At 33.9% G+C, this 72,089-nt stretch overlaps 2 pseudogenes; both read right to left on the bottom strand.

Annotated features, from left to right (window-relative positions):
* Positions 1-31,908: 31,908 nt before the first annotated feature.
* Positions 31,909-32,937, bottom strand: LOC149567775 (potassium channel KAT2-like; annotated as a pseudogene).
* A 250-nt stretch (positions 32,938-33,187) lies between these two features.
* LOC149567776 (potassium channel KAT2-like) lies at positions 33,188-36,159 on the bottom strand (annotated as a pseudogene).
* Positions 36,160-72,089: the final 35,930 nt, after the last annotated feature.

Here is a 72,089-nt window from a genome sequence, read left to right on the forward strand (position 1 = left end):
AGTGTTGCTGAGAGCACAAGACTTAGCCAGATGGAGGTACCTACATCATCATTTGAGGTTAGTATTGTGATTTATGTACATAATGTATAGTTCATTATGCTCTAAAATCAAATTAAAAAAATGTATGTATTGTAAATTACAGGACCTCACCACTGCTGCACTTGGTAGTTTTGACAGTGCGCCTCCTCTCATTACTGAGGGACACCCATCTCATGTGGTATAACTTATTTTATTATTTAGTGAATATTTAATTTATTTCTTAGCTAGATTTTGAGACCCATTTCAATTAAGCAAGTACATGATGAGACGTGCCTCCTATTACACAGGGTGATACATCTACCTCACAGGGTGTCCGAGAGGATGAGATGACTCATATTACACATGATGATCCATTTGAGTCCTCTTCGCGTGGAGCAAAGAGGACATTTGATCAGATAGATTAGGTCTTGTTGGCACCTATAGATAGTGTTTTTATGATGTATATATATATATATATATATATATATATATATATATATATATATATATATATATATATATATATATATATATATATATATATATATATAAAATTTATGATGTATGTACACTTTGTGTTAGGATAGTTAAAACTGTATGTTAGACCATGTATTTTTTCACTTCATAGATCATGTTATGATGTATGTTAGACCATGTACTTTTTTTTACGATTTCTTGTCATGCTTGCATATGTAGTACATATATTACTATGTTTCACCATGTTTTAAGTATATTCAAACCATTTTCTTTATTCTGACATATTTTATTCATGAACATATGACACATTTTGTAAGTATATATGCAAGATGAACAATAATTTTAACTATCTATAGAGCATTATTGGATAAATATCACATCAAATTTATGCATTGAGATAATTCATACAAATAAAATTGACCTACTCGATTAAAAAATGTATTGATAATGTACCTAACAATGTATCATAAGTGATCTTAATGTGTTGTTTGGTAATGTAAGACTCATTATCACCTAATAAGACCTATTATGTGGTAGTAAACATATGAATACCTATCATAACATATAACAGACATAATGACTTATTAGGACTCCCATGTCCCCTTAAGACACACATGTATGGATAACGTACCTAACAATGTACATCATAAGTGATATTAATGTGTTGTTTGGTAATGAAAGATATAATCAATACAATGAATACAATGAGTAATGATCTTTAAATTATCATGTGCAAGTGACTTGTTTTTAATATTACAATCAATATTAATTTGAAACTTCAAACAAACATTAATTTAAACATGCTTGAATGTAAAAGTAATAGAACAAAATAGGAGGTGATTACTTAAATTGACAATTAATTTATAATAATTTATCAAGTGCACATACCTTTAACTTTCAAATAGAAGTAAACTCTCATTTTTGAATTAGTTTGTACAACATATTTCACAATATATGTAAGATAATGTCAATGATATATTTATAGTTCACTGAACTCATTTGAAACATAAAATTGGTTGAACGCATCTCTTCAAATGAGGTCCTGTAAAATAAAAATGTAAAACAAAAACACACATGTTAATAAACACATAAATTAATATTCAAGGTATCTGAACTATGTAAATATATATGTGTAATTTGTATGTACTTACTATGTGAAATTGCACAAGATGTTGATGTTCGATCCACTTTAACATTTAAATTTGCATAAATTGTAAATGAGACTTGAATAAGAGGTATATAAGTTCTCTAAATTGGTATTGACAACACAAACATACATGTAATTAAATTATATATATATATATATATATATATATATAATACAATAATGAAAAAACTTAAATGTGTTTGATTTAAATGTAGTCATCCCACTGTACCATCTGCATCCTCTCTCTTTTGCAATGCATCTATGACTATCTCGTGCTCATCCATTGAAATTGTCCATAATACCTTAATGGTGGGTCTCCCTTTGTATCTTTCTAATTTGAAATTTGTTGCCACAACCAAATGAGAATAGTGTAAAATCATCTTTTAGGTTTGGTAGTCTTCAAATGCTGGCAAACCATTTCTTCTTGTTAGGTATCTATGTAGCCAGGTGCCAACTACAACAACAAACCCGATTGGATACTCAAAACCATCATCGTCTACTTGATGACATGTCATTTTTTTCTTAGGTTCCACACATCTAGCTAGCCAATACTCAGTTTGTTCATCATTATCACTAGGTGCAATAACAGCATAAACATGTCCTACAAGATAAGATAAAGTATAGAAACACTTTAATCACTCGTGTACATATGCAAATTATATAAATTAAAGCATGAGATCATAAAAAAATCTAATTAAATTGTGCATACCAGGTTCTATGAGGTCTGAAATATGATCATAGTCTTCTGATGCAAAAGTAACATTTTGGCCTTCATTTACTACATCATCTTCAAAATGCATGTCAATAGGTGCTAATGATCTTTGTTGCCAATCTTCAACCCATTCTATATTCTCACATTCTTCCCATTCACCTGCAAGACAAAATTGACAAAAACAAGCAAGCTCCCTAATCCATATAGTCCAAGTGTTAGAATCTGAACTCCTAAATGAATGCCATTTAGCTGAATCACTAATTGTATCACAATCATATCTTGAAGGGATATTATTTTCTTCAACTAGGTAGAAGAAACGTTTGATTGTAGAGTTTTGACTTGATCCCGTGTATAAATATGTGTTACACCATTCGACAATCTCATGTGCATTTTTGAATTTAGCTCTTTCCTCAAATTTTAATTGCTCTTTACTAAGGGCTCTCTTCACACATGCACCGGCACCATCATGTTCTCCTTTACCATGTCCAGCCTCAAAAAAACTCCACACATGTTGGATGCTAGTTTGCTTATGTGTCCTACTCAACCAATAGAACATTCTAGCATTCTTAAATTGTCCTGTACAATTATCTGACCATATCCAATGTTGTGTCATTTGAATTTGTCTCTCTTTTAAATTATCATAAAAGACCTTGAAACAATATTGGACAAACTCAGATGAATGGAGTTTATTATCACTTAAATAAAAATGGTACTCTCTCAATATTTTTCGATCCTCCTTTGTACTATCAGGTGCATGCCTATAAACTATATGAACATAAATTGTTACTTGCACTGAATTGTAATATTGTGGTTGTACCTCTTCTTGTGGTGCAAGCATGTAGTTCTCTGCAAAGTCAACAACTAAAAGTATAGTACCAATTGGAAATGTATTCTTACATATGCAAAATTGTCCATCAAGCCATCTAGAATATTGAGAGTGTTTAACATATTTTGGTATGATCACACTCTTAAACTCATCCATAAATGCATGACAACTAACTTTATTTGTAACTAGATCACATCTTCTTCCAAACTTCCCATCCTTCAATGGATATTCAATAGTTTTGAATCTTTTTACCTCAACTAATTGTTGTCCAAAAGTAGTCAAAGCATTTTCATGCAAACATTCATCTAACAAAGAAAGATTGTCGCACATATCACATGTACTAGAAAGACATGCATTAAAAAGAAGGTATTGATCATTAGGTGGCTTACAAAACAAACCTGATATGAAATCTTTTATAGTTTGAGGTGGTATTTTTATACCACATTCTTGCAACATTTTTTTACTATGAATGGTACCACGTATAGATTGAAATACATCATAATGGTAATGAAATTGAATATGAGTTTTACAACAACGTGTGATTCTTTCCTTGTTAATCCTTACATACCATGGTTTACACTTTTCAAAAGATCTTTGACTAATGGTAATATTTAATACCTTACCATCTACAATTTTTTTAAACAATTCAGTTTGAGTCATGTCCAAAAGGTGTTTAAGATGTGGATCACGTATTTTTGACCCAATTCTCAATTTAAGAACATCTCTTGAATTAGGTGATACTCTTGTATTATCATGCCAAAAATTTTCAATCAAACTTTTAATTTCACTAGTAAGTTTCATATCACACCTCGGGAGTCTACCACTAGAAGTCCATAAAATATTTGCTGGATCACATTCAAAGTTAACCCTTCTCTTTACAGCTCTTTCTAAAGTCTTACGATTCACATTAAGATATCCACTTATGTTGGTAATCAATCTTTTGTCAGATGTTGATTTGTTAACTAAAGCTGTTGTTATTGCTTGTCGTGCTGTATTCTTATCTTTAGACCAACTTCTCTTTTCGATAACATCAAAGGCACTAGCAAAAATGGATACAACTTGTTTTAAAGACTCATTTTTATTCTTGGGTTTTGCATACATTCCCAACCTTCTCATTACTTTTTGCTTTTTAGACATTTTAATTAGTTGCAACATTAGCTGACATCGAAACCCAAATTTCTTATTATAAAAAAAATGCCTATATAATCTATTAGCATGTGTCCTAATTTGTCTCCATGAAACCAATCCCTCAAGATTATCTAACACATCATTAGGAATATGAAAATTATGTTCAGACACTTTACTATCATCTTGACATGTTTGTTTAGTAGTTGGTGTTTCTATGTCTACATTCATGCAATTTTTATTTTTAGACACTTTACTATTTTCACTATTATTTGGGATTTGAATATCATTTTCAAATTTTCTTGGCATTTCTTTTGGGGAAGGCATTTCAATTGGAGTGTTTTGTGCATGATCGTTTGACGATTGTGATGTAACACAAAACCATTTTTACCCATGCTCATTAAAAAGACCACTTCAACTTTTCTGGTGCTTCAACATAGCCATGCTTGGCTTCACTTCACAACTCATTCCCATGCTAATTCTGTTATTTAGCCACTAATGTGTTCCCCCTTACGGGCTTGTCACTTACTGTTGTCACAATATTGATTCTCTCCACGACTACCATCTTCTTGTTTTTGGCTGCTCCCATTATCAAGATTTGATAATAATCAGGCTCCTCACACATCATAGCTGGTTCGCTGTCATTGCAACTAGACAATACATCCCTCCAAGTCATGGTCTCCTTTTGAATAGTTACTGGCTTAAAATAATGAAGCCGCACCTGTGGCCAGTCTCTTACCACATACACATGCATGGTGGAGATGTTCTCGGTTCATAATGTCTATTCTACCACCTTTCCATTTACAAGAATCAGGCTCTACTACTGTTCTTGCATATCATCTCCCTTCATGGCCCAAACACTTCCCATTCCTAACTACCATCCAAGTAGGAGTAAAACTATAAATAGAAGTTAGGTTGTGCAACTTCCATCCGCTACCCTTTCATGAACACAAAAATGTACTTGCAAACAAAAAGAACAACATGTTTCTTCCTCATATTAACATTTTGAAGCAAGAACTTGCCATCGGTTTCTAACCGATCCTTAATTCATAAAACAACATTCAGGTTTCTTTGCATATTGTCGATGAAAGACAAAGAAGCCATCACCATGAAACTACCCACAAAAACTATCTATAACCGAATGCAAGGAAGGACTAACTAAGCAAGAATCAATAAAGAAAAGACAGAGACATTATTTAAAAATCAAGGACACATACTCCATTAAATGCTTAATTACAAACTGTAAGAGTATGGCTCTCTGGCTGTCGCCAGAGAGCCATGTGAATTCCTTTACAATTCACTCCCTCTTTTCCACTATCGTCTCTATCCCTTATCAATTCCTCTCCACACTTTTTCCTCTTAACTTCAACTGCCCATTCGGTTCCCACTCTTTCTTTTTAAAGAGTTGCTGGTGGTTATACAAGGTTGGTTATTAAAACCATACCTCCTATTTTAATGCATTATTGTCTCCTCATGGAGATCTCTTTCCTAATACAAGGGAAATGCCTTTATAATACATTTTAATGCTATATTTCACCATTAAAACATAATATTGCTACTTCATAAACAATTTGTACCCCATGGTTCCCAAATTTGAAATTTTTCCACTATTGCAAACTCTTGCCATGATTGGCCATGTTGGAGGGGTCTCCCATCAGATTGTTTCTCATGAAGAAAATCTAAATCATTTAAATCATAACCTACTTCTAAAAAATCACCAATTTCATCACGAGAGAAAATTTGAGGGTTTGGAGACACACTTGTATTGAACGCATAATTAGAATGTGCACCTAAATTTTCTTGCATTGGGTTCTCTTCTTTGACTTCTTCATCCATCGTGGTATCTTCAATGTCTTTCTCCTTTGAAATATCGTTCAAGTCTCTAATTCTCTGTCTTCTCTCTCATTGACATTGTGCTTCATTCTCTTTATTTTCTGCAATCTCCTCATCTATCAAAACTCTTGCTTTCTTCTTTCTTCGTTGTTTTGATCCCATGTTTGTACTAGTTTTGAATTTGAATCAGTAGCCTGCAAATTGTATAAGAGGACGAGAAAATAAAATAAGCATGATGAAATTCGATGTTGCAGGTTGAAATTGTTGTTCAATCATTTCAATCATTGAAATTGGGTCGATGGGGCAGCTTTTGGGACCCAACGGGAACATCAGAAATGGGTACCTGACTTCTTAAAAATTGAGCACCCGATTATTTTAAAAATTGGGTACCTGATTTTAAAAACAATCGGGTGCCCAATTTTTAAAAAGTCGGCATAGCGGTTCAAAGAAATCGAGCACCCCATTTGTGAATTACAAATCAGGTGCTCGATTCGTGAGACATGAGCGAGAATTTGGCATGACTCCCGAATTTTGCATGGGGTTTTGCCTTGGGGAAAGGCATGGCATAGGCTTGGTCCCACCAAGCCATGCCTTTGTGCTCCTTTTTTTTTCTAAGGCATTTAATCGATAATTTCTGGTATTGTCGTAATTTTTTTATAGTCATTCCTATTGAATTTTTTGACGAGACAAAAACCCATTATAGGTCTTGCTGTTCTGATTTCAAAAATGTAAATTTTATAGTGTTATTAGTTTATTTTCTATTTTTCCATTATTTCTTAATCAAAACTATCTCCTAAACGTTAAAAAGTGACATTCACTAAAACTTTAATAACTTTTTTATTTTATAATTTTTCTTAAATTAATTTATATGTCATCAATCTACATACAATTCTTTTGATGTTAAAAAAAAAATTTGAAAAAAGTGAGATTTTGATCAAATAATGTGGTCTATACATGAGAGGTTTTAAAATTTACCTTTATAGCCAATTAATAATTAATAATAAAAAATTATTCAATAAAAAATTAAGAAAAAATATTGTCATCAATCTTAGGTGTATTAGGTAACTCCCTTTAAAAGGATTTGCAAAAATTCATTTATTTGTGTCAAATTATGGTGTTCGTACACGAGCATGGTATGGTCCTGAAACAGGCATTTTGAAAAAGTGGTTTTTAAAGATCCATACAAAAATATATATATATCATATGGGTGCACAAATAAATTACATATTCAAAAACTAGATTCCGAACACTAAAAATTTTATTTCTAGAGTTTTTTAATATTCAATCTCTAAATACCTCAAATTTTGACATCAATTGACAAAAAATTTCAAAAACAGGAAAAACACTTCCACTTTTTGGCCAAAAGTGAGACTCAACTTCTTGCACTAACCCAAGATGATAATTTCTTTAAAAAGTGGAAATTTTAATGGTATAGAAGGATTGAAAATTGAAGTGTTTTCCTCTTTCTATCAATGTGATGATAGTATTTGAAGAATTAAATTGTGGATTTGGGAAAAGTATCTGATGCTCTACATCACTTCTCCATCAATGTAGATGAAGGGGTTGTCATATATTGTGTGATCTTTGAATTCATAAAGTGGATTGAGAGCCCCTTTTAGTTATTACTACTTTTAGTATCTTGACTAACTAGGATAGCATTGGTTTGGTAAGGTTGGAAGATACTTCATCAAAAACTTTGTCATCTCTCCATCTTTTGTATGTTTCTTTCTTTATCTTAAAAAAGTATACAAAAATTTGGTTCTTGTGAGTTTCTTCCCTTAGATAGGAAAGTTGTAATTTGTCGAGACTAAGTCTCCTTGGGTTGATACTTGAGTCCTTTATTTCTGTTGGTCCCCAAAACCAAGATTAGAAATCAAGGAGTTTTGTTACTTCTGCCAGTGATTTCTCAATTAGCTCTAGTCAACAAATGAGATTGATGTCTTAATTAAACTCCCTTGCACTTTTGGATTCACTAAACCAAGGCAAGTTAACCTTTACCTCTATCTCAATCTACCTTTTAGAGGCTTATATATAGATAAGTTAACTATTTGATGATTTATTAAACGTGGCAATGATTCTCGAAGGTTGATAAATGATGAACACTTGCAAACATTATGAAAAGAAATATTTCTATAATGGAGATTGTGTTCAAAATATTGAAATTATTTTAAGAATGCAAATTTTAATTATTGGGAATTATATGGATTCAAAACTCATATACAATCCGTATTTTATGAAATAAAGCAAGACCACTCCCTTATCCAATTTGATTGATAGAGTCAAATTTCCTTATTATATATTTATGTAAAACTCTAAGAGAAGGTACTGTGTTCTTTAACACTTTATCAACTATCATATACTATAAATGAGAAATAATTAATTTCAACACTTAAATCAGTTCAATTGAATTTAATTTCTTCTTGAGAAAACCAATTATATAGTCATGTGGACAAAAACTTCATATGCAATCTCCAAAGATAAAAAATACATACTAAAAATAATCCTTCACATAAGTATCAATAGATAGAAATTTATTTCCAGAATCAATGATCATAGAGGAAAAATTTGATAAGAAAAGGCTTATCATCAATCTTGGACAAAAAATGTTAAGTCTTTGTATTAATTTCAAAAAATATGTACAATAGAGTTCATGATTTAGTTGCAAATAGCATTATATCTATCATCTTGTACTATCATATATTTCTAGTTTGGTCTTGGTTTCCATTAAATTTATACAAAATTCAAGGAAGAAAACAACATTTAGACCGGCTCATTTGTTCATAACTAAAACTAACTTGCAACTGAATTATTAATACTACAATACAAAACTTCTAACACACCAAAATTTTCCTTTTTTATAGGCAAAGGTTCAACTTTGTGGTGTAAGGCTAAAAATAAGTTACTATGTGGACACAAAGTCCTAAGAAGCCCTATATACTACCTGACTCACATTGTGACCCTTCAAGTAGATGTCTTTACCTTTTAGCATGTATGGATCATCTTGAGGAGCCTTGGTACCTCTTCCTAAAATTGAAGATTTATATTGTCCATTTCAACCATCAAATCTCTCAACTTCTTGTTGTGTCTTATTCGGTCTCTATTTTAAAATACTCACTTTTGTAGCCAGCATATTTTTTTTGAATTTCCCAAATGGTGAGTTACAAGTTGTGTGTCATATCAAGTTGGTACTCATGCTGGTCAATTAGATCTAGTTGTACCACTAGATGAAGATATTTAGTCTAGAAGTTATTATTTTTTAGCAAACCCATAGCTATTATTTCCTTCTTGAATCCTATACTAAATGAAATCCAATCAAATATCCAGGTTTCTCAATTGAATCTAGGTCAAGTTTTTCATGTGTATTTAAATTTTTACAAGGGATATTTTTAGAAAATTAAATTCTCTAATATTTTCTCTTTTACAATTATAGATTTCTTTATAGAGAATCGTAAGTTCCAAGTTGTATATAAGATCATAATCAATTATTTTATGGTGTTTTTCATTTTTGTTAATATTTGTTCCAAGTGTCTACAAATTAGGCATCTATGACAATACCAACCCCTAGGTAACAAGAAAGTTATTTCAACAAGTGTACATGTTCTTGTCCTTCCAATACAAATCTTAATTGAAAAATGTTTATGAAAATCAAATTTACATGGAAATGGCCGTGTGCCTTCTTGGCATCATCAGTGAAATAAAGTTCTAATTCTCAATTTGTGAGGTTTCATGATATTCCAATCATGTGAATATCTATCAATATCTTTTAGTTGTCATGTCCATTAACTACTTTCTTTATTTCATGTAATTCCACCACCTTGCAACTATTGTCAAGTTCATAAGATTATTTTTTTTCTTTGTTGAATGGTGATTGATTAAATTTTTTAGGTGAATGGATCTTATTGAAGTGTGAATTTTTTTTTAGATTAAGGTAAAAATAGGTTTTGAAGGGAACTGAAACCCTTAACAGAAAAGCAAACAAGAAAGTTCTTTCAATGAGTGTACATGTTGTTGTCCTTCCAATACAAATCTTAATTCAAAAATGTTTATAAAAATCAAATTTACATGGAAATGGTTTTTTGCCTTCTTGGCATCACCAGTGAAATAAAGGTCTAATTCCCAATTTATGAGGTTTCATGATATTCCAATCATGTGAATACCTGTCAACATCTTTTAGTTGTCATAACCATTAACTACTTTCTTTATTTCTTTTAATTCCACCTCCTTGCAACTATTTTCAAGTTCATATGATTAATTTTTTTCTTTGTTGAATAATGATTGATTAATTTTTTTAGGTGAATGGATCTTAGTGAAGTGTGACTTTTTTTTTACTTGATAAGATGTGGTATTCTATGTAATGCTATGCACATCCTATAAAAATATTATTGTTGTCAATGGAGTAAATTTTTCTATAATATTGCAACAAACATTATGTTTTCATCTTTTCCTAAGAATAGAGATGCTGAAAATTAACTTCATGCACATATAGAAGATTTGGCAGAATTACTTTCATTTATTTTTCACAACTATTCCATGGTGATGAATAAATGTTAACATGTTTCCTATTATTAGGTTAAAATCATACACATTGGATTGGTAAGTTAAACATATAAAATCATTGCATTTCATATAAAGGAGTTGTATCTTTTAAAATTTATAGAGGAACTATCACATGTGCACACAACTAACTAAAAATCCTGAGGATAGATCAATGATGTGACTAGTACACTCAGTAATTACTATGTTTTCATTGATATCAAGGCAAAGAAGGAATTATGAAAGTTATGAACCTATGACCGGTGAAGCACATTGAGCTCAAATTGTGCAACTCCACATTCACATGGAGACTAGAGAAAGGTAAATGACAAGCTCAACAAAGACAGTGACAAAGGATACTCACTTAGATGGAGTTGTACTAAGCGAAGTAAGAATGTGAAGATCACAACAAATTTGTGACTTCTCTCCATACACACTACACCTAATAAGAGTGGTGTATGATAGTGACATGAGGACAAGCTAAGAGTAGGCTTGTGTAGGCTTGAATAAATCTAGTCAAGGTTGAATCCTAACAAGTTCTTTGTAATGATTCCCCTAATAGAGTGACACATTAAATTGTACTCTAGAATCCTTTAACCAAGTTGATCCTAACAAGGAAATACTCTCATATGTCTTATTCAAATCCCTTAACCTAGTAGCAACTAACATTATCTTTGTAATCTTCTAACAAAGATAATATCTTGATCAGGCACACTTCAAGAGAGTGCAAGCTTTGTGAGGATCAACTCACACGTCATGGAATTTACCCTAGCAAGCTTTCCATGAGATATATGTATATTGTGTCATGTGTTGATATGGTTGTGTTCTTTATTTTTTAACCTAATCCTAGCCAATTATGTTGAAGCTAGCACTAACCAGTAGACTAGTGTGGAGTTAGATAAAAGTAAAAAAGGTTGAAATTACCCAGGGTATCCTAATTCACCCCCTCAATATACTAACCATAGTTCACTTAATTTTTGATTGATAGATACTCTTTAAGGGAAAAGAGCCAAGAATTTTATCAAACCCCAATCTATTAGCAACCAATAAGATAGTTCCCTACTTAAGGATTACAGCAAACTAGTGAACAAATAAACATTAAACCATGAATCAAATTCCATCATAATTGATTAGGAAGTTTAATAAGTCTATTATAGAATCCCATTCTATCTTACCCCTTTTAAAAATGCTACCATCCCTAGTACCAAGCACTTTAAAAAGTACCAATAAAAATAATTACAATTTGATTGTATGAGAGAAAATCAATCAAATATATTATTAAAGCTTCCCTTGGTAATTTATGTGTCTTCTCAAGTGGTATTGGATGCAATAATCTAGTTCCACTTGAAAATCAGTTCAATCATTGTTAGGCTATGAAAATTTATGCTACACGACTTAAGAAGTTGGATTAATTCAAGGTTAATTTTTTTCATTCATTATCTTATCCATTTTATACATGAGAAATGCTAGAAACATATCTATGTATGATAACACTATGAAATGCATTATGAAAATAAGATAGAAATACTAAATGATACATAATATCCATGATTAGCTTATTGACCTTGAACATAGAAATAAACCATAGATTCAATTTTGATTCTTCTTAATCTCTTACTATAGAAAAGTTTCCATGGTGCAGGCCATAAAATAGATTGTGCCTCATGAAATAGAAGATGAATTCATATATAAATATATGTCATGCTTTTTTAATGTCTATTTTTTTTTTTTTGTATAATTCTAAGTAACTTGTCACATTTTTGAAGTAATTCGAAACCATCGACTAATTCATTTTCAAGTCATCCCCAACTAAGTGAAGCTTATTCTTTTTTATTGTAGAACACTTCCCATATCATTTTTTATATTTATGGATGCTATGAGTTATTATAAATTATAATCGTATACACAATCTTGTTTTGTATATTGGTATGATCCATGACATGTACTCTAAGCATATCCTTCAAAATTTTATTAACCCTCTATATTTGGCCATCTAGTTATGAGTAATATACCTATAAAACTAAAAAATAGTTTTGTCTCAAATCAACTATGGAGGTGGCCAAAAAAATAAGAAGTAGACTTCTCTTCATGAAAATTTATCATATGTAGAGTTTTATCTTGTGTGAACAATTTTCATAACAAGATTTAATGTTATTATAGATGCATCATTGTAGACATTCTCATTAATAGATAGACCTTAGATATAGACATTATGATTCTTACACATCTAAATTTTCTTTTTACCTCAAAGTAAGTAACTATATGTAGAATGATGTAACATTTTAAAAGAATAATTGAACATGTTGCACCTCACACAACAACCCCCTTTTAAATAAACAAATTGACCCCCTTTATAATTTTAAACTTTTCAAGTTATGAATATTCTCTTGATTTGATTTGTTGAGTTTGGTATTGAAAAAGTAGTTTTAGATTAACAAATTTTTGCTTCAGATGATGAATGTCATGGCATTCTTGAGATATTAGAATAGAATCCAAGTTATTAAAACTTTAACTTTTCAAACAAAAAATGAGCATTTTGCACCAAGGTAGAGTTCTAAAATTTTCCTTGTATCAATGCATTTTGATAGATAGCACATCAACTATTTTCTTCTACTCAAAATGTTCTATAGAGTTATCTTCTTAGATTACAAGCATACATAAATACCTAGACACTCCAAACTCCCAATAAGAAAGTGAAATCTTGACCTTATCCTATATGATCAAATAAACTATAAGGATTGTGGAAAATGCATTTTTGTACCTCATACTAATCACATGGAGGATTGAAATTTTTAGTGATGACATAAAACTATTTCAAAATACTTTTTTTTTTTAGAAAGCTTTGGCATCTTCACAAAGAAAAAATTTAGAGATCTAAATCACATTAAAATAAAGTATATAGATCTATACCACTTTTGTTTCCTCTTGCAACAACCTTAAAATCCTCTACTCTACCTCCTATAGATAGTGCATTTATGAAAAAACTCTCGTGCATTTTAATTTCTTATGAAAAAACTCTCGTGCATTTTAATTTCTTCAAAATACCATTGACATGCTATATTTATTATTTTTATATACATTGAAATCCTTCACTCCTCTACAACCTCAAATTTGCAAACATTTCTCATGCATCCATTTACCTATGGAATATTTTTTTATCTAGCTCATCCATCATATCTTTACAACAATTATCAAAAGAGAGTCAATCTTCATAGAGTAACATTAATGATGTATAAGAAAGCTTATATGATTGAAATAATTGAAAGAACATGAATGATGAGAGATGGATTATCTTTCATTCACTTATTAAAGCTCTCTATGTCTAGGTTGGGGACTTCTTAGAACATCACAATATGATAGATATTTGCTCAACTTTGACCATCCCTTTTATAATGTGTACAAATGAGACCATGTCTTGAATATAGAAATAACAATACAATACATTCATCATTTATCTGTTCAATTGCAAAACAAAATGTAGATATTTATGATGTGAAATTGTACATTCACATATGCAAAACAAAATGTAGTTATTTATGCCAATGGTAAAAATCATGATCCTCTAAGTGCCATAAGTATACATGCATTTACACCCTATAATATGCTTTCCTGATGGTTCTATATTTCATTTAAAATATAAAATGTGTGGATTTTCATTGTTCTAAATCAAGGACACAAACTCAAGTTCATCCAAGAATTTCTTTGAGACAACATGTGACAATATGCAACTACATTGGTTAAGTATAGTTGGTTCAATAATTGTTTTAAATATAAAGTACATGTGTACCATGAGTACAATTGAAAATGTTTCTAACATGGTCGACTTAAATACAAGATGTCCCTTTGAATAATTTCGTAGATCTTTTCAATACTAGACAAAACTACATTCCAATATGAAGGGAGCATGCCAACTCACTCTTTGGTAGCTTTTTGGCTCAATCTTCATATTGTTTACAATAAAAAATGACCAATGTCACTCCAAACCACCTTTATTCATAGCCATTATAATTGGTGATCTCTCAACCTAGTTGTGTTTGGACTACAAGAATGCAAGACAATTGGGAAACTTCAACTTCGTGTAATTTTTTAGAAATTGCATGGTAAAAATTTGAGTATAGTAGAACCACCACCAAAAAATAATCATTTCATTACCTATTAAATTAATATTGTTATAGCTATATTTAAACTTCACTACTTTATCTAGGCGGGATCTCCATCTAAAGCTATTTATTATAATATTTAGAACATAGCTTAAGCTTGTTGAAATATATACATTTATAGCTTAAACACTACTAAAGTCCAAAGATTTAGATTTAGTTTAGACTAGATACATAGTATAGGGTATGTACAGGATCATGGTCAACCAAACTATGGCCTTAAGTGGCAGTGAAAAACCAACAAATCAGGGTTATGTCAAATTGACACATAATTTTTGTGATGACCCCTTTTTAACCCCTTGACCTAAAATTCAAAATTTGCGCATAAGTTAGGGAATTGTCCAGAATTAAGCAAACCTATGACCATCATTGCTATTAAAATGTTTGAGGAGATGAGCATTTAAATTAATTTATTTAGTTTATTTGGAATATTTCTTCTTATAGCACACAAACAACCTTCTCTCTCTTGTTTATGATCATCTTGAGATGGTAGATTTACAGTGCAGAGGGTGCATGAAACAGGCTACAAGCAATTCCCTGGAGGACATCCTTCATGTGCTTGAATTTACTCTGCCTCTCCCTCCACCAACTCCCTATCTTAAGATTTCATAACTCAAATGAGAGATAGACTCTTTGTACTGTAATTGAAATGCATTTTTGATGTTATTTAAATCTTTAAGGATATACATTTTGATATAATATACCAGTATTCCTTTAACGTAATGTTTGTTTATATGTCAAACGTTTATATCTATTTTGATGTATATATCATCATACATATGTGTGTGTGTGTGTGTGTGTGTGTGTGTGTGTGTGTGTGTGTGTGTGTGTATTCACACACACACACACACACACATATATGTATACATATTTCCAATGTCTTATAAAATGTATCGATCAATTTAGTGTATATTCCTTTGCTCATGAAAATTGCTTTATGAACTTTAATAAATAATTTAAATCTATAATCTTTGATTGAATAGAATGCAACCAATTTAAGAATTATATATATCATAACATAATGGTCCTTATTAATCGAATTCCACATGTACTTTTTAATGTTGATAACTTATACAAAAATTAATAACGATTGCTTATCATCCCTTTTAACTTTATTATATCCATATTTGATGCATAATAATGTATTGATGTTCAAACGTACCTAACTTTTTGACAGCGTCTTGTGGCAGTGATGCTAGTCCTGGGCAATGTTAGTACCCAACTGTATTTGGTCAGGGCTACTATCTGTGGTTGGCACCAGATACAAATGTGACATAGGGATTATCAATGATTTGTACTCAGATCTCCACGTGGGGTCTTAAAATGTTTTTTGCACTTTTTCTATTGTTCTTTTTGTGCTTATCATATTCCTCTGATTATTTCCTTCTGCACCTTTATTTGTTCATGCCTTTTTCCATCTATCCCTTACAAACTTGACCTAACCCTAATTAATATTGATTGGAGTAGACGTGATGAAAAGTCATGCCCATACTATATGATGATTTTTGATGTTATGGAATGTTATATGGTTAATTAGGTTTAGGTTTAGGTTTATTTATTTTATTAAATTAAAAATATTTATAGTTTATAGTAATGGTAAGGTTATTGTATTTAAAGTTAATGTGTAGTTTATGATATTAATGTATTTTTTAAATGAGTAATATGTTTGTAGTAATATAATTATGAATGATCACATTTGGCTCAGTGGTTATAAATTCAACATTAATACTATTTATTATAAACTGTATGCTATTGATTGACGTGATTCAAGAGTAGTGCTATTATGGTAATATATTGAAGATATCATTTTTAAATAATTAAACAAATACATTACATGTTTCATAAAGAAGAAATAAAGTACTAATTTTTCTGGATTCAATTGTTTGTGTTTATTTCATCAATCTTGATAAAGAAGAAATATATTAATCTTGGCTCATGGCAGTCCCCCCTTCCTAAATTTACTTGTCCCCAAGCAATGTTGAGTGAGAAATGACTTCTTCTCCAACCCATGTAGCATCTTCTCAAGGAATATTTTTCCATTTTACTAAGTATTCTTGAATAAACTTGTTCCTCAATCTCCTATCATGCCTTTCAAGAATAATCTCAAGCTCCAAGATGAGCTTTCCTTCATTGTCTAGTGGTGGCAAACCAACACAAGGGCTTATATGTTTCCTGAGGACTTTCTTAAGTCTAGATACGTGAAATATATTATGAATCTTGCTATTCTTAGGTAATTCTATCTCATAGGCTACCTCTCCTATCCTTATTAGGATCCAATATGGTCCATAGAAATGTGGTTTTATTTTTTCTGCTCCACTGACCTTGAGTGAAGATTGTTTGTAGGGTTGTAGTCTTAAGAATACCAGATCTCCAACTTGGAACGACCTTTCCACTCATTTTTTATCAGCATATATCTTATCTTGGTTTTGAGCATGGTAGAGATTATCCTAGAGAGTTTTCATAATATCAATGCTTTGTTGGATGAAATCCTTGGCTCTTGGTACCCTACTCTCTTGAATGATTAGATCTCCAAATGTAGTGGCCTCATATCCATATAATGCTTTAAATAGACTCATCCTAATTGACATCTGATGGGTATTATTATATTATTATTCTCCTAATTATAACCATTTGATCCATGCATTTTGCGATCCTATCACATAGTTTTGAGATAACCTTCTATCCATTTGTTAACGATTTCGGTTTGTCCATCTATTTGGGGATGATAACTGGTGTTGGGAGTTAACTCATTTCCTACTAACTGAAAGAGTTCTTTCCAAAATAAGCTGAGAAAATTTCTATCCTTATCACTAATAATATTCTTTGGCAACCCGTGTAGTCTAAAAATCTCTTTAAAGAATAACTCTACTATTTGTAGTGCCTTATAATGTATGGATATGGGAAAGAAATGTGCATATTTGGTTAGCCTATCTACCACTACAAGGATGGAATATCTTTCTTTCACCTTTGGTAATCCTATAATGAAATCCATGAAAATACTTTCCCACTTTTGGTTTGGGATGGGTAATGGTTGTAATAAACCAGCTGGATAGTTCTATTCAGACTTGTTTTTTTGGCATGTCATACATTCTTGGACATATTTCATAATGTCCTTCTCTTGGCCTTTCCAAGAGTACCTCTCCCTTATCTTCTTGTAAGTCTTGTAGAATCTAGTGTGTCCAAATAGAGGGTTGTCATGATATTCCTTCATAATCTTTCTTTTAACCTTAGAATTTGCTACAAGCAGTATTCTTCCCCTATATAGTATGAGTTCTTCAATGATTTTGAATTCACCATTGGGTATATTTCCCTCCATGATCTCATTATTTCTTTAATCCTTAGCATACTCTGCAACAATTTCATTTTTCCAGTTGCCTGTGATACTAGTAAGGGTATTCAATTGGCTTTGCCAGGGTAAAGCACCTACTACCACATTATGGGTTCCTTTGACATACTCAATATCAAAATTATATGCTTGGATTTTACTCACCCATTTCTGTTGGCAATCATTAAGGTCTTTCTAATTCATGAAGAACCTTAATGTACTATGGTCTGTCTTAATATTGAACCTTCTGCATACTAGGTATTGTCTAAATTTTGTCAATGTGTGCATGATAGCCAACATTTCCTTATCATAGATTGAGTAGTTTTTTTGTGTCTTTGAAATTTTTTAGCTTTCAAAAGCAATAGGGTTTTTGTTTTGCATTAGTGCTACCCCAATTCCTTCACCAAAAGCATCACATTGTAACTCAAAGGGTTGTGTAAAATCTAGAATAGCTAAGGCTAGGCAAGAGCTCATTTTTCTTTTAACTCTTCGAAAGCCTCCTGTGTTGCTTCATTCCATCCAAAATTTCTCTTTTTTGTTAAGTCTGTTAAAGGCGATGCTAACTTGGAAAAAATCTTCACAAACCCTCTATAATAGCTACATATGCCAAATAATCCTCTAAGTTGAGTTAGAGTTTTGGGTTTTGGCCATTCCCTTATTGCTTTAACTTTTTCTTCATCTACGATTACACCCTTCAGACTTTGATGCCTTTGCGAATAAGGATTCAGATTCTAAAATGCTTAAGACTTCTTCAATGTGTTGGAGATGCTTCGACCATGACCTACTATAGATAAGAAGGTCATCAAAGAAAATAAGGAGAAAATTCCTAAGTTGCTTCCGAAAGATATGATTCATACATGATTGGAAGGTAGTCAGGGCATTAGCTAGGCCAAAGGGTAGAACTAGAAAATTGAAATGCCCATAATGACATCTAAATTTTGTCTTGGGAACATCCCCTTTCCTCATTTGGATTTGGTGGTATCTCAAACGTAAATCAATCTTAGAAAAATACACTGCTCCATGAAGTTCTTCTATGAGTTCATCCACCCTAGGAATGGGGTAGCAATTTTTAATAGTTTTCTTATTTAGTATTTGATAATCTGTACACATTCTCATTGTCCCATCCTTCTTTTTCACAAGTACCACCGATGATGCAAAAGGACTGGAACTAGGTTGAATATGTCTCATTGCTAGGAGTTCTTGAATGGCTTTTTCAATTTCATCTTTATACTTTTGAGGATGTTGGTAAGAGGTGGTGATCACTGGTTTAACATACTTTTCCAATTATATAATGTGTTCAAATCCTCTTTTGGGTGGTAATAGTAGTGGAATTTCTTCAAAAACCCTTTGATGTTTCTTAATGATGGGTTCAATATCTATATGGATGGCTAATTCTTGTGGAGTGGATTTTTTTAGTACTAAACATTGTGCAACCCACTTTCCTTGACCATGTCGCAATATTCTTTCTATTCTTTTGCATGAAACTAGTTTTGTAGAACCATCAGGTATTCCTTCCAATGTTATTTCTTCCCCTTTGTGCTCAAAATGGATTTTCAAATTTGGAAGGTCAAACTTGAAACATCCCAAAGAAAATATCCATGGAGCCCCCAAAATTATATATGAGTCTAGTGGAACCACATGTAGGTCCTCTCTGATGGTTTGTTTTCTTCCTAATGCAATTTCTTGTTGTGGAATCACCTTTGTACATCGTACCAATGATCCTGTGGCTTGAACAGTAGTAAATCCCTTGAAACTTTTAGTTCTTAATTTTATTTTGTTAATGATTTTTTCATCAATGTAATTATGGGATGCTCCACTATTAACTAGTGCAATGACTTTTTGTCCATTAAGAGTGCACCTAATTCTTAAGACTTGATTTTTAAAGGGTTGAGTCATAGTGGCTTCATTTCTTTTGTTACATTTTTCCTTTTTGTTGATATTCTCTTCCTCAAGATCCTCTTCCATTCTTTGGATGTGGCCTCTCTTTCCACATATATGTCCTAGCACCCAGTCTTTACTGCAACTGCGACAAGTGTTCTTTTTTGGTTGCAATTATGGCCTAGCTCCCATGGCTCTTGGCATTTGAAGCATAAATTCTTCTTCTTAAGTTCCTCTCAATCGTTTGTAGGAATGAACTTTTTGTATGATTTATCTTTTTTGTGATATTTTGTATTTGGCTTATTCCATGATTTGTTGTTTGTGGTTGAGACTTCCAATCTTAGTGTTATTTCAAAAGCATCATCTAAGGATGAAGGTTTTAGGGCACTTACTAGACCCTTTAATGAATCTTTTAGTCCTTCTATGAACAAGTAGGTAGAGTGTTCATCATCTACTCATGTGACTTGGACTGAAATCTTTTGGAATTCTTTAATACTATCCCTTGCTGCCTTATTTGAGTTAATTTCTTAAATTTTTCTTGAGCATGCCTTCTATCAAATCTCTTAATGATATTTTGAGAGAATTCTTCATAAGAAGTAATATTTTGGTGTCCTTGAGTAACAAGGCCATGATGCCACCAATCATGTGTCATCCTTTCTAGGTGAAGGATCACGAATTAAAGTGCATCTTCTTCCATCAATGGACTAAGGGTAAGGAAAGTGTTCAATTTTTGTAGCCAAGCACATGTAGTAAACTTTTTTGATCCATCAAAATTTGGAAGTGTTACTTTATTTACTTTGCTTCTAAAGTCTTGATTTTGATGTCTACTTTCTTTCCTATGGGTTTCTTGCCTGTTGGCTTCATAGAATTCTTTAAATGTTACTAACTCTCTTATTTATGGTTCAAGGCTAGCATAAGCTCTTGCATTCTCAATAGCATTATTGGTTTTCTATCCCTCTTCTTCCATCAAGGGGCCCTCCCTAGGTAAGAAAGGGGGTTTGGGCACCTGAGATGATGAAGCTCCATTATTTTCTAAGTGGTTTGAACTTATGTCTCTTCCACTAGATTATTGTTTTTAAGATTGTTTATGGAATTTCCCATGTTTTGTAGGGCCTAGAGAAGTGCTTGGTTTGATCTCTCTATTTGCTCTGCTAAAGTTTGATTTGTCTATTCCATAACATTCCTAAGTCCATTAGACAATTGTTCACTCATTTTTTCTCCTTTTCTCATTTACTATATTTTCAAGATGGTAGGATCATGCTCTGATACCACTTGTGATGACCCCTTTTTAACCCCTTGACCTAAAATTCAAAATTTGGGCATAAGTTAGGGAATCATCCAAAATTAAGCAAACCTATGACCATCATTGCTATTAAAATGTTTGAGGAGATGAGCGTTTAAATTAATTTATTTAGTTTATTTGGAAGATCTCTTCTTATAGCACATAGACAACCTTCTCTCTCCTATTTATGATCATCTTGAGATGGTAGATTTACAGTGTAGAGGGTGCATGAAATAGGCTACAAGCGATTCCCTGGAGGACATCTGTCATGTGCCCAAGTTTACTCTACCTCTCCCTCCACCAACTCCCTATCTTAAGATTTCATAACTCAAACAAGAGATGGACTCTCTATAATTGAAATGCATTTTTGATGTCATTTAAATCTTTAAGGATATATATTTTGATATAATATACTAGTATTCCTTCAATGCAATGTTTGTTTATATATATTTTGATGTATATATCATCATATATATATATATATACATTTGCATGCATACATACATACATACATACATACATTTATATGTATACATATTTCCAATGACTTATAGCACGTATCTATCAATTTAGTGTATATTCCTTTGCTCATGCAAATTGCTTTATGAACTTTAATAATCAATTTAAATATATAATCTTTGATTGAATATAATGGAACCAATTTAAGAATTATATATATCATAACATAATGGTCCTTATTAATCGAATTCCACATGTACTTTTTAATCCTAATAACTTATACAAAAATTAATAATGATTGCTTCCCATCCCTTTTAACTTTATTATATCCATATTTGATACATAATAATGTATTGATGTTTAGATGTACCTAACTATTTGATAACATCCCATGGTGGTGATGCTAGTCCTAGGCAACGTTAGTACCCGACTATATTTGGTTGAGGGTACTATCAGCGATTGGCGCTGGATATGAATGTGACATAGGGATTATCAATGATTTGTACTCAGATCTCCACATGGGGTCTTAAAATGTTTTCTACACTTTTTCTATTGTTCTTTTCATTCTTATGATATTCCTTTGATTATTTCCTTCTACACCTTTATTTTTTCATGCCTTTTTCTATTTGTCCCTTACAAACTTGACCTAACCCTAATTAATATTCATTGGAGTAGATGTGATGGAAAGTCGTGCCCATACTATATGATGCTTTTTAATGTTATGGAATGTTATATGGTTAATTAGGTTTAGGTTTAGGTTTAGGTTTATTTATTTTATTAAATTGAAAATATTTATAGTTTATAGTAATGGTAAGGTTAATGTATTTAAAGTTAATGTGTAGTTTATGATATTAATGTATTTTTTTAATGAGTAATATGTTTGTAGTAATATAATTATGAATGATTACATTTGGCTTAGTGATTATAAATTCAACATTAATACTATTTATTATAGCTTGTATGCTATTGATTGAAATAATTCAACAGTAGTGTTATTATGGTAATATATTGAAGATATCATTTTTAAATAATTAAACAAATACATTACATGTTTGATAAAGAAGAAATATATTAATATTGGCTCATGACAATTTTAAAGTAGTTCTGGACTTTATATCAAAGAGTTGTAAGAAAATAATCTTACGAAATTGAATGTAGTTTCTAAACTACTAGGCCTTATCTGGAGAAAAAAATATTTGATTGGTCAAAAGTTTGGATTTTAATGCAATACTACGAAAATTTTAGGGTGAAAATAAAAAGTAGTGTATATTTGACCACCTTAATCAAAATCAAATGATAATATATTTAATATAATTATAGATATAAAAATTAGACTTATGCCCAGATGTGACGCATATTTTTGGGTATTTCTATTCCAATAAATAATTAAATATGAATTTTCTACTAAAACTTTTTCAAAAAAAAAAAAAAAAAAAGCTCCTATGTCTGACCACCTTAACTAATAGAAAACTTTACCAAATTATTATTTTTTCCTTATATTAGGTGAAGCATAGAATGTAACACAACTTTTGGATTTAAAAATTGTTATACCATTTGAAAGTTATAGCTATTTTTCAATTAGTATGTCAATCAACACTTTACAATCATCTTTATTGAAAATTAACTACTAAATACTTAATGAACTCAGAATTTGATAGCAATTATATTGATGGAATCTTGAGAGTGTTATAAAAAAAAACCTTTTTGTTTCATTCAATTTCGATGAAAATAACATTGTCAAATGGCTACCTAACGTCTAAGTGTCAATGAAACCCTCCTCAAACACATTTTTTGCATTGACCAAATAGGCTTGGTAAAAACTGAGCCTAATCGGATACCTGAAATCAAATTAGGTATCCAATATGAAATCGAGCATCTGATCAGGTACGTGATTTTTCAATTGAAATTTTGGAGGGAAATTTGAGAGGAAAGATTTTCCAATTGCAATTTTGGAAGGAGAGAAATTTGAGAGGAAATAAATTTCAGAGAGAAACCTTAGAATGTTTTAGAGGGAAATTTATTTGGGGGAAGTGTGGACATTGATATTATTATTACATATGATTATGATTATTATTATTAAATATAATATAGTAATATATATGATAAATATAAATTTTATTAAATATATATATTAATATTATATGACTCTTATTATATATAATAATATATATGGTTATTATTATTATTAAATCTATAATCTAGTAACATATATGATTATTATTGTTATATAATCTAATAATATATTATTATTATATTAAATATACAGTATTATATTATATATAATATTGTCATAAAATGCATCGAAAGGGGTCATAGGTTGACCTACTAGTATATTTGGGTTCATTTTTTGACCTTTATTGGTCAAATTTTTGACCCAAATTTCGACCAAATTTTGACCATTTTTTACCAACCCATTGGTCGATATTTTTCTGACTGGTTGGTCAAAATTTTGACCAACCTATTGGTTGAAAACCTTCCAAAGCCATTGCCTAAGTTCAATCAGGAATTGGTCAAAATTTTGACCAACAAAGGTAGAAAAAAATTTAGGCGTTGGTGGAAGTTTTGACCAACAAAAGGTAGAAAAAAATTTAGGCACTAGTGGAAATTTTGACCAATGAAGGTGGAAATTTCAACCAATGAAAGTAGAAAAAACCCAAGCGTTGGTGGCAATTTCAACCAATGAAGCTGGAAATTTCCACCAACAACTAGGTGAAATTTGTTTTCAGGCATTCTATAAAACAGTTCACATGCCTTGCCTATGATATGACATTTTGCATGCATCCTACACTCTCTCATCCAATTGATGATGGATTACACAGAGTGATCTGAAACCATGATTCTAAAAAACACACACAATCAAATCCAAAATGAACTTACACTACAAATGGATTGTTGAAATCTAATATTGTTAATTTTGCATGCATGTCTACCAGGACAAATATATGTTTAAGTTGTGATTGTCCTGGTAGACATGCATGCAATTTTACTAATATCAGATTTCCACAATCCATTTGTAGTGCAAGTTCATTTTGGATTTGACTGTGTTTTTTAGCATCATGGTTTCAAATCACTCTGCATAATCCATCATCAGTCGGATGAGAGAGAGTGCAGGATGCATGCAAAATGTGATATCATACGCAAGGCATGTGAACTATTTTATAGAATGCCTGAAAAATACCGATAATAACTAATATGAAGAATATATAATTAGTTATATGATTGAGATAAATCATGTACATTGTATGAAGGCATTCCATGGCTAACAAGGCCCACCAAACGATAAAACATATGATAAAAAGAATTATTTTCATGTTTTGAACATATGGGGTACACATAACATGACTTATTATTGCACAATTCAACTAAGTTTAGTTAATTTCCATAGGGATTGTCCCCATTTAATGGTGAACATTTTGCCACATTTCAAGCCTTTTGATTATATAAAAAAATGGATAGCATGAAAAGTTTAAGTAATGTCAAGCCATTTATTTACTTGATATATAATGTGAATAGAACTATTATGTTGCTCAAATACAACCACCAAATAAAATTATCATCATGTACCCAAAAAGGGATGGATGGAATGTTGGAACTGACCTCCAACTAACTACTATCACCATCCCTCTATATTATAAGTTATAGTGGTGCTCTAGATTTTCTCTATTCCATCATACACTTACATATCACACACTTTACCATAGTCCATATCAACAAGGTCAGAGAGAACAGTTTCATTTGACTGGTATGTGGAAGACCTTGATGTTGAGAAGTTGTGTGATTCACGTGGAGTGGAAGGTGTTTTGGCCCCTTGGAAGGAAGCTTCATCTCTTTTACCGACTTCTTTATTTTTACTCGGAGAAGCATATTGCTTTGAATTGTCCCCATGGCTCCTTGCAGATGATGCCGAGAGTGTCCTTGCTATTTTCTTCTACCATAACATAATGTTCACAAAGTGTTAGAATTGTCTCTATATGAAAAGAAACTATAGAGGCTCAATTCAAAACCACCAGGTTTGATCAATTCAATGTTCAAAAACCATAATTACCTAGTCCAAAAATTGATTTGTTCAGGAGATCCATAAAAATTGGAAATCCAGAACCCAAGAAAGAATTCATTAAAATTTGTATAGGAATTGAAAAGCCAAGGATGAATTGGACAAATTTTCTTGGTACAAAAAATTTGGATCAAGTTAACTTTGATTTAAAACTAACCAGATCTGGTAACTATGTAAGAAAGTCCACCATTTGACACTTTAGCATGAAAAGTCAATCAAAATCAAAGACAACATGAATACAACATTAGATGCCTAAAACCAAAGAATATCTTCCTTGATACTGACATCCACATCCCATAATATGATTTAATTTCCCATCCCGTAGGCTTTGACGCAATCCTTGATTAGGCAACTACCATAACACATTAATACAAACTTCAGTCGAATGTTCAAAAATCATTTCCCACAGCTTTCTACAACTATTAGTATTTCCTACCTATCAAAAAAAAGCTAGCAAATATACATGATTACCTGAGTAAATAAACCAGTTTGAGACAGTGGACCTCCAACTAAAGTTTGGCTTGCTAGATTTTCAAGACCAACAAAGTTGAAACCAGATCCCATACCTCCAATTGGTTGACGTGAACCTTGATGTGGTGAATGCCCCCCAATGGGACCACCAACACTTCCACTTCCTGCACCAAATCATCTGTTACACTTCACTCTTGCATTCTTGTCTCCTGATGATTGATCTTGTAGTGTGATCCGTAACATTGATCCTAAAAAAACCATACACAATCAAATTGAAAAACAAAAAATTTACTTTTCAAATAGATTAATGTTGATGTAGCTACAAGATTATGCTTACCACAAATTCTTTTGATCCAAAACATTGATGTTAAACCACACATTCAATTGATCCAAAACATTGATGCTAAACCACAAATTCATTTGATCCAAAATGATGATGCTAAAAATACTTACACAATTGAATTTAAAAATAAAATTACATTGTCATTCAAACTTACCATATTTGAAGGGATAAGCAACAACATCCACTGCACCTTTCAAAAAACCTATGAATAAAAAGGATGAAATCGCTAAAGAAAATAAATAGATTTTTCTGGAATGAAAATTTGGGACTTGAAGAAAGCATTTAAGCATTATAACACTTAATAAGATCTAGCTTGAATTAGTCGCCTGAACCATAAGTAACATTTCACAAAGAGTTCCACTACCTTTGCGTAAAACTTCATCAGGGGGCATAGGGATTATTGTTGCTAAAGAAAAGATAAAAGGGTGTACATATGTCATGTAAAGGTAATATGTTGCAACTGCATTAGATACTAAATAGGAAGCCATTGTTTGCACAAAATCAGCATCAAAAGAACATATTATGGCACTTAGAAATGGAGAACAATATAACCAGTACACTGACAAATAATTTAAATAGGTTGGAACATACATTAGATATAATACAAGCGAACTAGGAAAACTTGTCCTAGGACAATTAACTGAATTGTTAAGCACTGACATAATACTTGCATATTTCTGATTCGTTGTCTACAGCTTAAAATAGGAATACATCTACCAAACATAATACAAATCACTCAACAAATTTGAATGTGGTAGAAGAGTGATCAACAACATAGTGAATCAAGTCTATAGGTGGCACTTGCTGGTTTGAGAAGAGATTCAAAAGGAGGCATGGTTGAGGATGCATTTCAACAGAAAGTAAGAGTGAAGAGATGATGCAAACATCACTCTAATGCAAAGACTAGCAACGAATAAAATGTAAACATATGCTTATTTTATAAACTTCAATGAAATCTATTTTCTCCTGATCCAAAATGAACTTGCATTACAAATGGATTGTGGAAATTTGATATTGTTAATTTTGCAAGGCATGTGAACTATTTTATAGAATGCCTCAAAGAAATGTGGTCTCTTTGCAAGCCATGATTGACACCATTGAATTGATCTAGCTACATCAATTAACAAAAATATTTTAATAACTAGAAAAAATTGAATTATGAAAGAAAATGAGCATTCTATCCAATCAAATTGAAATCTTAGTGTATTCACCATTCAATTTAAATATCAATGGATTGTAATGTCCCCTTTTGGATCGTGGAAATCTAATAGCAGAGGTTTCAATGGATTCTAATGTCCCCTTTTTAGTATGTAGCAGTTAATTAGGTTAGCCTATCACCAGGTCCTCGTAGACTAACAAGATGGATAGAGGATAAACAAATTGGAGGTATCAGTTATTACCTTGAAATATTTTGAGTTGTCAAGTTTATAGAATTTAAACCTATGTAATATGCTTTAAAAAAGTGTAGTACGAGAAAGAAGTAATTGAAGAGAGAAAGAGGAGCTATGAATTGGGAAATTTTTTTAGGGAGAGAGGGAGGGAGGGAGAGAGAGGAAATCCCTTTAGGCATATTGATTCTAGGTCAAGTCACCTAGGATTTAGCATCCCTAGTTGCACTTCTCAAGCAACCAAATCAGACTACATTATTGAAAAGGTTTTTAAGTTGGTAAAAATAAATTTATTGTTTCTGTGATAAGCTCTCTAAGTGACCTATGTGGCTGCCACCTTGTGGTTCAGACCTTACAATCAATTTTTTTTAGAACTATCTCCAACACAGTGCAGAGAGTTATTTTTTGGGTATGCCTAAATCAGATATGTAAAGCATTTTGCTAAATCAAGTTGCTTATTCTTCCATCAAATTTTATAGTTACGGCTCTATGGTAGAATCTTGATATTATTGATGCATGAGGCTATTTCATGATTTTTTAGTTATTAATGGCATTTCCTCAATATTTGATAAATTGAGTTTTGAATCTATATAAAGTGTGGGACATTGCATGGAAAAACAAGGCAATATACAATATACACTTACTCACCCTAAAGAAAGAAGAACTGACAAAGGACAACAAAAGCCTGAACAAAAGCATTGATGAATGATTTACCTGAAGTCCCATGGCATTAATAGGGGTAGAAGGATTGTCGGAAGCATTGTGTGCCTCAAAAAGTTTCATGACTATTGCATTCCAATAATCCAGACAAACCTATAACCAAAGCAAAATAACTAGAATAAAAGAGCTTACAATAAAAAGCTTGTAACTGTAACAAAGTATAAGTAGAAAAAGAAACCCAAAATCCCAAAACCCACCTTGAAAACTTCAGTGTCATCCACATATGAAATACCAATTAGATATTCAAGACCCATTAGAAGTGTAGTCTAGTTTTTAGGAGTACTTTCAAGTATGTGTATGTGTGACTACAATAAGCATTTGAACCTTTGATTAGATAAAACATAGTACACTAGTTATAACATATGAATTACACCTTGCAAACATTTGAACACCTGTCACACTAGCAGAAGGGACCTTGACAAATTAAATCTTTTACTCACACAAATTAAATAAAATCACACAAACTATTTAAGTCAAACTAGACAGGCATTCATAAAATGGCAAAAACAGCTTATAAATGAAGCAAAGTAATAAGGTGAGTGTTTATCACAAAGGAATGTGCCAGCATTAGTAAGTTAATATTTATTATATACTTAATAAGAACTGAGAAACATCAAGAATACAAATGGAAGCTTGGAAGACAAGCAGCATGTAAACAAAATAGTTCAAAAGCCATTAATAAGTATTTTACCTTGTAAAAAGAAGTGAAGAAAAGAGCCAGATTCTAAATGAATGCCTATAAAGCATGGAATGTTAAAGGTAGTATAATTAATATTGTGGCATACTGAAGCTAACAGTTCAAATTTAGTTCTTAAATAATGCATATGGTTATTGTACTGTGGAACACCATTAAAAACTGCCATGTTATACAACATAGCAACATTAATTATCATTAATGAAACATACATGTTCTTCAATTGATCCATTTGCATAGGGCTCTGGGATTTGCATTCTAGGTGGAAGAATAGCCTAACATAATGAATATTAGAATATATTTTTAGATATGTACAAAGTAAAATATGTGTAAAGAAAAAACAAAAAAAAATAGTTTTTTTTATCGAGACCAGTTAACTGAAACAACTGTGATTTTACTCACTCCTTTCAAACATGAATGTGTCACAATTTTCTTGTATTTGCAAGAAGATAAATAAAACACACCTAAAATCACAAACTGTAAAAATTTCATTCACACTACCTACAATTGCACCATGAAGATTGTATAAAGCTTCACAAATTGTGCATCGTAGAAGTCCCCAAAATTGAGTACTGCAACCTGAATAGAGACTATCAATTAGGCATGCAAGGAGAACAAATAAAAAAGAACCTTACTGCTACAGTAAAGTTACCCACAATACAATTAAACAAACGAGTAGAGAGAATATACTATATAAATGCAAGGATGGATACCTCAGTTAAGCATTGCAAAGCCAAATTTCTGAAAGCGGGCACAGGAAAAAGATTTAGCAAAGTATCAAGCTGTAACTATCAAAGAAAAAAAAATGGTTAGCAACATTACAAACTAGGACTCTTTGACACACATAAAGATAGACATCACAATGATATAGCTCTTTAATTGGCAAAGGCTTATGAAACAAAATGCTTTCAAATTATATTCAACCAATTGCTTTCAGAAAATTAGAAAGCCCCAAGTAAAAATTGAAATATATGATCTATAAGAGATGTTAGATAGAAGTTAAACCCTTGAAATGTTTGTAGCTCTCAGTAACAACTCCAGTCTTGGAGACACTTAAGCATTTTCATTGGTCTTTTTTAATTTGGTTTTGTTGTCATCCCTAGGTGCAAACAACTTCACACTTACCCAGTCACACTTGTAGTGGATCTTATGGTTCACTTTGCCTCTCTGGAAAGAGATCATGATGTAGCTAAGCCCAAAAAAATAGATATTTGGCATCAGTTCCTAATCATAAAGTTTTGATTCAACAAAAGAGATGGTATCAGGGTTACCACACAGCAGATTTAGATGTTGTTGACAATCCAACACTTGTCGAACCAATGCAGGATGTTACAGCATAGCCTGTGGTAGGTTCAAAAGATGGAGTTTCTCACTGGTGCACTATCTTCAACCCATAGAGATTGCTCTGTTCATCAACAATGCTACCACTAGGAGGGAAATGTTGAGAGATGGAAACAATATTTTTGACTACCCAAAGTCACTTGTAATATTCAAAATGAACATAGATTAATTATGTAGGAGACATGTGCTACCAATAAAAATTTAAAACCATTAAAATCCAATCCCCCACAGATGAAACTAGAGACAAAAAGTAAATCAAGATCCTTTACCTTTGACTGGTTTTCAGGGATCCATCCAAGTAGATGACAATTTTAACAGAGATTTTGGTATCCATTTTAAACAATGTTGTATGGTAAATTTCAAAATCATATCCAATATGACCAACCCTCCTCCACAATGCTCCTGATTTTCCAATTCGAATATTGCTAGTTTTTTAAACACAAGGCAACTACCATTCAATCACCTTTGATTACTATATCATCCATATTAAAAGCATCACCTTTATCATATGTTGTTAGTGTTGATCAATGTGAATGTTAAATAAAAAATTTGTACTATAAGAAATTACAAGAAGTTTACCCATAGACTAGTTTGCATAAAATGTCGCATGGCCTAGTTTCCTTGATCTCTTGTGGGCTCCATTTTGAGGGGAATTTGATTTTCCTTTATCTATTGCGGCTGCACTCATGTCTTGTGAACTAGTCAAGGATCTTTTAGAAGTTGATTTAAATGCTGCCACAACCATTATTGGTTTGAGCACATGCCAACCTAATTGAAAAGAAACAACACATATAATATCAGCTTGCACGTAAAATTTGATAATTCTACGAAAAAGGCACTAGAGGATGTAAAAGGCACTAAAAGTGCAATATTGTAAGTTTTTTCTAATAGATCTATTTAAAGTTCTCCTGCATTGTAAATCTTTGTTTTTGTATAGTAACATCAAATTAGAAAGGTGAACATTACAGTTTTGGCAAACCCATAAGGTAGTATAGTATATACATTATAATCCTTTTATATTTTGGTAATTGCATATCAACTCCTGATCTTTTCTATAAGGTCAGAACAAGATGATTATCTGATCTTTTTAATCCTGCTAATTGAAATGTGTCTTATAAAATTTAATTAACAAAGATATAAAGGCTCATTGTCCCAAATTACATTGATATCATCGATCTCTGCACCATCTGGGTTCAGTACAATGGTTGCTCTGCATATGAATGTTTGTCTTGCTATCAAGTACACAAGACATATTGTTGAAAAGATAATATTTTGAAAAAGAATTTTGAATTTTCTCAAAATTAAATGAACACATCTAAGCAATCAAAATATAATGCCAAATTTCTAGAATCTACCTGCTATTTGCAATAGTTGCTCCAGTGATGAAGGCAAAACAATCAATTTTCCACGTAATATATCTAATTTCTAAGTGCTTGGATGAGATAAGTGTATTGTTACTCTTTTGGGTGGACTTACAACTGATTGAGGATGAAAAGAGTTGGAGATTGAATTATTTTTCAGATCCCTTATTGCAGAATTCATGCTCATCTCCCGTTCAAACATGCCAAACAATGAATGGTAAAAATCATCCAGTTTTTCAATATGCTTAGTTTGGAACGAATTAGTTACAATGCAAATGATTAGTATGGCTACTGATCAGGGGGACTATCATACTTTATGGAATTTAGTTTAGGTTTTGTACTCTAAGGCTACTATGTTCCTTAATAAGAATTTTATAGGAAGAAAGCTTTTACGAGGGGATTCAACCTGTTAATATGGTCTTTTCCAAAATATCAATTCATAAGATCAAAAACATTGGCCCATTGATAATAAGAGTAATAAATAATTTGACTAACCAGAGAAGCGAAGCCATTATAATCTTCATCTTTAGATTTGGATCCTCTTTTTAGAAGTTCTTCCATAAATTGAGCATTCCCTTTCGAAGCTGTATAGTGAAGGCCTATTGGAAATGGAGACTGTGCATCACTTTCTATATAAGCAACCTATATTTCGGATGGCAAATGCTCTAAATTTGTTCCTTTAAGCTACTTTAGATGCTGTTGAAAATGAGAGAATGTAAAAAATATATTCACCATCTTGTAAGAGAGGGTTTGTTATTGCTTCCCTCAATATGCCTAAAGAATGCAGCTTCATGTTTTAAAAAAATGTTTTCATTGAATAAACTAAATTGCAAAAAAGGAAAAAACCATATGTGCCAGAGCCTTAGATGTTTGGAGACCTCAAAAATGTTGTTGATAATAATCCTTCCATCTGAAATATTTAAATGTATCAGATTGATCAAAACATTCTTATTAAGTCTTAGAAGTTGAGAAAGCTTTCTTGTTCTGACTGTAAATGGCTATGGAATATTGAATAGAATTTTGATCTCTCAAACTATATCTCCTTATTCAACCGATTGAAGAACCTGGAGCCAATAAAGTGCATTAACTCATATAAGAAATGACACTAGATAATCAAATGAAAGAAGATTTCATTAAAACCTTGTTCTCATTGAAAAGAGCTTACAAGTTTTACCACAAATACTAGAACAAATGTGTAACCCTCTTCTAATTTTGGGTTCAATTACTTTGAGGAAAACTCTAGAACCTACACTCAAGATCTTAGAAGACAATGGACATTCATACAAATATCCACTAAATTCTTATTTGTGACCTAGTTTAAAACTTGCCTTTTTTGGAGTTGGACCATCCTCCATTAAAATTAAATCCTACAATGCAATATATGTCCTAGTTTAGAATTCAGATGCTTACCAAATAGTCTCAAAGCAAGAATCATGATAGATATGGAAAAGGAATGCAAGATTGCGAGAATGTAACTTACAGCTGCTCTAGAAACAACTATATATAGCTCAGATGGGATGTCATTTTGGAGAATTACATCTTCTCTAGGAGGACCGTACTCTACCACCATCTCTGTCACCTGTAAAGAGGAATGCACATAGAGATAAATGCTTACAACTTTACATAACTTCAATATGACTAGTACGCAAATACCCACAAGTGAAAAAGATACAAGAAATTGAGAATAGTAACGATATAAAATTCATTTCAAATCTCAGAAACAAAATAGGGGAAGAGATCTAGTAGCCACCATGGAGGAGGGTTTTGTGATAGATACTTCCTAATTGTCACTTTTAAATAGTTCCAAAAAATGATAACATATATATTAATTTGATAATACATGTACTAATAGTCGATCATACACGCACTAATAGTTGATCATTTTTTATCTTTCTTGGTTGCTGATTGGTCTAGTTGTGCCAAAAGTACTATTTTTTTGGTGAGGGGCTATTGGAATATGGACGAGTGTTTTAAAATGACACTTTTCAATGACTTCACACTCCATTGCATCTAAGAGATTCCAAACACAAAACCTTAGCTTTAAACTCTTGAATCACCTAGAAAGCTACATTGGAAAAATCGGCACAATTCAACTTACATCTTAGGAGATCTAAGTGCTCAAAATTAACCTGGATGGCTATTAGATCTATTCCCCTATAGAGAACAATTCAAATTAATTTGGTATAAGAGGTAATCATTAATCCATTTATGAGGCAAAGAAAATGATTGTTATTTGTAAACCTTACAATCCTATAATCTTACATATACTTTCATTCTCTTAACATTCTGATTAATAGATCATAGAATGTAATATGAAATGTTGATATAAAAAATTACACAAACTAAATTCTAAAACAATTAAATGATATAAACATAGATTGTGGAAATCTCTAAACCCACACTAACAAATTTTTAGCAAAACATGATTAATTTACCATCTGAGTAATGAAATCATATGAAACTCCATGAAAGATATAGACTTTTTGCATTTTTGAGTAAAAAAAATGTTGAGCTATGGCAAACTGAATTTCCTTGGGAAGGCCTACTATAGTTTTCTATTGCAAAGCTTCTGTTTTGAACTTGAGCCTCGTATGTCCAAGAATTTTTTCTTTTAGTGTATGTGGTAGTCTGTTTCTATCACAAATATCTGAGGCAACATTCACTGCATCTCTCTATACCCCATCTAACATAGCACTCCATCAGCAATTACATAGAAAACCAATATACTAGATTATTAATATGAATCCTAATTAATACTATTACTACATATACTTACAAAGTTAAATGTTCTTCTAGTGCCATGGACACCAAGATTGGTCATATTGCCTATCAAGTAGGCTTGTAACCCAAGATTGAAGAGCATGTATGCTATAGTGAAAACCATTTCTCCAGTGTTCTTACCACGGAGATCTCCATACCCAACAGTGCTTAAGGTTGTTATAGACCAATACATGGAGGAGACATATGCAGTCCAGAGGCTTTCCTTCTTGAAGTTTGGGTATGTATTACCAATCCAAGTGCTTTTGGGTTCAAGATACTGCTGTGCTAAAAGGTAGTAGAAACACCCACCACAATGGACAGCAAAAAGAGTCACCTGGACCATCATAATCCCTTATAATCATCCTTGTTTAAGATGCAATGGAATCAAGAAATCAAATATCAATCACAGAGATGTATTGACTCCTTACACAAATAAGCTTTATGCATCTTGTCCAGAAGTAATTCAAGTGCACATCTTTCTCTAACCTACATCTCAACAAAGAATTTTCCCAAGTTTTTTGCTGTGATCTTCAGGTGAACTTTTAGTTATTCAAAACCTTTCCAATTAATAGCTAATGCCTTAATAGACTTGAATTCTATTTCTAATTTAGGAGATTACTGCAGCAAATTTTGGATCTTAACAAGAAAAGATGGAACTAATTGCAAGATTCTTTTGAAAACAATTAGGCAGATTGATTACGTTCGAGCATGTAGTTACTTAATCCATGGTTAATAAAATAAATATTCAAAACATCCTTTTTCTAATGACGGTTCACTAGAGAGATCTAATTGTAATAATCATACACTTCAGAATTCAATTGTGTAAGATATATTATATTCTATGATATATTAAAGAAATAATATGAACAAATTGTTACGAACTATTTAAAAAATCTCTCATATTTTTAAGATACAATCGACTTAAACACTTGATCTCAAAAAAACACTGCAATTAAATCTCCAATTAAGTGCAATTCTATAGAAAGGGAAAGAATGTGCAACTATATATTTTATATTCTAACTATGAATATGAAGATAATGAAATACCTGGAAAATAGTGCACTAACCCTCCTCAAACGCCATAAACTTCACGATGAGGATTGAGTAGATAGGAAAGAGAGCCCACATTTTCTAGAAGAAGCTCAACCAAGGTGCAGAGTGCAGATTCACTTTCAAGACCAGCTTACATTTTCTTGTAGCCATAGTAGGGGGCAGATTTGCTTTGAAGATCAGCCCTACCCTCTACAAAATCCATGCAAAAATGTAGAGAAAACCTAAAATGAAACCAGGCGTGGGAAAGACCTAAAACAACAAATGTTTTCTTCCTTTGTGGATGTATAAGCCCTGTGTTGGTCAAAATTTTGACCAACACGGATCTTATATGTAAAAAAAAGAAATTTTTGTCTTTACATTTCAACCACCCTAAATTTATTTAGTTGATGGTCGAAAATTTTGGTCAAAAAATGAGGTTAAATGTAGTAGTGACCTATGACCCCTTTTGATGCATTTCATGACAACACATGTCCCTAAGGCCCCTAGTGACCCCTTTTGACGCATTCCTAATGGGTCCCTAGGGGTCCTAGGGCCCCAATGCATTTCATGATAACATAGGTCCATAAGGGCTCTAGGACCCCTAGGAATGCATTTGGTTGGTTATAATGCATCGAGAGGGGTCATAGGTTAACCTATGACCCCTCTCAATGAATTTCATGACAACGTATGTCCCTAGGGGCACTAGGAACCCTAGGGACACATTTAGTTGGTTCTAATGTGTCAAGAGGCATCATAGGTTAACCTATGACCCCTCTCGACGCAATTCATGACAACCTATGTCCCTAGGGGACCTAGGACCCCTAGGGACACATGTGGTTGGTTATAATGCATCGAGAGGGGTCATAGGTTAACCTATGACCCCTACCAATGCATTTCATGACAACCTATGTCCCTAGGTTGTCATATAATAAGATTTATAACATAGCTTAAGCTTGTTGAAATATATACATTGACAACATTTATAGGTTAACATATGAACCCTCCTGATGCATTAGAACCAACCAAATGTGTCCCTAGTGGCCCTAGGACCCCTAGGGACATAGTTTGTCATGAAATGTGTTGATAGGGGTCATAGGTTAAGTTATGACCCCTCTCAATGCATTATAACCAACCACATACATCCCTAGGGGTCCTAGGGCCCCTAGGGACATAGGTTGTCATGAATTGCATCAAGAGGGATCATAGGTTAACCTATGATGCCTCTCGATGCATTAGAACCAACCACATGTGTCCTTAGCAGTCCTAGGGCCCCTAGGGACATACGTTGTCATGAAATGCATCAAGAGGGGTCATAGGTTAACCTATGACCCCTCTCAATGCATTATAACCAACCAAATGCATCCTTAGGGGTCCTAGGGCCCTTAGGGACATACATTTTCATGAAATGCATCGATCAGGGTCATAGGTTAACCTATGATCCCTCTTGATGCATTGGAACCAACTAAATGCATCCCTAGGGGCCCTAGGACCCCTAGGGACATACGTTGTCATGAAATGTGTCGAGAGGGGTCATAGGTTAACCTATGATGCCTCTCGATGCATTAGAACCAATCACATGCATCCTTAGGGGTCCTAGGGCCTCTAGGGACATACGTTGTCATGAAATGCGTCAAGAGGGGTCATAAGTTAACCTATGACCCTGATCGATGCATTTCATGACAACCTATGTCCCTAGGGACACATTTGGTTGGTTCCAATGCATCAAGAGGGGTCATAGGTTAACCTAAGGTGCCTCTTGATGCATTATAACCAACCAAATGTGGACATACATTGTCATGAAATGCATCGATCGAGGTCATAGGTTAACCTATGACCCCTCTCGACGCATTTTAGAACCAACCAAATGGATCATAGGTCATAATAACAATAATAATAATAACAATAATATTATATGTTTTTGATAAGGTAAACAGGTTTTAAGGGGTCCTAAAACCCATAAGTTTAACAACAAGAAAGGCTGAAAATAAGCGAAAAAATGCCCAGCCAAAACATAAGCCTTACGGCTGAAAAAAAGCCCAAAGGCCCAGCCCGAAACAACTACCCACTAAAAGGCCAGAGAACCAACCAGAAAAATAGAGACCAGACAAAAAGCCAAAGCCAGGAGAAACAAAAACCAAAGGACAAAGACCCAATCTAGCAAACTACTTCTCCATCTCAAGCATGGTCTGGGCAGCTTTGGCGCACTCTTGTTGCTCTTCTGCCTTATGATCCTAGGCGTTCGTCAAATCCTGCTCCATAGTGCTATCCTTGGCTTTATCCACATCCAGCCTATCTTTGTCTCTGTTCTGTTTATCATCTTCCTCCATCTGGTTCCTGTCTTTGAGATTTTCCAAGAGAGAGAGGATGTTGTCGTTGATCGAAGCGAGGAGGGAGATCATTTGACTTGCCAGGTTGTGATTGTAGTTCTCAATATTTTTTACTCTCCTCTCCATCAGAGTCTCCCAGCTATTCCGGTCGCCTTGGCTTTCTACACCTGTCTTGCTCTTGATTTTTTCCATTTGGGAAACCCTATCTCTGACATCCTCGAGCTCATGGAAAAGCCATTTAATTGATCTGAAGTTGTCGATCATGCTATTGCGGGCATTGATCAACAGATTCATGCTCGTTTCTCTTGCATTATCAGAAATAGCCACCATAGCCGGGTTAATTAGCTCATTGAGTCTAGGCTTCTTGAGGTCGTCCACCAGGAGTTGGGGGTTCATCGCCTCTCTGTAGATTCCCATAGTGGTCGTTCTCACATTGCTGGTGAAAATCACGATGCCAATAATGGCACTTACCATTTATTAAGCAATCTTTATTATCCATAATTGCATTGGATTTGAGCCGTCCTTCCCAAGATTTTATCTTGGTCGATAAGCAACTTTGCCTCCGCCAGAAAATCTTTTTCGGTATGCCAGGTCAGATTATTGGTGGCATTAACCCCTTTATTAGCAAACCAATCAGCGACTGGGTTTGCCTCTCTATAAACATGAGTGACGTGGACCTTATCGAACTTTGTGAGAGTGGCGCAAGTCTCGGCAATTATGTTCGAAATCATCCACGAGGGAGGGGAAATACCATTAATGGTATTAATAATGTTTTTGGAGTCCCCCTCAAGCCAGAGTTTAGTAATCCCGGCTTCAAAAGCCAACTTGACCACCTTACTCGCAGCTCTTGCTTCAGCCAGATGAATAGTCTGGATTCCCAGCGGGGAAGCAAAGGCAGCTATTCCCTCCCCATAGCTATTTCTTATGATTCCACCACAACCTGAAGGGCCTGGGTTACCCTTAGAAGCCCCATCAAAGTTGGCTTTTGACCAACCATCTGGGGGGAGAAGCCAGCTAGCATCCTGCCTTTTGAGGTTCCTGTCTTTTTCTTTAGCTATCTTTCTGTCCCCTTCTTCTTCTTCTTCCTCCTTCAGCACTTGGAGATTTTCCTTTATATTCGTCGAGACCTTCCTGCCAAGGATTATAGCCGGCTCCTCTCTGTCTCTAAATATTCTATTATTCCTTTCCTTCCAAATTCCCCAGCAAAAATGGGGTAAAATCCAGTCCGAGTGATCCTGCCGACCAGCAATCTTACAAAGACCTTTCCACTGATGGAAAAAATCCATGAGATTATCCGGTTTGCACCAGAGGGTTTCATTATCATGTGTGATGACATTCCACACCTCCCTGGCATAGTCACATAAGATGAAAATGTGATTTCCGATCTTAGCCTGATTGTTACACAAGGGACATCTACTGGGCATAACATGTCCTCGCTTCATGAGATTGTCATGAGTAAGGATTTTGTTCTAAAGAGCCAGCCAGTAAAAAATGTTGATCTTTGGAGTGAGACCCAGAATCCAAGCCTCCGCCCAAGGGGCCTTCTCTTTTAAGCTCCAAAGGGAATTATAGCCTGAGGCAACAGAGTATCTTCCATTGGGATTATCCCTCCAGACCAGCTCATCCCCCAAATTGATAGGAATCATGGAATTGAGCATAAGCATTATAGGAGTCAAGTCCTCAGAGATGAGGGATAGGTCACTCCATTCCTGGCCATTCCAATAATCACAAACTTTGGACCCAATTTGATCAGTACAAGCTTGCATCCATCTCTCAAAAATAGGGTTATTGATAAGTGGATCTTGGGAAAGCCATCTATCCGACCAGAACTGGATGTCCTTCCCATTTCCCAATTTCCATGATATCCTGGCCTTAGCCAGGTCCCTGGCTTTCATGATCCCATTCCAAATGTTCGATCCTTTTGGGATATCTTCATTAAAAAGGGTGAAAAGAAGAGTGGGTCTTCTAAGGTACTTGTTTACCAGGGTGTCCCTCCATTCACCGGTGCTACTGAAGATCCGCCATATTTGTTTAGCTAGGAGAGCCTTATTGAGGTGGGTGATCTTTCTAATGCCCAGACCTCCGTACCTCTTAGGGAGGCAAACCTTCTCCCAAGAAACAAGAGGGTATCTTTTCTTCCCTTCATTACCATTCCAAAGGAAGTCTCTCTGGATTTTCTCCATTCTTTCAGCTATTTTCCCCGGAATTCCAAAGAGACTCAGGGCGTAGATTGGCAGATTTTGAAGAGAAGATTTGACTAAGAGGCATTTCCCCGCTTGACTAAGAGAGACCCCTTTCCAACCAGCCAGCTTCCTGTTGAATCTGTCCAAAATACCATTCCAAAAAGACTCCGGGGGTGAGGATCCCAAAGGGAGACCAAGATAGGTAGAGGGGAAAGAGCCTACCCCACAACCCAGAATCCTGGCGATTTTTCTTTGTCTAACCTCAGAGGTGTTGATGAAAAAGAGTGAGCTTTTGTTCCAATTAATCAGCTGACCCGTCCCACTGGAGTAAGTATCAAGAATCTTCTTCAGGGCTCTGGCCTCTTTGACAGAAGCTTCCCCCCCCAAGATAGTATCGTCAACAAATTGCTGATGAGTGAAGGGAATGCAATTAGAGGAGGGAAGGATCCCTTTGATGCAAGCCTCACGCTTTCTACAGTCTATAATCCTTCCTAAGCATTCAGCTAAAATGATGAACAAAATGGGCGAAAGGGGGTCTCCTTGTCTGAGGCCTCTGGAAGGTTTGAAAAAATTAGAAGGGACTCCATTAACCAGAATAGCCAAGGAGGAGGTGGACACCAATTGAGAGATAATTTTGCAAACTTTACTATCAAAGCCAAAAGTCGAGAGGACCTTCCCAAGGAGAGACCAGTCCACCCTGTCATAAGCTTTAGAAAGATCCAGTTTGAGAAACATACCTTCCCGTTTGGATGCCTCAAGAGAGTGGATGACTTCGTGCACCATCTGGACAGAATCCAAAATTTGTCTCCCTAGAACAAAACCCGATTGATGCTGCGAGATTATCATGGGCAAGATCTTGAGCATTCTTAAAGTGAGAACTTTAGAGATGATCTTGTAGAGTGAGTTGCACAGACTAATAGGTCTAAAGTTGTCCAATGAGTCCGCCCCAGGGGATTTAGGAATGAGAACCACAAAAGTCGAGTTTAGCTCCTTGAGAATAGATTTGGCTCCAAAGAATTCCTGGACAGCCTGAACAACCTCTCCCATGATCACTGGCCAGAACCTTTGGAAGAAAAAAGTGGGAAAACCATCCGGGCCTGGAGCCTTCTCAGCAGGCAGAGAAAAGAGAGCCTCTCTAACTTCCGAAGCATTAGGAATAGCACAGAGCTGTTTATTATGGATAGGTTGAATGAGCTTAGGGATACAGTGTAACAAATCCTCCTGGTCCAAATTGGAAAGCATTGGGTCCTCAGAGAGAAGGCTAGAGAAAAAGGAAACAGCTTCTGCCGAGATGGCAGATTCTTCAGTTAACAGCTCCTGCCCCTTTCTGATACCATAGATCCTGTTACTAGCACGGTGCTTGAGGGTGGTTAGGTGAAAAAACATAGTGTTCCGATCTCCTTCCTTTAGCCAGGTGATCCTCGATCTTTGCCTCCAAAATTTTTCTTCCTTATTAATAATGTTATGAATTTCAGACAGGGTCTTGAGCTCCAAAACCCTGTTGGTCTCAGTGTAACCTTCCTTCTGAATGCAATCTTGGATAATAGTTAGATTATCAAATAACTCTTTCTTTTCATGGAAGATATGACCAAAATCAGACTTGTTCCAAATTTTAATCATCCTCTTCACATTGCTAAGTTTTCTGGTGACTATGAACATGGCTGAGCCCTCCACCTCTATCCCCCACCATTTCTTGATATTATCCAGGAGGTCAGGGTGAGAGGTCCACATTTTCTCAAACCTGAAAGGATGGTATCTCCTGTGTACTAGAGGGGAAACTAAAAGAGAAATGGAAGAGTGGTCTGAACCAATTCTGGGAAGCAGAGATAGTCTGCAGCTGAAGGATTGAAGCCAGTCCGAAGATATAAGAGCTCTATCCAACCTAACCTGAATGCAATCATGGCCTTTTCTCTTGTTTGACCAGGTAAAGGATCCGCCCTTAAGCTCTACGTCCATAAGGGCCAGATTATTTATGAAGTTAGAAAGATCCTGTTTACTTTCCCAATCCGGGGGCATACCTCCCTTTTTCTCTTTATCTTCTAGCAGTGTGTTAAAGTCTCCCATGATTATACCTTTCTTAATGTCACAATCTTGCACCATATTACCAACTTTGGTCCAGAAGTTTTTGCACAATAATATTATATGTTATAATAATAATATATATATATATATATATATATATATTAATAACATATAAAATATATTATGTTATTATATTTAATAATAATATAGTAAAAATAATAATAATATAATATAATAATCATATATATATATATATATTAATATATATTATATTTATAGATTATTATAATAATAATAACATATATTACATTATTATATTTAATAATAATAGTAAAAATAATAATAATATAATCTAAAAAGTTCATATATGTATTAATATATATTATATATTTATAGATTATAATAATAATAACATATATTATTATATTTAATAATAATATAATTTAATATACTCATAACTCGTTATAGATAACTCATTATACATTATAATCGTAATCTTAATTATTATTTTCCTCCAAAATTTTGGCCTCAATATCAGATATCCAATTTGAAATTGAATATCCAATTTATTATCGGGTATCCGATCTTAGATCAGATACCCGATTTTACTGGCATGATTTCCCCAAAATATTCTCTGTGACTACAAACCCAACAACATCGCTTTTTGTGGGCCATCTTCACGAGTTTTGAGAAAAGCCACATTTTGGGGCCCAAACAATTGGAAAAAGTTTGATAATATATCATTAGGTGTATGATATTGTCATCTAAATGGGGAGCAACAGTCGTCAAAAGGCTAAACACAAAAGGAAGGTATCCAATGAAGACATTGCTACGTATAGGGAAAATTAAAAAGTAAATCACTGAAGGAGAAGACAAGGTATGTTAAATGTGAGTCAAGTTGACGATGAATTAGTCAAAGGTGAAATAATAGAGTCAAATAATGAATATGTGGAGTTGGGGAATGAAAATGTACCAATTGAAAATGATAATGTTGGGATTGAAAATTTAGAGAATAAAAATTTGGAGGATGAAATGCTACTAGGTCATTATGTAAATTGCATGATTGACCATGCCAAACATGACAATGCACAGGAACCTTACATATCTCCTAATTATAATCGACATGAAGGTTCTAGAACACCAAAATGGATAATTGAAATTGATGAAACAATTATTACCAATTTGAAAGGGAAAAAATCAGAAAGAACCATTCAGTTATGGGTTTCAAGACTATATAAGATTTTTTTCAACAACAAGACAGTGGTGGAGCAATGCCATCTTTTTATGCACTTATTAAAGATGCAAAAGATGAGACCTATGCTTTCCAAATTGAAGATTTGTGTCGATAAAAAATTGGAAAGAAATGTCATTATTGTGAAGAATCTTTTTAGTGCTCTCAATAGTATTGGAAAAAATAGCAAGGAGAAGGATAAGAGAGCTACTCGAAGGGTTATTACAACCTCTTTGGTAAGTCATCATTTGAGAAAGGTTAGATATATGAGACAAACTTGTATTGACTTGAACCTAAATCGTACTACTTTGAGAAGAACACTTAGTAGACGAGAAAGAATTGATGATCCTCTTCAAAATGAAACATGGGCTTTCGGTGGGAGACTTCCACATTTTGATAAGAAGCTATCTGATGATGTGAAGGAAGAAATTACACAATTTTGGCACTCTAGCTCATGAGTATCACCCAATGCTAAAGACGTGTTAAAGTTTAAAATTGGCATCAGAGACCACATGCCACATCCTAAACACTATTTAGAGGTAAGTCAAATTATGTTGTTCAAACAATTTAGAGAGGGTCATCCAAGTCTTCATATATCACAAAGGGCTTTTGAATCTTTGAAGCCATTTTATTGTGTGCCACTTAAAATTTGAAATACATGTTGTTGCAAATATCATGTCAATTTTGTTATGTACCATGAACTATTATACTCCATCTATTCTATTTTGTATAGTAAAGAAATGTTGGAGAATTGTGGTGCTAGTGGGCTTCCAAAATCATCAAGAGACTTGCTAGATCAATTTTTATGTCGTAGAGTTGATGGTTGTTTCTTTTATAGAAATGCTTGCTTAAATGAGAAGTGTTTAGAATGTGGTGGCTTATTTAAGTTTGACACATGTTTCCATGAGGGGTGTGAACAAGATCTTGGAAAGACAATAGTAAAAATAAAGCTATATGAAACAGTGAAATACACATTGAAGAGTGGGGTTGAGGGCTCTAGATGTGAATTGGTTGCAAAAGAAACCAGTGTGGCTAGTTTTATTTTAGATTCCAAGGAAAATCTTTTCTACAAGTATGCAAGACATAGTCATAGGTCTCAATGGTTGGATCAACAATTTAGAATGTGTAAGGAGACTTTTCCCATTGGCACTATTATATCAGTTATTGACTTTGCTAAGAACTACACATTGCAACCTCAAAATGAGACACAATCTTAGTTTTACAACTCCATTCATATTGCTATTTTTGTCCACATAACATATAGACATGCCCCTAATAGTGTGGAAGATAATCAGAAGATTATTACAGAGTATCATTTTTATATGAGTGATGATAGATCTCACCTTGATAAGCTTGTGCAACATTGTTTCAAGAAATATTTTGATAATTTCTTATAGGAGCATGCAATTGCTATGCATAGACATATCATTTGGTTAGATAATTGTATAGGTCAATTCAAGAATGCTCACATGTTTTATTGGTTGTGTAGCATGCACGCAGAGAGGGGGGTGCCTCATATTTGGAGTTTTCTTGAGTCTGGCCATGGGAAAGGGGAACATGATGGAGCAAGGGCATGTGTGAAGAAAGCTCTAGTTAAGGAGCAATTGATGCTTGTAGCATTGTTGATTGGTGTAGTTTAGCATTATCACAGGGGGGGACTCTTGATTCAGTGGTACATAGGTTCTTTTGGTTGGTTGAGGAAGTGTCCATAGGTGATAGATCAAATTGTGCTACGGTGAGAGACTCATCAAAAATGCATTCATTCTAAAGCTCTGATTCTAGTACATGGACCATTTGGACATGACAACTAGCTTGCTTTTGTCCTAGTTGTTTTCACTATGATTGGGATCACTGTGAGTTGAGTGAGTGGGTGGACACATGGGCTCCACATTATCTTACTCCATTGTCTATCATACCCTCTATCAAAAATGATGATATGGAAAGTTCACTTGAGCATAACCATCTATCAAATCTTCTTTAGCCAAGACATGTCTTTGCATTGGTTGCACCATAGAGGAATGATGAAAAATTTGATTATTGGTTAGCACATTGTGTAAGAGGTAAAAAAAAGCTTGCACAACCAATCATAGATGATGATGGATTAACATATCCTACTGGTTTAGTGGTTGTCACTAGAACATAGCTACAGACATACATGCTTAGAAGGAATGGAATTCCTACATTCGAAGACTATTAGAAGCACAAAATAATTCTCATTTATTTGCATCTTATTATAGCAACAAATTTAAAGTTTTTGAAGCATCAAGGAAGACCAAAAGTAAAAGGACTTTTTACTATTACTAATGCTGATCATGAAGCCCTATTGGAGACCCTAAAGTAGAGAGAAGACCCTACTAGAATACTCAACTAGGTATATTTACTTCTTATGTTATTTTCTTCATAATGATTCAGTGAACTGATGATTATCTTGTTTAATACAATAAGTTACTAATATTTTTTATGATAGTGGAATGTAGGTACATCATGAAGAGTGGTGGGGTTGTGGGGGTGTTGGGGAGAATTCCTAAGATTTATGATGTATTATGATGCAAAATGTGAAGTCTTTTTATATAGTTGTTGTAATAATGAAAAAAGATAGGTTAAATTAATTACATATCCTAATTTGTATTTTGGTAGATTCTTTGTAAGGAATTATAAGAGGGTGATATAAAAATGAAATAAATAGTAGATGTAGATCCTTAGAGAAAGATATTGAACAAGTTCTTGCAAATCATATTTGCATGTGATACAAGGCTATAAGGACAATTTTAAGAGCATTTATAGCTATATGAGTATTGAAGCAAGGAGACAATGAAAGATAATTTCTTGTGGATATCTTATTACAAGTTTGGCTTTTTTCTTATTTGACATAGAGCTAACATTATGATTATTAAAACCATTTTTATCAAACTAATCAAAAAAGAAAAATCTAGAAAATATAGATGAACAATTAGAATTAATATAGATAACTATTGAGGGAGAAAATTTGAGCTAAGAATATGTATACTTGATTCCTTAAAAAACAATTTGGGGAAGGTGTCAATAAGTTTGAATACTCATTTGCAATGAGACATTGAAACAAGAAGCGATTTTATGATGCTAATATTGTGTAAGCCTTTTACTACAAGCCTTTTCAATGCATTTCATTTCTTCTATGGTGTGAGGTTTTCATCTCTAGGTTATTATAAAGAAAGACTTGTGGTGCAAGAAGAGCGATGGGTGGAAGAAATAGTTGATTTGGATAATGTTTTTCTATATCTTGGGAATGCTAGGGTGGTTTTGTTACACTTTATTAAAGTTGGTTGTTATAGTTCAAGTCAAATTTTGGGTTCTATATATTATATAGGCTCTAATTGTGTGACAACAATCACATAAACTTATTCAAACACATGTATAAACTCAAAGTATTATTGTCCATATATATCCTAGTTTATCTATTAATTATTTTATTTTTAAAAAAAAATTAACATTTAAATCAAAGTCATTATATTGAACTAATATTATATTAAAATAAGAAAAACTAAATAAAATAAGTAAATTTTATTTATTATTTTCTTATTTTGTTGTTGTCATTTTCAACATTTGACACACCTCTTTTTATTTTCATATAGAGAGAAAGGAATAAAACTTTTATAATCTACAATAATTTTATTAAATTTGAACTTATGACCTCTTATTCAAAAACCGAATTCTCCACCTTTTGAAAAACTTAACCCATGAAACTTTCAAAAGATTAGAGATAATTCATCATTCATTAATTCCTTGTGAAACTCTCAAAGCCTATTAGAACCCAATTTGTATATTCAAAGTGATGCTTCATATCTAAGAATGCAATTCCTTGAAATTTTTTAAAGCATACTTAACAAGTTCCATTCATGCACATCTTACAATCTTTGATTCGTTAGATAAAATCTATTTGAGACTGTCTATGAGGAAAAATTAGGGCTCTTTCTTTGGGATCTTTATGTCTAAACATGTGAAGTTGAGCTCTATAAGGGCTAATCAAATGTAAGACTAGCCATTTAGCACAATACTTGTGCTTCCATGCATACGACAACCTACTACAAATGTGTTTGCTTGATAAATGAACATCCAAAGATCTCTAAATTAGAAATCATAGGTTCTTAAGTCCCCCTAAACTCAAGCCAAATATTAATTTAAATCTAATTATTATGTGATTCAAATAATTGAACAACATGGCATTAAAATAGAGGATCAATTTTACAGTGTAACTTTGAAACCGCTGATGATGGCATCAAATCATTAGTGCCATTAGCTCTAGATGGGCATGTGAACCCTAGTGACACCCTTGTTCCAGCCACAGAGACCCTCCATCGTCCATGGCCACCCCATACTGAGTAGTCTCCAAGGTGCTCTAAGTGCATTTTGAGGTCGATCTTCCGAGGGTTGTAACTCGGAGCTTGTGAGGGCTATCAATGAAACATCAAATTCTACAAGACAATGATGTTGAATCCTATAATAAACTATCTCATTTTTGAGAGATCACATTCCTTTTGGATTTGGCACAATAATCTCGCTCAATGCCAAAACTTGCACTGTACCTTAGTTCATAGGTGCACCATAATGTAACTTTGAAACTGTTGATCTTGGTATTGAATCATCAGTGCCATTAGCTTTGGATGGGTGAGTGAACCCTAGTGACACCCTTGTTCCATCCACAAAGACCATCCATCATCTACGGCCATCCCATACCGAGTAGTCTCCAAGGTGCTCTAAGTGCATTTTGAGGTCGATCTTCTAAGGGTCATAACTCAAAGCTCGTGAGGGCTATCAATGAAATGTCAAATTCTACAGGATGGTGATGCCAAGGCCTAAAATATTCTATCTCATTTTCAAGAGATCACATTCCTTTTGGATTTAGCACAACGATCTCTCTCGATGCCAAAACTCGCAATGTGCCTTAGTTCATAGGTGCACCATAGCGTAACTTTGAAACTGTTGATCTTGGCATTGAATCATCAGTTCCATCATCTTTGAATGGGTGGGTGAATCCTAGTGACGCCCTTGTTCCAGCCATAGAGACCATCCATCATCCGCGGCCACCCCATACCAAGTAGTTTCCAAGGTGCTCTAAGTGCATTTTGAGGTTGATCTTCTGAGGGTCATAACTCAGAGCTCGTGAGGGCTATCAATGAAATTATGAATTCTACAAGATGGTGTTGTCGAGGCCTAAAATAACCTATCTCATTTTCAAGAGATTACATTCCTTTTGAATTCGGTACAGCGATCTCGCTCAATGCCAAAGCTCATAATGTACCTCAGTTCATGGGTACACCAGAGCGTAACTTTGAAACTGTTGATATTGGCATTGAATCATTAGTGCCATTAGCTCTGGATGGGTGGGTGAACCCTAGTGACACCCTTATTCTAGCTTTGGAGACCATCCATTGTCTACGGCCACCCCGTACTGAGGAGACTCCAAGGTGGTTTAAGTATGTTTCGAGGTCAATCTTCCGAAGGTCATAACTCAAAGCTCATGAGGGCTATCAATAACCCCTTACCAAGTTTGGTGAAATTTTCTAATTAAGAATTTAAAGTTATAACAAAAATTGCTCAAAATTGCAAATGTTGCAAAATTGCAATTTTGCAACTTTTTCTTACAAAGTGAAAATGAGTGCAAAGAGTCAATTAGGGGTTTGAACATGACCATACAAGGTTGGAAACACCTATATAAGGTGTGAAATGATAGAATGATACTAAATGAATATGTATATCATTGTGCACATAAATGACAAAAATATATATATGAAAATATATGTATCCATAGACAAATTACACAAATATATATCAAAGATCATGTATCCATAGAGAAAGTAGACAAATATATATCAAAATACATAGATCCATATACAAAATGTGGTTGATCATGCCATAGGAATGTGTATAATATCAATTTTTCTATAAACAAGGTGGCATACGCCATCTCAAAATGTCTCATGATGCATCCTATGACAACTATACTATCCTAGGGTGCTAGTGGATGATCAAAATGTAGCCTCTTCACTACACTAGGTGGATCAGATGCCTCCTCCAACAAAAAAGAAAAACCCAAAGTTAGACTACTAAATTTATATGATTATTTATATCTAACATTGAATTACTCAAATGCATAATGATCTTCTTTTTAATGAATATTTATACTATTAAACTTTCATAATAAATACCTCTCTCATTGACCTCCTACACTGGTCAGGAGTCCTCTCATATGCCCTCGGCAATGCTTGTACCTCACTAATTTTGGCCTGTGTATGTTCAAATATGTTTGTCAAATGAATCTACAACTTAAACTATAACATTATAATTCAAAGCATGCTAAATTTATAACATATTTAATCAAGAATTCAAACTACAACTTACTAGTGCAGGCTCTTCCTCAAGATATAATGGATGCATCATCAAAGATACAAAACTCTCTCATCGAACCTCATGTGCACTAGGAGTTTCCTATGAGATAAAAAATAGTAGTTGTTAATATCATGCAAATCAATTTTGGATTTATTTATGAAGATAAGATAAATAAAAAATAAATGATACTTATACATACAATGGGGCTCTCGGTGTGAATGGAAATGTCTGAGCATCTATGATGCAAAATCTATATAGGCTCATTGCCAGTAGCCATGCCCTATATAAAATAAAAAATACAATTAAATTTCATTACCACAAACATTTTACAATAATGCATTGATATTTAATCAAATAGAAAGCACCTAATTACCTTTCCTTTGTCAATGGTGCTAGCTCATCCCCCACACTTTGTCCCCTAGGGATAGGTGGTACCTACAAGATAAAAGAAAGATTAGAAACCATATATGTTACAATATCAAATAGAAAAAATAATGTGAACACAACATAATGTACCATAGATGTCTCAAGGCCAAATGAAATAGCCGAGAGCATGGCATCATCAACCTGTCTCAGCTCCTCCTCCGTCATCAACTAAACATGAATAAAGATCACATACATGTATAAGTTAGTATGGCTTAAAAATTAAAATTACTCTATTATAAAAATTAACTTTAAATCACATATGTCATAACAAAAAAATGTATACACGTACCAATACGGAAGGAGTCCATGCCTCTGCATTCCCCTCCTCTCTCACATCAGGGTTTGTAGCCTTTGCATGTGCATCTGGTGTATCCTTGTCTAATACAAAATGATACTTAAGAAGATCACCTATGGGACCCAATAAAATATTCTTTCACATAATGCAAGTGTGAGGCACACAAGCGTGTGATGAGCTAGTCGATGATGAACTAGTGCCAACATCATCAACATAGAGAGGCAGGACTAACCTAGTATGAGAAATCAACAAGCTACACGGTCTATGAATGGCTCTGATGGTCTGAGAGCTAGCCTCTGGGATAATATCAAGATGTTGCACTTGAGGAGGGGGGGAGACATTAGTAGGGGGACAAAAGTGCCATCTTTCTTCTGCTAGGAAGAGGGTCTATTCTGAGGAGCTCCTCCTCCTACACCCATGTTGGGCTTCATGCTCCAATAGTTCACCTTGAGGCCCAACATGAATTCTGCATACAATTTTCTAAGGAAATAAAATGGAACCTCTAAATTTCTATGTGGAAGGATATCAAAAACCATCCACCAATGATCCCAAAAGTTTGCATGTATGGCATCATTTGTGCACCATTTAATTGATAGTTTGGGTTTTTTTGCGATCGACTAGTAAACTGGTTTTTGGGTTCACAAAAAGGCTAGCCAAATCATCTTTGGTTATATTGAGGGCCGCAACCTCATCATAGTTGGAAATTTTGTTCATTGTTAAGGGTTTCAATGTTATCCACTATGGTGTTTAACATGGATAACATAGGAGCCAATGTGGGTACATTATTATATGTTGTTTGCAAAGCCCTCAATTTGGTGAGATTTTCAATTATCAAATCCTTGATTTGAAGAGGTTTTTGAGGGCGTAAAGGATCATTTGGTGGACAATTTTGTGGGGGCATTGGATCGTTTGGTGGTGGGTTACAAGGAACAGTATTCCTTGCCTCAGTGTCATCATTTTGATCAGTCATTCCTATTAATTTGCAAAACATAATTTATATTAAAAGAAACCTAAATTTTAGCAATTTCTATCAAAAAACCCTATATTCTAACAAATTCAACTAAAACTAACAAATTTATAATAAAATTTATTAAATTTATACTAAAATTGATTTAAAACAAAAAAAAACTAACCTTGTATCGTGTATTCGATTGAAAAATGGATATTTGTGCAACAAACACGATATATGACTATGAAAACACCACCCGCAAGTTTTTTTTTTTTAAATAACACTGACAGTGATCAGGTATTTGATATGAAATTGGATACCTAATAAGGGTTGGGCCTTACTTTCTAGGTTCTGTATCAAGATGGGTGAAAAAAAGTCAGAGTGGATTTTGAAACACTTTTAGATGTTTCAAACTCTATTTTTTCACATCACCACTTTTTGGCACACCATGATCCTGCATACACCCTATATTTAAAAACCTTACATTAGATAAATGTACTTAAAATTAAAATCTTTAACAATATATCTATAAAATAATCAATTCTAATACTAGTTATTATTAAAAAAATCATGTATCTAATATCTACATGTTCAAGGAATCATCAATCCATACATATAATTTCTCAAAACATAATATCAATCAAGACATCTATTTTAACAAGGTACAATTTGAGTGACACAAAAGATGACAACGTTAATAAGACAAAAACTAATAAAATAAATTGCTAACTATCTCTTGTGTGTCATGTATCAAATGAGAAATATTGTTTCAAGTATGATTTTTATTATTTTCTAAACAATTATGAAATCAATTTAGTGTAAAGCTTTTTATTATATCATATAAATGAATTAATCAACAATTTTATTTTATTTTATAACCTCAAGCTTTGGTTTTGTAAGAGACAATGTCATTGTTTTGCTTGTTTTAATAATAATAACAAAAACAATAATAACTTTAAGCTAAATAGTCAAACCTACATGGATAAGTGTTTCCCCATGATTTTCATCCTCGAGTAAAAATGGTTAGAGCCTAGATCTTTCATCCTTAGATTCCAAGTCACTGACATGTAATTTTTAATTGACCAAAAACTAGGCATAGTTATGAAATGACCCTCATAGTCTAATACAATAGATGGAACCTTTCCTTTTCCTCCTCTTCTCCCAAATTTACCCATTCTTATGTTTTCTTGTGAAAATGTATAAGAACCATATCCTAGTCAGCATATGCCACATCATACAAATGCTAGAAAAGTGGAAGAGATAAGAAAACCCTAGTTGAAAAGTCAAATTCCATTGTGTAAGGAAACTTGGCAACAAAGAATATAACTGTTTCCACATAACCCATAATAGATTTGAAATAAAGACGAAATTAAAATTCACATGCAAGATAATAGACAACATACCCACAACATTGTGACACAAGATATACCCTGGAAAACCCTCATTGAGGGAAAAAACCCAGCCTCCAAAAGCATCCATCACCATGTATTATTCAGCAAAAAATACCATTGCCATATAACCATGAAAGCCTTCATGGCCATAGCCACAATCGAGCAAACTATGTGAACAAGCATGAATCCACACATCCCATGCCATGCTTCCAACCTTCACAAATGCTCCCTTGGCTAACCTGTCAAGCCTTGTCCCGCTCGACTCTTGCCTTTTGTCTTCTCCTTGTCACTCTCTCTCTCTCTCTCTCTCTCTCTCTCTCTCTCTCTCTCTCTCTCTCTCTCTACAACAACTACCCTTGTGGCTGCTTATTTAGTAGCAAGTCCCACAAAACCACTAAGTGGTATTACATAAACCATGTGCTAAAACCATGTGCTACCTAACCCACTAACCCCACATTTAATATTGGGCATTTAATTCTTTTCCCCAATATTAAATAATTACATAAAATATTTTCACAATGTTACAATACAACTAATCAAGAATATTCCATAAAAATCTTTACATGTTGCACGTCCATCTAGGCACAACATTACATAAAACAATAAAATAATAAAATAACAATATTATGCAATGTGTGCAACACCCATTATCTCAACAATCTCCCACTTGTTGTATACATTGCATAGGGTCAATCTGTAGCCACATAAATGAACAAGGGAACAATCCCTCCTAGCACATCCACCACCATGGATCAAAATACACCAAGTGCTCCATCCTGGTACCCGCAACAAAATCAAAGTATCCAGCATCTCGAACATGAATGATCTCACCTCCTATTATGCCACTGTCACTGGACATACATAAAAGCCATCCAAAGAGAAAACCACCCAACCTGTCGCATTAGAAGATCATAAAATCCTGTACCAACTGAAATTCCAAGCACAAATAACCTGATCCAAAGGTAATCACATTTATTTGTAGTTGTCAAAATATCCATAGCTGAAATAGCACCCATAGCAAGTGCCAAACCCATCCAACTATCCATACCTCAAAGGTATAACAAGTGAATCTTATATCACCAACATATCCAATCTATAACCTGCAATCACAAGCCTCAAGAGCAATACCTGCCACATATATACCAAGAAGCTCCCACTGCAAAAGATAATGTCAAATCTATAACCAATCCACTCAACACATCTCAAAGAAGTGATTCCATGTAGTATCAAGGACATCCACAATACATAAACCAATATCCTGCAAGACTAACTCTCATAAAAAGTCTCCAATGCTCTCCTAAGTTCTCCACAACCAACAGAGGAAAGAGATAAAGGAATAACCATGTCATCTCTCACATGACATACATGAGCACAAACTAGTGATCACAATCTCTAACCAATCTCAAATCCAATGTAAGCAAAAATGAACATCCAAGAAGATAACCAAGACCAGAGAAACCATGCAAATCATAACCTGTATCATGTCCTTCTACACACACCTCTAGATGTAAACTGTGCAAGTATGATCTCCTCCATAAAACCCCAACAAGAAGCCTCAACAACACCCAAACCATACCATATAACTCATCATGGATATAAGCCTCTCACAAGAAGATCAAACTCAATAAAACCATTCCTAAACCAAGGAATAACCATTCCTAATCCAAGGAATATGCCCAATATAAAACCATCTCCCAAACTCAACCAGCATAACAACATATGCACATGGAGATAACCAATGCTAAACCATCTCTCAAATGAACCCTCCAGAACTAACTCATGTACCATAGCTCAAGATCCATATCCATGAAAGACAAGCATAAATATAATGCAACTGAGAGAAACAATGGGCTATACCTTTCAAGTAGCAAACCTCCGAGTAGACCAAGAGTGGGGAATGAGAATGATCATCAAGATACCCAAGTCTCCAACCAAGACTCATCTAAGAACAATCTCCTCTCAAGTCCATATCAGGTGACTGCCCCTCAGACTTCCTGCTGAAACCATCAACCATCCCAACAAATACTTCTCTAATCCAAGAGAAATCAGTGTCACCACCGTCTCTAAGTATCCATGAGCACCTGTAACCAATCAATCCATGCCAACTCCAAATGTAACATAGCAATATCATGAAGTATCCAGCTTATGATTAGTGTACTCAATACCAAGAAACTAAACTAAGATCAATGTCAAAGTTCCAACCATGGCCTCAGGAACATAAACATGACAACATGATCTAACCATCTCAACCAAAGAGATAACATGCTCTATCTAAACATACTATAACATGTCACAACTCTAAACGCGTATCAAGAGTATACCATGACATAATAATGAAACCATCCTCACACCAAGGATAACATGCCAAATAGAAGCATAAACCACACCTTTACCAAGAACCCTGTGAGTCCTCGAGATGCAACTATCTCCACACACCATGAAGAAAAACATCTCCACATACCAGGAAGAACCATCTCCATACACCATGAAGATAACCAAGAACTCCATAAGTCCTCAAGATCTAACCATCTTCAAACATCATGAAGATAACAAGTGCACCATGCAAATGTCAAAGACACTTTTGCAGCAACAAGATCTAAGACAAACCTTCAACATCTGCAAACACTCAATAAATATATCAATGCCAACAAAACTCCCATTCAACCGTGGTACCAAGTCACATATGGCATCATAAAATCTATCTCCTACATGAAGATCCAAACCAAACCAGGAATTAATCCTGCACTGTCACCCCATCACTGTCACAAGCTCCCACTAAACTGTGTATCCAAGCTATTCATGACATAATGATGGAAACCCATCCTCTAACCATGAGAATCAACCAAGGCATCAAACCATCAAAGAACTCAAAGTGCACATCATGAGCTCCTCAAAAGAAACCAAATAACCATGATCCTCAACCAAGAAGATATACCACCATAACTATATCAAAAATCTAAGCTAATGAACATCAAGGATATACCTGTATAACCAATCATGTCATGCCAAAATTCATGACACCATGATCACATCCATGAACTGAGCATTTGGCTCTCAAAGTGTCCAACCTGTCAGCATAGTCAACCACAATCCTCTGCCATGACTGTACCTGGTAACAACATCTCATCCCTTCTACATGAAGATAGAATCATGTGACTTAGGGCATAGAAAACCCAAATCCAAGCCACCAATCTGAATATGCATCAATAATGAAAGATCAATGGGCAAAGACAACCCATAACCAAGCTATAAATGCAACCTGTAAGTATAGACCACTTACAACACTGCACAACTTGTAGACCCAACAAGTCATCATGCATATCCAAATCAAACACTGATAACCATATCATCATGAGACCAATCTGAAATATGAACTGAGTATATAATGACATCAAATCTTAAATCTCCAATGCCATAAACTCACAATGTTACCATAGTCAAAATATACCTATAAACTGTTCAGATCAATATATCAATAAATAAATCATGCCAAACCTGCACCAAATCTGAATCAATGTGTAGAGCTCTCCAAGAGCTTTTTGTTGACTACTCGAAGTCTAAAATCCGACTCCATGTGCCCAAGTTATGCCCTAATCCGTGCTCAAAATAAACAACATCTAACTTTAGGTCTCTCAAAACCTGACAAAATATCAAAATCATAGAACCAAACCTACACCATCTTGTAGTGCTCTGAATTAGCTTTCCAACGCCTGTAAGAACTCTGAAATCTGATATTCTGAGAGAAAGTTATGGCTATTTTACTAAGACAGTCTTTTTACCATTTTCAGTACGATTTTTCATTTTTTATTTTTTCAGTGACAAAAATTCTGACAAGATTAAATTTGACGGCCATCATGGGCTGAAACCAAAAAACTCTTTCATTTCTTCTGAACATGGCCAAACTAGGGCATATTATATATCAAAATTTATGGAAATGTCGACCCGGATCCAATGGTGAGGTCTGTTTTTACCTAGGAGGTCATTTCTGCAAGCTACCCCCCCAAAACCCTCATTTAAATGAAACATCCGAAAAAAATCTTTTTGTCCAACAATTTCACATGCCCAAATCTTTTAACATCCCATCATAACAGCAAATCCAAAACCCTCAGATCTGCAATAAATCATTCATATTTCTTGCCCTTTCTTTTATCCTCTCATGCATTCCCATGGATTCAATCTAGGGTTACAATAATAAAACCATAGCTCTGATACCACTTGTAAGGAAACTTGGCAACAAAGAATATAACTGTTTCCACATAACCCATAATAGATCTGAAATAAAGACGAAATTAAAATCCGCATGCAAGAGAATAGACAACATACCCACAACATTGTGACACAAGATATACCCTGGAAAACCCTCATTGAGGGAAAAAACCCAGCCTCAAAAAGCATCCATCACCATGTATTATTCAGCAAAAAATACCATTGCCATATAACCATGAAAGCCTTCATGGCCATAGCCACAATCGAGCAAACTATGTGAACAAGCATGAATCCACACATCCCATGCCATGCTTCCAACCTTCACAAATGCTCCCTTGGCTAACCTGTCAAGCCTTGTCCCGCTCAACTCTTGCCTTTTGTCTTCTCCTTGTCACTCTCTCTCTCTCTCTCTCTCTCTCTCTCTCTACAACAACTACCCTTGTGGCTGCTTATATAGTAGCAAGTCCCACAAAACCACTAAGTGGTATTACATAAACCATGTGCTAAAACCATGTGCTACCTAACCCACTAACCCCACATTTAATATTGGGCATTTAATTCTTTTCCCCAATATTAAATAATTACATAAAATATTTTCACAATGTTACAATACAACTAATCAAGAATATTCCATAAAAATCTTTACATGTTGCACGTCCATCTAGGCACAACATTACATAAAACAATAAAATAATAAAATAACAATATTATGCAATGTGTGCAACACCCATTATCTCAACACATTGGCATTAACCATAATCAAGATAAACAAATTTGTTAATCATAAGAAAATATATAACTGCATTATCTAAGATGTTGATCTACTTGACATACATCTATCAAAATGTTCATTTATCAACTAAAATGAGATCATTAAGATACATTATCCATTTACATAATTACACCAGAATGATCATCCAACAATGATTGTACAATCTGATAAGGAGAGATATACATAAATTCTTGGCATGTGTCCATCTTTGTGACCCAGTCTCCAAAGCCATCGGACGTCATCCATCTACTATTTAAGTCAAGAGTGTCATGCAGGCACTTTTACTACACCAACCACGAAGTGTTTACTCCCCCAGGGTTCTTCCTGACATGAAGAACGCCCTGACCCTAGCACAAGAAGCCTAGCTTCCTGAAACAAGATGGATCAAATGAATCTAGTGCAGTCATGAAACACACTACATACAACCATGTTCCTAGTAGCCTAATCATGAAATCTAGCAAAGGAAAATAAAATAATACTACACATCTACTCATATATAGAAAGAAAAATTGTAACATATCTACCCACATGTACATTTATTTTAATTAAAGCATATCTACTCATATGAAAGATAAAAATAAGCATAGTCACACACATATGCTTCATGTCAGAAGCAACATACTTAAATGCAATAGATAAATGGTTTGACCAAGCACTAAATTCGTCAACATTATTGAAAAGAGAGACAAAATGTAATGAATCCTACTCTTCAAAATCTAATAGGTTGAGAGAAGCAAAATCATAATGTATCCATCCCCACCCTCCCTTATGCCACATTTCACCCATCCCATAAAGGAATAAGACAATGCTACTCAAGACAGCATACAATCATGTCATATTTCCATATTAACACAATGAATGCAATGAACTACATTCAGTTGAACCATATATACAATATAATAATCTCATATGTTTAACAAATTTCAATGTGTTATCCTCACATAGACATAACTAAGACACATTTAATACAAAAACATATAATGATTCACCTTAACTCAAGGAGTAGCTTAGGTTTAGAATTTATACAATTTTCATCTTTGCACAATCAAGGATTTGGGCAAGAGAAACCATAAACTGTTGAAATTGCCTTAATGCATTCATTTTAGATCACAATGAACCATGGATTTCCAATGTATGTCTAAGTATTTCAAGTATGATTCCAAAGAGAGTATTTGTTTCTCAAGTGTACATATCATTTTGTAATAATGAAGGTTAAGTTTATCATGGTCCTATATAAACTACCAAGAAAGCATGATACAACTATCATTTGTATCATAAAATGCATCATAATTTAAGGAATCAACACTCATAGAGTGTGCTCAACACATACTAATAACTTTGTAAAAGAATTTTAAAACCACATTCATAACTAAAGTTTCTCATAACGAATTACATACCAATAGCCTAAAAAATTATGTTCTGGTGAAAACTCCATATTACACATAAGTATATGAGCACACTAAGAGTGTTATAAGGTTATTCACAATTAGCTGCCAGTTAGAAACTAACAACATGCCATACATTCAATTCTTCTATACTTTGTTATTTCATTGGAATAACATGTTCTCAACTTATAGCACATAAATATAAGTCTTAGTTTGGTATTGAATCTTCACATGTGTTGTGGTTGCAATGTAAAAATCTAAGAGTTCAAATTTAAAATAGGTCAATATGCAACTTAACCTCTTAATAATTGCTGCAACCATAACAACGTAGATCAAAAACAACATTCTACGTTTAAACTAGGTGTCATATCAATGGATGTTCTCTAATATTGGCCTGTGAGTTAACGAAATTTCCAAAATGAGTATAGATCACCCTTCCTAAGAAATATTTATATTTTACTCTCCTAATTGTATTCAAGCATGGAAATTAAGCATCAATTTCTTTGTAGTGCATAAATCACTTTTTATTGGTCATTGGTTGGCATGAAGTTATCCTAATTATAATGAATAGATGCCCAGTCTTTTCATTAACTGATAATATTTTACAAGTGTGGAATCAAATGATATAACCAATCTTAAACTTTCTTAAGTGGCACCATTCCTACATTCAATGGTTGTTGCAATCTGTAGCATTATTTTAAGATAAAAGAATGAGAAAATGTCTAAACACACCTATAGTATCAGGTGGAATCGATTGACAATGAGAATTTGATTTAGACACATCACAACAAGATCATCAATCAACCTATTGACACATTTTTTATCCAAAACCCAAGAATGCCAGTAAGGTCTAGAATGATATTGGGTTGTGCAGGCAAAGTAACCGAACAACAATCCAATATTGTTATGGTGAATTAGTATTGTGTCTTACTCAAAGTTAACCGTTAGAATTGACTACACAAGCATACTGACAGAATTAGAAAACATAGTCACTGAAATGTTTCACCAATCATGACATGTTTCCATACTCACCAAACAAAATGTGAGTAATGAGGGTGTAACGATCATCGTATAGGCACCATGCACAAATAGAAGAATTTCAAGACTAAAGAAAGAAGTACACATTCGATGCTACAAGCACGGTTCTTCACCAAGTTTGGATATTGCTGACTCTTTATTCAGACCAATCAGTTTCATATGCTTTTAAAGTAGATTTATTGGGACATAACACCAATATTTTCTTACTAAGCTAAATGAAGTTACACATTAGCCTATGTCTAGGGTTAACCATAGGGATCAAGAAATCTATTCATACAAAAAACAAAATCTACAATTCTTTTTTTATCAACTACAATGACCATGCTTACAACATTCTTTTATCCAAATTAATCTTGACTAATCAATCTAATGAATGGATACACAAAGAAATTTACAATATTTTGACCACAACTACAAACAATAATCAAAAGAGCCTCAATATTCATTCTTTTCCTATGAAACTCAGAATGTCATCCAAATCTTTTCAAACAAAGAAGAACCTAGATATTTTGATGGATGCTAATTCTCTTCCAGTCATAGCTCCCATCCTCCAATAATCCCTCTACCTCCCTTTCCCAGTGCCATTTCCTTGATTGACTGGTGTGTTTTCTCAAGTCAAGGTAGCTCTTGCTCATGTCTTTCTTTCCTTAATACTCTTGCTAGGTTATTTGTTCCTTATACCATTTCATGTTTCTATCTAAGCTTCTTTCCAAGAATACTCATAACCAATTCTTTCCTTTGAGGTGGTAGTATCCCCATCTCTCCTCAAGATTCATAACTGTCAACTTAACGAAAGAAAATCCTACCAAATTTGTAATTGACCCAAATTTTGCGTTAAAACCATTTCATTCTTTTCTCAAAAATGAAGTGATAGTTATTTCTTACTAATTATGTCATTAATAAAGGTACAAGGATATCCATTTAATTAGTTAATATGCATGGCATGAGTTCACCATTTTGTTTAGGTTGTAAAAAAAATAGGTTATGATAGAATGCTTATGAGTTCTCTAGAAATTTTATCAAGGTAGTATTGTTCTTATACTTTAAGGTTAAGAAATTGAGTTTGCAATCAGTGTCAGAAGTGAGGCCAACACTAGACACAAAAAGTACAACCAATAAGTGGAGGAAGGAAAGATCTTTTTGTAAAAATATTTGAAGTCACATGACTTCCAACAAGGTGGAAATAAAGTTTAGTTATAGAACACTCATTGAAATCTAACAAGTGAAATGGGACTCTCAAATACAAAAGAAAGATACAAGCTTTAGATACTATGTTATTTACAAAGAAAGGAATGATATAAATTTGGTTCCAAAAATCTCATTAGAATATGAACAAGATGTGGAAATAAATCAACATAAAGTAGAGAAGGATTTCTTAAGTTTTGGAAGCAAAAGGTAAAGACAAATTTTAGTTTTGGAAGAGTCATTGGAGGCTAAAGATCATTCTGGAAAAGTGAAAGTAGATATGAATGGTCATTATTTTAAATCATGAAGAATGTCATGCTTACAAGGAACACAAGGTGGCAGTAAACCTTAGTTCAAAAATAACCTTTGAAAACTAATACTAGGAATGTAACTATTGAGAAAAGATATAAGAAAGATGTCTTAGGGGTAGGGGAGAATTCCTCTTCTGGTGCCCAAACCCAACATTACAAAAAGGAAAACTTATTTCAAAATTTGAAAAGATGGTGTTTCCCAAAAACTATAAGGTGTGACATTGAGCATTCATTTCATGAAATTCCATGTATAAATGGTGCTGGTAAATGCAATAGGGAGATTTAATACGGCATTTGAGTGGAATTTTTTGATCATTTTCAAAATATTGAACTAGTGAAAACAAAGAAAAGCTATGGCATCAAGAAAATTCAACACGTGAGAAACAATCATTAATTTCTTTTTGAATCCTACCATTATCGATCCTTTCAATGTCAATTGTAAAGTAATTAGATCTAGAAAGATTAGTTCCAACCAAGTGGTGAAGGGGCATCAATGCAAGCAAATATCTAATAGGATAGAAGTAGAGAAAGAGTGCAAGATCCTTATATCCTTTAATGTAGAAATATATGTGAAATGAAATTAAAATACTAGAATTAGGAAGTAGATGTGTTAAAATGAAGAAGGTAAGTGGAAGATTCACCTTAAGAATGAAGAACTTTTGATCTTATTTTTTGATGTCTGCAAAACCCTAGTTGATGAATAATCAGAGCCCCAAACCTAAAACTACGAGATTTATGAAATCCAAAAATTGTTTGCATGTTTGGTAGAGTCAACTTTTCTTAGGAGGGACAACTTTAGGCATCAATGATGTAATAAATCGCTAATCAATGGTCTCTAAATATGAAACAATTTTCAAATCTTCAAAGATTGATGAAAAAGGTATCTGAATCAGCAACATGTTCTTCCTTTCGAGATCTGAAACCTACAAAATAAAGGGGATTTTTTTTTAATTTGGGGGGGGGGGGGGGGGGGGGGTTACCTCGATCACACCCCAACTATGAATTAATCTTCAAATTGAAATAATTAAAATGTAAAGTAAATGTACAAATTCACCTTGCAGTAGTACGAACTCTCAAATTGATTGCAATGAACTCGCTTTACCAATCAAAGATCAAGAGAAATAAGGATGAATAGATGTAGAAGATGCAACAAAGGATCTTGAATATATTAAGGGAGATCTTGAATTCTAAATAAACTTCTTTAATTGCTTGAATGTTTGAATCCTTGATCTTCAATGGAAGAATTCCTTGAATGCCTTGAATGCTTACAAATTTAAATTCTTGAGAACTTGATTGCTTGAGTGCTTGTGGATACTTGATCACTTGAGCATATGAGTTATGGATATAAAATGAGGCAAATGGATGGGCATATAAAGGGCTAAAAATTAACTTTCTCACTTAGGCTGACTGTAGCTTGCAACCAACATTTTGGATCAATCCAAACATGAAACCTAAGAAGTGGACCCAAAATGGGGTCTTAATAGGGATGCATTGCATCCTTGATTGGCCAAACAGGGATGTACTACATCCCTGATTGAGTAGGGATGAACTACATCCTTGCAAACTAGGACCTAAGACCCTAGGCATTCCCTCAAGATCCCAAAATAGGTCACAGATCCCAAAAATCATGTATACAATTTGAGAAAACTCTATTACAATGTAGAAAATAGATTCTAAGTTATTGGATGAAAAAATGGGAGGACCTAAGTGGTTATATCCTACCTCAATATTTACATCATGAAATAGGATAGCCAAGGAGGATCTATTAGGTCCTACTCTAATTTTTCCTAAGAGAAACAAGAACAAATGAGAAGAAAGGGAGAGAGAAGCAAATTAATGATGATACTGCATTAAATAGGTGTTAAACCATCATTAAATTGAAGTGCTTTATTTTTAAGATAGTACAACTATCTACCTTGGTGAATGGATCTTTTTCTTTGTTAATATGATTTGTACCAAATTAGGATACTCAGATTAGGCATAATTAATTAGTGATCACATACATAAACTAATTGTAATCACCTAAAATTGGTCTTTCAAGATAAATGCCCCTAATCTCAAATATCAATCCAAAATCACTAAAGTCCTAACCAAAAGGCACCTCTATTTCTATCACTTACTCTGATCTGAATATCAAATTGCATAAAATCCTTAACTTGCAATAATCTTAAAAATATATTAATTCTTAAATATTGACATTAATTGGTAATTAAATCATCCTAAATCAATTAACTTAATTAAATGTCCTAGCACATTAATCAAATTAAACCCATTCGCCAATTATACATGAAAGGGGAATTAATTTGATTAAATTAAATTAAATATCTCAAAATTATCAATTATTGCATTTAATATTCATAAATTACAAAAATTTAATTATTTGGGATAAATATTCAACTATTTTCTCAAAACTTCTACAAAATCCTAAAATTGATGAAAAATGATCAATTTAAAGAAATCAATCAATCAAAAAAGGTGACAAATCAATTACCTCAAAATCAAAAAATGAGATTGATTTGTTAGCTAAGCTTTCTAATTAGATGGATTGGACAACTCCTTAAATCACTCATAATCATGAAAAGGAGATAAGGTTGTTAACTGAGCTTCTCAGATATGATTTCTCTGTTAACTCTCATAATTGATTTGTTAACTCTATTATGACTTATCCTGAACTCAGTCTAAATTAATTTGGTAAATCAGTTCTAATTCAACTCTGCTTCAACCCTAGTATTTCTATAAAAGGAAGACTCGCACCTCTATTTGGTATGTACAATTGGAGAGTAAAGACACACCACTAGAATTACCTTGGAGTTATCGTGCATCAATTTGTATTGTTTTCCTATTTTCTAGGTTTAACATTTTTTTCTTAGATCACTCAGCTAGATTCATTTTATCTTATTACATTTCAAAAAGACAAAAAAAAAAAACTTAGTTGGCACACAAAAATCCTTCATTTTAATGGTATCTATAGTTACTAAGGACTTTTGATTCTAAGAGCATTCAAACTCACGTTAGATAGTAGAAAATGAGTCACTTTGTTGGACTAATCATGTCTTATCCTTATAATTACTTTATCTAATTTATCTAACATATAATGATTCATTGAAGTGTTTTGTTTACAGATACAAGACCACATTTTACACACACTTATCAACTCATATATTTTAAATAACTTGTTTGATGTTTCTTCATATTGGGTATAAGCCCTAATTGTCACTCAATGTTCAAGAATTCAAAGAAAATATTCAGATCTACGACTTATGTCCCAATTTGAAATTGCATGATAGTTATACTGATTTTTATAGAGTAAACAACATATTTACTATGAAGTTGGTCCATGAGTTTTAGGGATGCCTAGAGAGGAAATTTCCCTTGAAGTGCCCACATTGATTTAGGATTATAGTAGCTATTCCTTCCTTTAGCTATATTAGGATCATAGTGTTTGATGATTTTTTGTGGAAGTTACATGTTATGCAAATGATAACATTATTATGGTTGAACTATGTAGACAAATTTTTGAAATGAATAAGAGGCGTGCGAAAAGAAAGAAGATGGTTATTTATTTCCCCATTTTATTTGGGGTATGCACATGCTAATCTTCTTAAGATGCTATCAACATTACCAAAGAAGAAGGAAAATGCATAATAGAAACATGTGATGTTATAAGGGAGAGTTTGATGTAAGACATTTTGTGAAGGATGACTTTAGCTAGGATCATCTTACCACCATATTTCTACCTTGGAGGATTTATGGGAAAGTCAAGCAAACATATACAAGTTGTGGAAGATATCTTGGTCCAAATTGGGTATTAAGAAAAGGAAAGACTACCACCTCTAATTCATACTCTATATTAAGAAGTTTTCTTAACCAGGATGCTAGTTTTAACCAATTTCATGGGTAATACCTATGGAAGGTAAATAGTATCAACTGAGATAATAAGATAATGACATTAGTTCTAGTTTCTTTTAGGAAATATTTAATGAACATATATGGAGAAAAGATATACAACTAATATAGGGACTATCATAAAATATTATCACTATTAAGTTCCTAAGAAAAGATCTTAGTGGACAAAGTTGATGTGATTACAGGGCATCAAATGATGTTGGGTCAATAAGAGAAAGGCTTACAAATCCTAAAAGAAAGGTGAACAATGATAAATTATGTGTTGTAATTATAAATATAAAGAAGGTATGCCTTCTAAAACCTCTCAACATAAAGAGGGTTATGTAAATTCTATTTTATTTCTATGTATCCTTTTGTAAGAGGAATCTTTAATATATAATGAGAAGATATGCCTTCTTAAATCCCAAATCAACAAAGGGTTTGTATAATATATAATAAATAAGACATAACATCTCATGCCACACTAGGGGTTCTCTTCCCTGTTCTTTTTCCCCTAGTACGTACACTTTGAATGGGTTAAAAATATAGTTTCAAATTCAAAATTAATAAAAAATATATGACATGTTCATTTTATTGAGCAAAAAACTACATAATAGAACACAAGTAGTGAAAACACTTAAAATAAGATATGAATGTGGACTTATTATGACAAAATGTCAACAGCATCATGTAAACAACCATAAGAAATGTAAATAATGAGGTAGTCATGTTGCATTGAGCATTTGGAATAGTACTTGTTACTTAGTATATAATAGTATGTATGAACGTCCATAACCTATTTTTATTTAAATTAATGAAAACATGGATATCACAATATGATATGATTTTGATTATTGATATGAACTACAAGATGGGATTCTTGACAAACACAACACACATGTGGAGTCTTCAAGTGATCTAATTGAAGTCTATACCACATTTAGAATCTCCTAAAATTAGACTAAAGAAGACCATCTGGGTTTGGCATATTTTCTATAGTACCTTCAACATAGATATATTCATTTTTAATTGACTCCCATGATGTGGTGTTTCTTCCATAGGTTTTATGGATGTTGAGTTTTCATTTTCACCATTTAACTGAATATTTGTATTAGGTGGATGGTTACATCTCTCACTTGATTGGGGGTCTCCTTGTTCCCCTTCACATGTCTTTCATCACTCTAAAGAGGAGGGAGTTGTTGAGAAGTTCATTGGCAATCATTTCTTTCTACATTTGTTTTATCTTTATTTTAAATTTCCAATTCTTGCACTGTTACTTTTGTCAGGTCTTTGTCTATCAACTTCATTACATCTTGTTCTTTGTTTTTATCTTTGACTTTTCGTTATTTTTTCTCATTGATGTCTATTGTACTCTCTTTGGTATTGTCTTCGCTACTCCTTGATTTAAAGTTCAATCTCGGTCTTACCATACCTACTATGAAATAATAATATAGTTAAAAATATAAATGAAGTTTATACATTTAAGATCTAACAATATTGTATACTTTAGAAATAATTAATGTGTGTGTGTGTATTTAAATCTCAAATAATCTTTAGTACTTTTAGAAAAATTATTCATTAAATTAGAAAAAGTCAAATCCCAATAACAAAGTTAATCATTAAAATTTTAAAAATGTGTAATTAAAATATTAGTATATTATCTAATAAAATATTAAAACTTTTCAACTATAATATAGTCATAACATTTTAGCAAATACTAAATACTTTTAAAAGATACTTAATCTAATTTTAAAATATTATATTCTTCTTGAAAATATCTAACAGAATCTTTGAAAACTTGGTCATTATTACAAAAAGACAAATCTTATTAACAAAGTTAATTTACTAAAATTTAAACAATGTTTAATTAAAGTATCAATATATATACTAGTAATAAAAAATTAAAACTTTCAAGACTTGTTCATGGGTCTTTGAGAGTTGTTTCTCTTTCTAATCAACCTATTATGAAGTGGACCCCACTTGAGCCTAGGTGGATTAAAAAAAAATTCAATGGGGGCTTCCAAGGGAAACTCGAGCGCCTCAAGAATTGGTGTGGTGGCTAGATCTAATGATGGAAGTATCTTGGCAATATGTGCAAAATGGGTGATGAATGGTACGAATAACCAAGCTTAGTGCCTAGTTGTTGTCAAAGCAATGTTGTAGGGGGTAAGGCTTGGTGTCTAGAGATTGCATCTAGCAGAGGATTCTCAAATTTTAGTTAACAACATCACAAAAGACAATTTGGAGATATGGTAACTAGATAAATATGTCAACCAAATCATAACCTTTCTCAACGAAGTAGATGAATTCAAAGTCTCCCATGTGCCAAGAAAGGATAACAATATAGCATATAAGTTTTCCAATGTTGGGGTGGCGAGCTCATTAGAAGAGAATTTTGAATTAATTGAAGATTTCAAGAATATCTTATCATACGAACTTGATTTGTAAAATGGCTATAAATTATTTGAAGTAATGGGGCTTTGTGGTGGATTGTACCCCTGCCATGTGACTCGAGGATTAGTACATGGGTAATAATTTTCAAGTGAGGACGTTGAACCTCTTATACAATCATAGACAATGGATGATGTTTTCGGGATTCCCCCTTATTGAAATTGAGGTGGGATGACAGACTACCACAATTTGGATACATACAAAGATTTGGGTGTGAAGTGAAGTGATGATGAACTAAATTTTGGAATTTGATGTTTCTGAAGGCTTCCTCGTGGTTTTAAAAATGCCCCACTTTTCCTTTTTCCCTAGCATTCTCAACTTTTTATGAGCAAAGGTGTGCTTGAAGTGTTTGTCCATTTCAATGGAGGCAAATTTCTCAATGAAAACCACAAGCCAAATCTCATCTTTTGAAGGTGGGATTTCAGTGAAAAGGATGTGTAATGTGTTCAAGATTGATGAAGATCTTTTTTGGGAGGCAGTTAAACTCATTTTTGGGGAAGAATATTTGATCCATGAATGGAGGCCACACTCCAATTTTAATATCCCTTTCTGTTTTTGGCTTTAGGCCTAATGGTAGTAGAGTCTAAGATGGAGGCGAGTATGGTGGTTAGAAGAGAATGTGTGCTACCCAAGTGGAGTGTGGGTTTCAAGGATGTTGTGCAGTGAGCTAAGTTGGGGGTGGGCTTGCATATGGGGCACCGACCACGACACTTGATTAGCGGAGATTTGGAGGAACTGCAACCACTCTTAGTATGGTCTTCAGCTGCTCCTCTTTAGATACACATGCCAGTAGCATGAATGGACTAGTAGAAGCTCTACTCTTAATGTTGGTGTGAGGCCAAAGAAGAGGAAGGTGAGTGCATGCAAATATAATAACAATTTTAATCACTAAGACTCAAAACCAAAAACTTAAAACTTTTACTACAATTTGACGTGAGAAGGGGTTGTTAAGCTACACTTGTATAAACAATTCCTTCGATTATTTTAAAACAAACCTAGAAAGAAATGACCGTGACATGAAAACCATTTCCCGTTGATAGGGGGATAAACAGAGCGAACAATGCACGGCAACGTCTATACAGCCACGAAAATGCACTTCCTTACGAAGGAGAAGACTTAGAATTTTTTTTGAGAAGTTAGAAAAAACAATGTAAAGGGAGTGCATTTTCGTGGCTGTATAGCCACGGGCACAATGCACCCCCTAAATTACAAACTAAATAATTCATTTTAAGCACAATAAACCAAACAAAATTGCGTAGTCGTCGATCTCTTCCATGGCGTGACGACAATCCACACGAAATAAAAAATGACTAATATATTTTTTAATAGAAGCCCGAAAACGAAACATTAAACATATAAACAATAAATGGAGCGTAGCAGGCGAGTGCGGGGCATTCATCTCGCATGACTGGTTCCGCGGCGGAGCTGCCGAGGAGAAGGAAAGAGAGGGAGCATGGGAGGGCGGATATCTCACCAGAAGAAGGTGGCCATTGAAGGGAGGAAGTTGAAAGAGCTGCAGCGGAAGCAGGGCATCGAATTCCCCGGCTCAGGTTTCCACGCCAGCGATCACAAGCAATGGATGCTCACTTCGAATCTCGGCAGCGCAAAGGTGAGGCAGATAATGTGGCCGGGCACCCACGACTCCGCCACCGACGGCATGGGGCTTCCCCTCCTCATCCGCCCCCTCGTGCAGTGCCAGACTTGCTCTGTCTATCACCAACTCTGCCGAGGCGCCAGAGTGTTCGACATCAGAGTCGACCACGCCATGCACGTCTGCCACGGCCTCATCCAGGGCTACCCTCTCCTCACCGTCATCCGGCAGCTCCTGCAATTTCTCTCCGAGACCCGCATGGAATTCCTCATTCTCCAGATTCGAACAGAGTATCGCCACAGAGACCCGCCCGGGATCGAGGAGTGGCTGATCCGGCAGCTCGGAGATCATCTCATCGCTCCCGGAATGAGCGTTTTCGACAAAACATTGGGGGAATTGATGCCGAAAAGAGTGATCTGCGTGTGGAAACCCTCGTCCTCCAGTTGCTCCCCTGCCGTTTCCCCCTTGTGAAGCTCCGGATTTCTGACGGATGATTGGATCGACACGGATCTTCCGGCGACCAAATTCGAGAGCAATATGGAGTACTTGGCGGCTCAGGTGCCGGTGGAATGGAGGTACTATTTGTACAGGGTGGAGAACACGGTGACTCCGCAGGCGGGGAGTCTGGTGTGGTGTGTGAAGCCCGTCACAGATCGGATCAGAGGGTACGCCCGCCTCTTCATCTCCCAGGCTTTCCGCAGAGGCTACGGCGACAGGCTTCAGGTCTTCTCCTGTGATTTCATCGACGAGGACTTTGTGGACGCCTGTATCGGAGTCACGCTCGCCAGAATGGAAGGGAAATCATGCTGAACAGAGCATTTCAACATAGGGACGGAGTTGGGGCTGTTAACATCCCTGCGACTGAAATTTGTGCTTGGATTACGAATCTCCTCATGTAGAGGAACACGGGGAGCCCCTTCCTCCATCCATGATCAAGATCACTGTCTTACTATTTATCTCCATGTCTGGCAAATTTGCTGAGAGCTCAATTGAGGGCATAACATACTCACTACTTGCTGACAAATCCATTCCCACACCCACACGCCTCTTCATTCTCAGGTACTGCCGGATTGGTAACTCCCAGGCCAATCAGATTTGTAGTTACACAAAATTTATCATGGGATCTTTGGCTGTATTAGTAAGAAACTTCGGCCAACTACTAGTCCAACCCGAACAGTCCGTGTGACTTCCAACTCATCTTTTTCATGCAGATTGCAAAGACTATGCCAGTCCTTTGTTTGGTTGGTTTTTAGCTTGAAGTCTGTATGGCCGACACAATTAAACCTGTATCCACTAAACAAAATTCTTGGAATACTTTGTGTTGATCTGGTGAGAAAGCAATTTTTAAGTGGTTTTTAAAAATATAATTTGTTTTTCGGAAGATGGACAAGTCAGATGCTATTTAAGGGCTAGACGTGGTGTTGAGATAATTTATTCTACTTCCTCTCCACCAGTTGCCTGGTCAGGCAAAATGGCCGGCCAAGTGGTGCTTTCAAAACAACTCGCTTTATTCTAGTGAAAGGCTTCTGAGATGATCCCGGCTTTATATGGTCAATGATGATTTTTTAATATTTTATCCAAATACATTTTAATGATGAAACATTTTCCATCGCTTTCCTTGCATTTTGACATATCGACTTCATTCACAGTTTCTGCAGCCATGCTCCTCGATTTCATGGCGATAACGCTTTTGCAGCAGTCCTGTGTCGGTGATTGGATCTTTTAAGAAGCCATGTTTTACCATTTGAATCATTGATCTTTTTGTTAGATTTCAACCAGACTAGGGGCATTTTTTTTTCCAAATGTCTCTTCTTATGGGGTATCATAGTTTTTTCTTAACTAATTTATTAGTAGTCATTAACATAGGCATAATTTTAGTATGTTTATATGTTCAAATTTTGTCACTATGAAGTTTTTATAAATTATAAAATAATTTGTTGTTTGTTTTGATTTAATTTTTTAATTAAAAAAATGTTATTAGCATTTACATATTAGAATATCAATTAATGAAGTTAATCATCATTTCATTATGTGGTCTTGATTTTATGATCATATGTGTCTCATACATTTATTTTTTATTTTGAACATCTTTAATATCTAGAAAAAGTTGGGATTTCTCTCCAAGTGATTTCACCTTAA

Source organism: Cupressus sempervirens, chromosome 3 (genome assembly GCF_028749045.1).
Source record: "Cupressus sempervirens isolate cs-2001-9-10 chromosome 3, ASM2874904v1, whole genome shotgun sequence".
Taxonomy (NCBI): domain Eukaryota; kingdom Viridiplantae; phylum Streptophyta; class Pinopsida; order Cupressales; family Cupressaceae; genus Cupressus; species Cupressus sempervirens.